Source organism: Sander lucioperca, chromosome 3 (genome assembly GCF_008315115.2).
Source record: "Sander lucioperca isolate FBNREF2018 chromosome 3, SLUC_FBN_1.2, whole genome shotgun sequence".
NCBI classification, from domain to species: Eukaryota; Metazoa; Chordata; class Actinopteri; order Perciformes; family Percidae; genus Sander; species Sander lucioperca.
The window spans coordinates 33,866,229-33,938,317 of NC_050175.1; the positions used below are offsets into that span (position 1 = coordinate 33,866,229).

At 40.6% G+C, this 72,089-nt stretch overlaps 3 protein-coding genes across 5 annotated transcripts in view; 2 read left to right on the plus strand and 1 right to left on the minus strand.

Moving 5' to 3' along the window:
• fah (fumarylacetoacetate hydrolase (fumarylacetoacetase)) overlaps positions 1-2,910 on the minus strand; it is an 18,079-nt gene extending 15,169 nt beyond the window's left edge. Inside the window, exons 1-3 of the mRNA XM_031292695.2 lie at positions 2,722-2,910; positions 1,834-1,944; positions 1,155-1,276 (exon numbers count right to left, since the gene is read on the minus strand). Of these exons, the coding sequence (XP_031148555.1) occupies positions 1,155-1,276; positions 1,834-1,944; positions 2,722-2,802 (314 nt within the window). The 5' untranslated portion in view covers positions 2,803-2,910. The remainder of the gene's footprint in view (positions 1-1,154; positions 1,277-1,833; positions 1,945-2,721) is intronic.
• An 8,623-nt stretch (positions 2,911-11,533) lies between these two features.
• On the plus strand, positions 11,534-44,957 carry cers3a (ceramide synthase 3a). 2 transcript variants are annotated; one of them, XM_031292696.2, is made up of 11 exons: positions 11,535-11,763; positions 12,501-12,682; positions 16,389-16,506; positions 18,128-18,246; positions 18,355-18,412; positions 19,075-19,125; positions 25,238-25,330; positions 27,233-27,361; positions 29,053-29,159; positions 31,653-31,806; positions 41,571-44,957. In XM_031292696.2, the coding sequence occupies exons 2-11, from the start codon at positions 12,510-12,512 to the stop codon at positions 41,751-41,753; spliced, it is 1,185 nt and encodes a 394-aa protein (XP_031148556.1). In that variant the 5' UTR covers positions 11,535-11,763; positions 12,501-12,509; the 3' UTR covers positions 41,754-44,957. The 2 variants fall into 2 exon arrangements, with proteins under 2 accessions (XP_031148557.1, XP_031148556.1); XM_031292697.2 differs by lacking the exon at positions 19,075-19,125 and having other exon boundaries at positions 11,534-11,763.
• A 12,842-nt stretch (positions 44,958-57,799) lies between these two features.
• adamts17 (ADAM metallopeptidase with thrombospondin type 1 motif, 17) overlaps positions 57,800-72,089 on the plus strand; it is a 121,653-nt gene continuing 107,363 nt past the window's right edge. For both annotated transcript variants that reach the window (XM_035999652.1, XM_031292690.2), the window contains exons 1-2: positions 57,800-58,032; positions 58,409-58,773. In XM_035999652.1, coding sequence (XP_035855545.1) covers positions 57,975-58,032; positions 58,409-58,773 — 423 coding nt within the window. In that variant the 5' untranslated portion in view covers positions 57,800-57,974. The remainder of the gene's footprint in view (positions 58,033-58,408; positions 58,774-72,089) is intronic.

Here is a 72,089-nt window from a genome sequence, read left to right on the forward strand (position 1 = left end):
AATACAAAATTGCCTTTTGCACGACCATGTTTGCACTCTGTTTAAAACAGGGTCTCTAAAAACCATTTGTATTTCAATAACCTTGACTATACTATTGCATGTAGTCATCGGCACACTGTGTTAGCCTGCAGTAATTCTTAAATTTAACATTTTAGCCAGATAGACCGTGGCATTATTTTTTCATTTATTCTTTCACACAGTTAGTCTGCAGTCTTCTTGCAGCAGAAACAGCATTTACTTTGAATGTTTTAAAGTGTTTGTTTGTTTATCATGAGACAAAAAGACGCAACCTCTTTATTCAATTCCATTATTTTCTATAGACTATACTAGAAAATATGATGGCAGGAATATTTATACAGTCATGTGAAAAAATTAGGACACCCATGCTAAAGTTGACTAAAAAGAGGAATAAAAAAATAATCTTTTGGAAATTGATCTTAATGCCTTAATTAAAAAAATGAGGAAAAATCCAATCTTCAAGGACACCAATTTTCTTTGTGAATAAATAATGAATCGTAAATAAATAAATGCTCTTCCTTAAAATACAGGGGGCATAAGTAAGTACACCCCTATGTTAAATTCCCATAGAGGCAGGCAGATTTTTATTTTTAAAGGCCAGTTATTTCATGGATCCAGGATACTATGCATCCTGATAAAGTTCCCTTGGCCTTTGGAATTAAAATGGTCCCACATCATCACATAGCCTTCACCATACCTAGAGATTGGCATGGGGTACTTTCCATAAAATCATCTCTCAATGCAAATCAAACCAGCTATTAGGCTAACTGAAATAAAACCATGCCAATATATAAGACCAAAGAGTCCCAAAGTGTTTGAATAGCAATCACAAACCCTTTATGTTAACCACTTATCCTTTACGCAGGAGGGTGCAGCTGATACCAGCTGATATTGTGCGAGAAGCATATTACATTTTGAGCAGATATTAAGCATCTTTACACCAGAATATTTACAAACCAAAATATGATTAAACATATCCTGAATTATTAAACACACTTCTTGTCAGAATTGGCATTGTTTCTGAAAAAACATTTAGACGACAGAACTGAAACCTTCCATTCCACAGTAGCCTGATGAGGACTATGTAAGCCTGTGTACCACGTTGACTTATGCATCGACAGACTACACAGACTGACCTGCTCCGAAGGCTGACATCATCTCTCAGTGTGCTCTCATTGGCTGACAGCAAGCCCTGCAAGGTCCTCCTGGCCTCCCTCCAGGCCTCATAACCAAGAGCCATGAAATCATTCAACGTGGGCTTGTAGGGAGACACAAATAACAATTCAAATATGACACATAAAGCACCCCTTCCTATAATCAGTTGGCATACAGTATTTCTAGAATGCAAAATGACTGTAAACACACAACATAAGTAAAAGACCATACCACAAGCCATGTGTTGATAATATACAAACTTTGTTTTGCAAAAGCAAAAATAACACGAGATGAGGTGTCCAAACATGGCAGCAAAATTCCTTCCAATGAAAGCTGCTCACCCAGCACATGTAAACTGAAAATATTTCTATGACCTTGGAATTAATTTGTTCATTAATGATCATTAGTGTTTTTAATCTGGTTCAATCTGACTGACCTGCACACATGAATAACACCAAGATTGTCACAATAACTAAAAATGCTGTGTAAGTGCCTCTGAAGAAATATTATGGTTATATCTTCCATTTACCAGATTTGGAATTGGTATTGGAACGGTTAACTGTATGCCCCGTCACATACCCCTGTGACGTCCCCCCCAGGTAAAACGATAAATTGACTTAAGTTGCCTCTTCTCTGAATACCATTAGTGCTTACACTTACCTGGTCAAACACATCTTGATGTTTGGAAATCACAGGCCCTCGAAACAAAGACTTTATCACACTGAGGTCCAGTATCTGGTCTCCAATGGCAACTCCAATGCGACATTTGGGCTGGGGAAATCAAACACACTTTGACATAACTACAGATGATCCACAGTACAATTCCACTACGTATGTTTGTTCAAGTGTTCAATGTTTCATCCAACAAGCCAAAAGTTAACCTGAATCATTTAAAGTAGAGCAGTTTCCCCTTTAACAACAGCTAATACTTTGACATTTTTAAAAAGAGCATTGCATTTGCGGTCACGAAAGGCTTGTATCATGTGGACGCGCCGACAGTTTTGTTGTCATTACTTAGAATTCCTCATGGGGGCGGCAGAAACTACGCACTATAGCTTTAAGTATGAGTTTTTTTTTTTTTCCATTATTAGTCCATAAGAGACAAAGCGTTGTTGAGAGGCAGTCAGTTTATTAATGCCTTTTCTGCCCCAGAAAATAAAAAAAAATAAGCATTCTAAGATCTGGCTCCAGTGAGGTTTTATATAATATAAAAATATTGGAGAAAATGCTGAATATTTTGGTCCAGAGACTTTCAATTTTGGGGCAAAGTGCAAAACTGTTCGTAAAGTCTGGCTGTGGTATTTGAGATGACAGTGAAAAGGCTCCGGATCCTCTCACAGCTGCCAAACACACTTCAACATACTTCCTATCCCTCAGTACACTTCAGCAAGCTATGATTGTGACTAGAGATCATCTTTTTCCTCATAGGGCCGACATTTAGGTAAATATTTTATTTTGAAAAACCATGATAGGAAGTCCTCAATGTGTCTGACCTGACAACACTTTATCTATTTGCAAACCCAAAAGAAATAACCAAACTGCACTTACATTATCAGGCGTGGAGAATATTCCATAAGGGAGGTTGTGGAAAGAGAAATCAGACGATGCATCTACTTTTATGAAGGACATCTTCTCTTTGCCGGTGTTATTCCACTCAACCTAACTGAGCGACTGAGCAGCAGCAAGCACTTCCAGATGTGAAACTTTGGACAGGCCCGCCTCCCACTGTAGGGCCAATCACATGCTGCTTAGAGTATCCACCCTCATCCAGACCTCTGAAAGTTAATGCAAACCAGCCTGCTAAATGACTAAGCAAAAATTGTAGCCAAGGTACTGAGCCTCATCTGTTGTTGAAAGAAGGAGTAGATTTAATTTTTTTTGTCAATTTATTGAACATGTTAAAAAAAAACAAAAAAAAAAACGCAAAGTAAAACATATAAGCAATAAAAAACAAAAACAAACGGGATATAAGCAACAAATAAGCAACTCAAATATTTTTTTTCCATGTTCAAAAGGGGTAGGAAGAAGTTTTGGTCTTACCTCCCCTTCATTTTTAAACATTATTCATAGTTAATAGAAATGACGGTCTCAGATTCTAAAATGTTTAATGTAAAAGCAGTTTAATGAGCAGAAAAAAACATAATTCAAAACATTCCAGCACGAACGGAAGATGGAGCCTAGCAATGGTTTAATGAAAACAGGGAGATAAGTATAATATGGTATAAAAGGTATAATATTAAAGAAAATGAAGTATTGTAAAATGTTTTTAAATGAAATAAGAAGGGCTAAACATTAAATGTTTAGTTTAAGACATAAAATGATAAAAAGAAATATATAAACCAGGCACTGTTGAAAATATAAAGGAGTGGAAGCATTAAATGTGGCTTAATTAACCTAAATTAATTCAAAATGACATCAAGAGTACGCCATCTTAAGGCTGTATGATAGCTCGTGTAAGGAGTGACATGACATATTTAACAAAATATTTTTTGGGAGGTCTAGATGTCAGTATGATCACTTGCAGTGTTTTTCCAAAGACTAGATCTATTTCAATAGGGCAGTATTAGAATAACGGCATATTCTTATATCTCGCATATATATCAATCTTTCACATTTTATGTGTGAAATGGAGCACATCAACTGTATAATACAAATAGGAATTGATTTGAAAGATTTGAAGGCAACTTTTTAAATAAGAATTCAACAAATTGGTTTCAACAGAGCTTTAGTGAGATTGCTGATGATACACAGCATGTAACAGCAGGAACGTTTTCTTTTCATTCACCATTCATTCATTAATTTTTATAAATATGCTCTACTTTGATGCTTTTAAGGCAGTTACACACCAACCAGACGGCTGACCGTTGGCAGAAAAGACAGTTGGACTGATCAGTCTCCCCGAGTTGGTCAAAAAAGTGCCTCGGAACCTGCTCGGAACACACCAAAGCGACGAGACACACCAAAGCGACCAGACGTATTACGTCTCCATAGCAGCAGGCGGCGCTAATCTGTATTGTCGCCCAAAAAATGAAAACCGGCAGCTGATTGGATGAACGCGTCATATTGATCTGGCTGCTGCTTCCGGATTTTGGATTTTTCGAACGGCCATTACTGACGATTCATTCAGATTACGATCTCATATTGTACTAAAATAGTTCACTGAAACATGTTTCTGAAAACATTTTAAGCAAGAAATAGGCCATGCAGTTGCTGAATCTGTCTTTATTTCAGATCGACAAAGGTCAGTTTAAAAGATTTTCGTCAGATTTTGAGAGCCTTAGTCACGCTCATCCCGCTTGCCATTTCCGGGTGAGTCCCGACTGCCCTGTCTCCGACTGAGCATGTCAGGTCGGCGAAAATGAAGGCCGACAGCTCCTCCAATGGATGACGGCACGGAACACAACGAACAGACTCGAGTCACTTAACTCGCCAGACTGTCCAACGGCCGATTATCGGTGTAACTGCTTTTAAAGGGCAAATCCTGCGCAAAATGAATCTAGGGGTTAATAACACATGTGTACCGAGTTCACTGTTCTCTGGGATTTGTTTTCATGCTAATCGAATGTGACCAGTTTTATCGCAAACCGCTAATTACCTAATAATGCTAGTCGTCGGGGCGCAGATAAAGTAAAAAGAAATCGCTATTTCTATACCACTAACAAGGCTCAAAATAGCACCACACTTCCACGGTAGCATAATGAGGGTCCCTACATGTAACCGAAGCATTGAGAACTTTGTAAGTGTACAGACAGTTTATTAAAAAGATAATTTAGAAAGACAGTACCTTTCACGTATACAACCAGTCAAACGATGAACGCCGTAACTGAATGCACGTTCGACTGGTCGTGACTCTTTTCTAAAGATGGCGCCCGCCTGTATACGGTACTGTCTTTCTAAACTATCTTTTTAATAAACTGTCTGTAGACTTACAAAGTTCTCAATGCTTCGGTTTACATGTAGGGACCCTCATTATGCTACCGTGGAAGTGTGGTGCTATTTTGAGCCTTGTTAGTGGTATAGAAATAGCGATTTCTTTGAGGTATTTGGGCATCTGGTAAGGATGCCCCCTGGGCGCCTCCCTAGGGAGGTGTTCCAGGCATGTCCAGCTGGGAGGAGGGCTCGGGGAAGACCCAGGACTAGGTGGAGGGATTATATCTCCAACCTGGCCTGGGAATGTCTCGGGATCCCCCAGTCGGAGCTGGTTAATGTGGCTCGGGAAAGGGAAGTTTGGGGTCCCCTGCTGGAGCTACTGCTCCCGCGACCTGACCCCGGATAAGCGGACGAAGATGGATGGATGGATGGGATGGATTTCTTTTTACTTTATCCTTGCTCTGACAACTAGCGTTATAAGGTAATTAGTGGTTTGCGATAAAACTGGTCACATTTGATTAGCATGAAAACAAATTCCAGAGAAAGGTGAACTCGGTACACATGTGTTATTAACACCTAGGTTTATTTTGCACCAGATTTGTCCTTCAATGCACCCTGGCACCTTATTTACATTTAAAGTACATGCCTTACTCATTGAAAAAAAGCCATGCCCACCGGAGGGAAAACAACTCTCTGCTTGAGATTTAGTGACTGTAAAGGCTGTAGTAGTTTATTCACATCGTCATACTCGCCAAACCATTCAGTGAGCCCTCAGAAGCATCTGCATTTGATATTTCTCCGCTTTTTTAAATTAGGTTTTTCCCTTTTATTTGTATTTGTATGTAGTTGTTTTTTGTCTGAGATATTTCTTCTCACAGCTTCTTTCTTGCACAAAATTGACAAAGAATATTAGAAAATACCTGAAACTAAATTATATTCTCACCTTACCACAGGGTGTCAGCAAAGCACAGTTTATATTTATACTGTGTTCATTACCTTTCATGTTTGATTCATGTCTTTGTCTGTCGCCTGATTTCAAAATTTTAACAAATATTGACTTTACAAACTTTTGCGTTGGTAGAATGGAGTAGTTTTACACAATATGGTGTTTCGGTTTTTAATACAGGGAGACAGAGGCCGAGGAAGAGGAGTGCAGGGAGTGAGAAGCAGAGGGAGTTAGAAGGCTCACCAACGGCCACATCCACCTCCACAGCACTTTATTTCCATGTAAACTTTCATAAAGAAGACATGCCTTTATTAATCCCATAAGGGGAAATTACATTTTTTTCACTCTGTTGTTACACATTCCTGAAATACACACACATGACCTATACAGGTACCCCTAGCAGTTGGGGGTTCGGTGCCTTGCTCAAGGGTACAAACCACGAGATGAACTGGCACCTCTCCAGCTACCAGTCCACACTCTGTACTTTGGGTAGAGGGACTTCAACCCATGACCCTTCAGTTCCCAAGCCAAGTCCCTATAGACTGAGCTAGTGCCACACTCAATGTGTCTTTATTTTAAAATATAGTTGACACACAAAGGAAACAACCTTTTGTGCCCTACTTTATGTCATAAGATAGATATTTTGTCAGTATCAAGTTTATATGATCATGTATCTTCAATTTACAAATGGTTTTATGTTTATCCTTTTATCTAAATTAAAATGTAAAATTCTATTGATGCATGTTTTTGTCTCAACATGTAATCATGTAACCATTTAAAAAGCAGAAAGTGGGACACTTGCATGTAAAGAACAAAAAATACCAGATGTCACAATTCCCCATTAGTTTTGCTCCCAGTTTAAAACTAATTTACAATTGTTATATCTTAAAAATCAAAGAACTGTTCACGTATGTATTTCTATTGGCATATAAAGCCAGCGCATCACAGGGGGTCTGCTTTTGTTGTTATTTTTTTGTAATGCAGTGTAGACAGGCCCAAGGAAGCTGTATTACCTCAATGATATCATAAATAGAAATAAAAACAGACATAATGTTCTCTATGTCTAAGATATTAATTGATTACTCAACATGCACAAACAGGTATTTTCATTTTGACGCAGATATAAAATAACATTGCAGGAAGTTCGCTCAATAGAAATGTGTGGATGGCTCTTAAATGGTATATTCAGGTTTTTTCAACCTGTCTATCTATTCTAATCTATTTTCCTGTTTTTGTGTCTAAGTGACTGATGGGAAGAACAATCTTTGAAATTGGTAAGCAAGACTGCAGCAGTCGGCAACAGCAAAACAAGCGGCAATGTAAGTTATTGGGCAATTGCGCACCTTTAATTTACATTTGTTGTTCTATAAGTGTCTGACAACATTATGGTAAGGATCCCTACAGAGGTCGACCTTTTTGTTAAAGAGTAAAATCCTTTTTGTTTAACATGAAACAGCTCACACACTTCATTTAAAGTCGACAGAAACACAATAAATTCAAAAGCTAGTTTGTCTTTCCACTGTTCCAACAATCGCCACTCTGGTTTGGTTGAAATAAACCTTTAATTTACCTATGTACATTTGAAAATATGCTGACTTTATACACACTGAAAGTATTGTATATTTAAAATGCAATGCAATGCCGAATTCAAAGCTATTTCTGGTTAAACAAAAAGGATTTTACTCTTTAACAAAAAGGTCAACCTCTGTAGGGATCCTTTCCATAATTTTATGTGTACTCAATGTTGCTTGTGTACTACACAGTGTCTTGCTATGGGACGGTTCCCTCTGCACAGAAGAAAGGTGTGAAGGTCTCCCTAACCCTGATGGCCTCTCTTGCTGAGTTGTTGGCAGCAAATCTTCCCAGACCTGGCAGTGGCTTCACTTCACCAACCTGGATGCTACCTCTTACTGCTGTTGTCTGGGTTGTCCTCCGCAGTTAGTTATGGAGAACATAGGTAGCCTTCACGCACTTCTCTGCAACTTCTGGATGGACCTCAATGGCACGCCTGTACATCCTCCACTGTATGGAAAGAATCCCAAAGGCATTCTCCACAATCTGCCGTGATCAGGACAGACGGTAGTTAAAGCAGCCATATTATGCTCATTTTCAGGTTCATAATTGTATTTTAAGGTTGTACCAGAATAGGTTTACATGGTTTAATTTTCAAAAAACACCATATTTTTGTTGTACTGCACCGCTCTCTCTCACTGCTGCAGCTCCTCTTTTCAGCTGGTCTCTGTTTTAGCTACAGAGTGAGACCTCTTTTCTTCTTCTTCTTCTGTACTATCTTTGATAGCACTTGCACATGCCCAGTAGCTCAGATGTAGATCATGTCAGCTAGCTAGCTCCATAGACAGTAAAAGAAAGGCTGTTTCTACAACTTCGGTCAGTTACAAGGCAGGATTAGCTGGGAGACTTCTAAATGAGGGCGCATGTAAGTAGTTCTTTTGTAGATTATGGTGAATTTGTGTGTGTTGTAGCAGTGCTTTGCTATTGAGAACGAGGTAGCATGCTAGCGTTAGCATGCTAGCGTTAGCATTAGCGTTAGCATGCTAATGCTAACGCTACGAGCTAATGGTTGCGGTTAGCCTGCTCGTTTCGGCTTGTGACATCACAAGCTGTGCAGATTTTGACCAGCTCACCCAGAGACTGAAGGCAGACAGACATTCAGAAACTGTATCTCACTCTAAACAGCATGGATGGATTCTTTTCAAAGTTTGTATGTGTGTGGAAGCACCAGAGACACAACATAACACCCCAAATCCCAGAAAAAGTGATTTTTTCATAATATTGGCACTTTAAAGCCTCTTTGCTCTCCGCCCAGGGAATGGCCTCATGATGTTTCTCTGGAAAGTCCTCGTCAGCAACAAAGACGTGTGGCTGGGTTTCCCGATGGTCATCCTGTCTTGGATGACACTCCTCTTCAATGTTGCGTGGAAGCCTGGGACAGTGCCCAAGGAGTGGCAGACTGGGGTGGTGGTTCCCCTGTTCAAAAAGGGGGACCAGAGTGTGTGACAATTACAGGGGTATCACACTTCTTCACCCTGGTCAAGTCTACTCCAAGGTGCTGGAAAGGAGGGTTCGGCCAATAGTCGAACCTCAGATTGAAGAGGAACAATGTGGATTCCGTCCTGGTCGTGGAACAGTGAACCAGCTCTTCACTCTCGCAAGGATCCTGGAGAGGGCCTGGGGGTATGCCCTTCTAGTCTACGTGTGTTTTGTGGATCTGGAGAAGGCGTATGACCGGGTCCCCCGGGAGATACTGTGGGAGGTGCTGCAGGAGTTTGGGGTCCCTTTTCAGGGCTATCCAATCCCTGTAAGTCCAAAGTGCGAGCTGTGTCCGGGTTCTCGGCAGTAAGTCGGACTCGTTCCATGGACAGGATATCGAGGCGTAGTCGTGGTGGGGCGGGGTTGCAGTTTAGTGAGCTGGGGATCTCATTGCTGCTTTTTGCAGATGATGTGGTCCTGATGGCATCCTCTGTCTATGACCTTCAGCACTCACTGGATCGGTTCGCAGCCGAGTGTGAAGCGTCTGGGATGAGGATAAGCACCTCTAAATCTGAGGCCATGGTTCTCAGCGGGAAACCGATGGAGTGCCTACTCAGGGTAGGGAAGGAGTCCTTACCCCAGGTAAAGGAAATCAAGTACTCTTGTTTCTTGCGAATTGTAAATATCTGTCCCTGTTTCTTGGTGATGTGTCAGATTTCAAGGTAATTTTCTGGAGGCCCTGAGGGCACAACACAGCAAATTTAGAAAACACAACAAAATACAGAAATGTGCTGCAAATAAAGAAAACACAACCAAATAAACAAATGTGCTAATAGCACAGACAACCAGGAAAACTGTCTTGCTAATTTGCTTGTCTATTTGCATGCTTTTTTGCAGTGCTCTCTGGGCCAAGGTGATGAATGGAGATATTAATTGAGAGACTGATTTAGCAACACCACCATCCTAGAACCTACTGCAAGTGATGAAAAAAACAAAGGTTTTTGGTGGAACAACATCATACTAATTCACTTTCTGCTGGACTTTCCTTTTTTTGTCACACGTCTGTATACGTATAACCGGAATGTATTGAAGTATATTTGAGTATCAAATTAATAATAAATACAACAAAATGAAAGAGAACAATTGTATTTTTTTAACCCAAACTTTATGGCTGAAAGTGTTTTGTTTCATCCTAATAGGAACACTCCAGGTACTTTTCCATGATGCTGTCATGTTAATCATTAGTAAGGAGTGTCATCAAAGGCCTCTATTGGTTTAGCTTGACTTATAGTACTAGTACATTGTTTGCTTTGGTAGTGCACACACCCACTGTTTGAAACTGATGTCAGTCTATAAGTTTAGAAATTAAGAAATTACATGATCCTAAATCACATATTATAATCTACAAAAGCCAAATCTTCTAATGAAAACATGTTTGCCAAAGAAAAATATTGTATTTCATTGTTGGAGCTTTTGAAATGTCTCTGTATTGCAGTGAAAGCTGAATGTATTAAGGGAAGTTAAGTTGTACCTAGTCTTGGATTGCCAGACCTATCTCCACAGCACTGTGGAGTAAGGTCTGGCTACACAACATATAAATTCCGGGATAGGAGAAAAAAATTATTTGTTTGCATTTATTTAAATTCTATGTAAATCTTTTCAATCATTTCCTGAAAGAACAAAGCACATTTGACATTTTCAACGTGTAACATTGCAAGCTCAAAGTTTGTTGTCGTTTCCCGAAGTGAACGGAGTTTAAGAACGGCAATGTTGAAGCAAAGAAAAAAGCTAGGGGCGGCCTATAGCTCACCTGGTAGAGCACGCGTCCCATGTAGTCTCAGTCCTTGCTGGCGGCCCGGGGTTCGAATCTGTCCCGAGGCCCTTTGCTGCATGTCATCCCCTCTCTCTCTCTCTCCCCCCCCTCCCGTTTTGTGTCTCTCTTCAGCTGTTCTAAATAAATAAAAAAGAAGAAAAAAAAAAAGATGAAGTAAGAGTTAAAATGGAAGTGCTGACACAATTTGTCATTTGAGTTTAAATGTAAGGTCCGGATGAAGTTGAAGTGCCAGTTCAACTGTAAAAACTGTAAATAGATTATTTGAAGTGTAAGCAGTAACAGGAGTTGTAGTGTCAGCTAAAGTGTAAATGATGAAAGCAGAAACATCACATGGTGAGTCAGTGATAAAAGGAGTTTGAAAATGTCAAATCGATTGTAACTAGCGAGTAAAAATTAGTGTCAGATGGTGTTAAAAGCAGCTGAACTGGTTTAAGGATCTGAATGGTCAGTTCATGTGTTAAGTGCAGAAAACAGCCAAAATGTGATAAAAATTATCATTAATTATAAATAAAACATGCTGTTTATAGGAGCCAAGCTAATCAATTGGCATTTTGTAAAAGTCAGTACAATTTCCCAGTTGCCTCCTCTGTCTCTTGAAGGTTTGTTTTGTGGGAGAACCTGCTTTTGTTCTTTATCAGGAGCACAGTACAAACAAGGTTATTAGATCCCTTGAGGGCGGGGAAAAAAAGCTGTGTGTGTGTTGTGGCAATCCGTGAGCCTACCACTTGTTTCCGGAGGGGAGAAAAAAATACCTTCCCAGGTAATTGTGGCTGGACTGGGTGTGAACCTTAAGAACGTCAAACAACGAGAGAGTGGCTGGCTGCTTGTCATAACGGGGGAATAGAGGATTTTACCATCCGTGTTCATTTCCCACAGCAAGCACAGCAGTCAGCCGGCGTGGAAACAACGGCCCTCACCTGCTCTCTCTGACAGCACTGACAGTGGAAAGGTAAGCTTCTGTTTTCCTGTGACCTTGGAGTGTAATTATTAGTGAGTGAAAGTACCTTTCTATTCTGATGTAAATTTATTAGAGGGTTGTAAGAGGTTCAAGGCTGCCTGCGGCTACAGAGGGGCAGCTCTGTGAGTTTTTTCATGGCTGAGTTGGGATGAATGTAATCCCTGTTCTCAGAAAGATCAACACAATGACCCTGCAAGATTCAAATTGTGTGCTCTGTCCATTTGAAATCAAAAGGTTTGGGTTGAGATTAGTTGTGGGAGGTAAAGATGTTTGAGAACCGCTTCCTATCTCAGTTCGACAGTTTCAAGGACCTGCATTGCTGGGTAACCTTTGTAAGGTTGAATGACAAGTAGTTTGATTAGAATCTCCTTTAATGTCACTTGAAGCACTAAACAAACAACAGCTAACGGACAAGTAAAGAACAGTATCTTTGTTGTGTATTTGTAATGCCGGAGGTTATGAAACACCGGAGTTTTTTTTTAGAGGAGATTCCAGAGATTTTATTCTTCTTGGTACTTTACTGGAATATCTTCACTAGCACTAGTGTTAAACGGCTGATTCCTTGGATTTTGGATCAGTTAATCACCTCTATGTTTCTGGGCATTTTTTTATGAATTGTCAATCATAACATAGTCCTGTCCTAGATATTAGCTGCAGACAGAGCTGCGTGTATATTGGTAGTTACCACTAACATAACTTCTTGTGTTTGTGTGACCTGGCTCTGTTAGGGTGGAGGGATGTTTGACACGCTGTATGAGTGGTTCTGGTGGGAAAGAATCTGGCTGCCTGTGAACCTGACATGGGCTGACCTGGAGGACAGGGAGGGCCGGGTCTATGCCAAAGCCTCACATCTCTACGTCACTGTCCCCTACACCTTTGCCTTCTTACTCATCAGATACCTGTTTGAAAGGTTAGAGCCACACTCTCCCATATGGTTATACTGTACCAACAGCACATCACTCTCTGTTTAAGGATTAGACAGTATATTACAGTTTAAAGGTTCCATATGTATTTTTCAGAAAGTCAGCATGTAGTGATGTTACCCGTGAACCTCCTGCTTCGAGGCATGTATCGAAGAAATGAACCAATTTGGAATGAAGCTTTGTATCGGAGCTTGATTCGTTTTGTGATAATCACGTGACCAGTGACGTCCGAAGCTTCGTTTCACACCCCCCCACGTGACTGCTTCGAAGTTGAATTCAAAGCGGTTCACTGGGTGCGTCTTTGTGGGTTGTTGCAGTAGAAGAGTCAACAGTCAGGAAAGTTAGTTAATAGAGAGATTATTATAGCGATTATTATAGCCAGTAGAGAGTTTATAGAATAGAGTTTATTGCAAGTAAGTTTATAGCGAGTAGAAAGTTTATAAAAGAGAGTTTATAGCGAGTAGAAAGTTTATAAAAGAGAGTTTATAGCGAGTAGAAAGTTTATAAAAGAGAGTTTATAGTGAGTAGAAAGTTTATAAAAGAGAGTTTATAGCGAGTAGAAAGTTGCTCTAGTCTAGGCTACGTACTCAATATAATCACAGAAATGTGTGTGCAATGTGTTCTTCATTCATTTCCCTCCCAAATTGATGTATTTGTTTACAAACACAACCAAAATCCTAAGAAGGCAATTACATTTTTACTTATGCAAAGTCCCAAATAGGCTTAGTTATTTATGTCATTATTTATTTATCCATGAATTCATACTAAAAATGTATTCATCTTCGACTCAAAGACATTCATGGATAATATCTGTGAAACAGTTTGTGACACAATGCTATCCTTAACTTCCACCACTAGATGTCCTCATAGAGTTCTGAAGCTTCGAGTATTGAACCTTTCTTCGATACAATTGGATTGAAAGCTTCACTGGTTCAGAAAGCTTCAGTTCGCCATCACTATCAGCATGCTGTCGGGCGCCTGGGTAGCTCACCTGGTTGAGCGTGCACCCCATGAACAGAGGCTCAGTACTAGTCACAGCGGCCGCGGTTTCAGTTCCGACCTGTGGCCCTTTGCTGCATGTCATCCCCCTCTCAATCCTACTTAAGTGACTTCATCTGTCCTATAAATAAAGGCAATACAAGCCAAAAAAAAATAAATCTTAAAAAAAGAAAAGAAAAAAGAAAGTCAGCATGCTGTTGCTCGTGCACAAGCTTGTACTCTGTAGGCACGAGTATCCTGGGCATCGACCAAAACAGTGGAACTGAACGTGACTGTTTTTATTATTTGGAACATTGGCTCAATGCTGTTTGCAAATTATTTTATCAGCTAACATAACAAAGCAACCAACGGCAGATCAATGGTAGCTAAGTTACAACTAGCTGGCTAAGCTTAGCTTAGGTTACAGTTAGCTAGTTGGCTGCCCCTGCCCTGCATCGCTCTTGGCTAGTAGAAAGCAATTATACACGTTTGCTTTACATCATTACCTCATTTATTGTTGACTAAAATCAATACCATTTGTCATAATGCATAAGTTATTATCATGGATCAAGTTAACTGGTTAAGTAATTTGGCAAGCTAGCCAACTAACATATCCACTCAGATAGAATTTTGCTAGCGATAACGTTAGTGAGTACGCAACCTAAGGTTAGCCAGCTATGGATATAGCATTGGTTGCTTTGTTATCTGATAAAGTAATTTGCAAACGGCACGCCCAATCAGAAAAAAAAAAAAATACTACTCTGTATAGTTAAACATGGACATTAGTACTGTATGTGGTGTATTTTATAACATGTTAAAAACAGTAACATTATAAGTAAGCCTGATAACTATTTAAAAAGTTAAGTGTGTTGGTGTTTTCATTGGTCAATGTAACATCAATGTAGCATCAGGCACGGACAACGGTAACGTTCGCTAGAAGTGTCATGGTATCTTGATTTTGCTTTAGTATGGCTAAACAAGTTGCACTCATTTTTGCTGAGGCTCAGCACACAGAAAGTGGACATAGTACTGGGAGTGAATGTCTGCAGCTGGTCCACAACTCTCACTGTGTGCGGGGTGAAGGCTGTGTTTCTCCCCGCAGGTCAGAAGCAGAAGCTCCAGCAGCTTTCTGTCGGTTTAAACCAGTCCAGAAGAAGACGCACAAACGGAGGCGAATTTATGTTTCCTAGGAGGGCGAAGCCATGTCCCGCCCTACCCTGCCTCTGATAGGCTTACTCTGGTATTCTCACCCTAACATTAACCAATCTTCTTCCTCATGCCTAAACCTAAGCAATCCAACCATAGACTATATACAGTCTATGAATCCAACAAACGAAGGCAATCAGAAGTGGATAAGGGCGGGATATTCCTTCGCCATCCTAGAAACGCAAATTCGCCAATATCAAAGCACTTTACGGTCCTCTTCTGCTCAAATGCGTCCAATGTCCAATATAAAGAAACACATTTCTACAGGGACAAGAAAACAATACATGAGATAAAATAATATTTTGCTTAAGGTCAAAACTATGACCTAGTATGTTGAAAATAGGGCTTATTTAGCCTAGTCTAAACTATGAGATTGTTAATCATAATTGGAAGTTGAATGAGCAGTATCTTGAACAACGAAAATGATAATCCATCTATATAATGAATTCCCTTTTTCTCCTTTAAGCCCTGTTAAAAATGTTTCATCAGGCAACTCAAGACTGCTGCTCTAGTATAATTTCCTGGATTAGGGAACTATGTGGATGATTCGGGACAACTGCCTAGATTCAGGCCCACCTCGACTTAATCCAGGCCCACCCATCTGTCACGTTCTGCATCCGCCACTGCGGCAAGCTAGCCAATTTACCAGCCAGATCAGCCCCAGGAATCTGGATGAATTTGCTGACGTTATCTACTCAAGACAGTATTTTGCTATGCTATATTTAGCTAGCTAGCAATTAATCTGTGTTAGCAAGCAAGCTAAAGTTTGCCAATTTAGCCAATTAAAACCACAATATCACAATTTATTTCACACCAGTGTTTCCTTTAGGATGTTTTTCTGGAACGAGGGAGAAAGGATTTTGTTTTACTTAGAGTCCACACATGCTGCGTTTCCGTTATACATTTGACATTTTGCAGCGGCAGCCCAGATGGGTTGTCAGTTATTGGCCGTAGAAATTCAAATTCAGCCAGCGATGCCAGGGATCCCCGCCAGAACTTTCTGACCCAGCGCTGCTGCTGTCCACCAGCCCTCTGGGACCCCCTGGGGCTGGGGTTTGCATTGGCTGAATTTGAGTTGCTACAGTTGTTGCAACGAAACACTCGGGTTCGGTTAGAATGACCAAACTGCTCAGGAGTGAAAGCAACCTGAACATTAAATTAAAAGTGTTCACTGGCTTACCTCACAATACTCCCATGGCTGCCTGGAAAAATATTTTAGATTTCTAAAATTCATTATGGTTTGCAGAATCGTTAGTTGTGATGTAAAGTACAAATAATTTGTGCTAAAACAGCTCAAATCGGATAAACAAAAACCACTGTAATGGTCTGGTCAATGTAAAACCAAGTATGCTTGGCAGTACTACTACTAATATTAATACTAGTAATAATATATTAGATAATATTTGTAAATAATAAAGGCTATTTTTGCTACATCTTATCCATCATGCACTGTATGTCCTCTACTAACATTGTTAGAACTGAACCCCATGTGTGTTAACTGTGTTCCAGATGGATAGCAACACCAATTGCTGTCTCCGCTGGGATCAAGCAAAGAGTCCATCTGAAAGCAGAGGACAACCCCATCCTGGAACATTACTACATTACTCAGTGTAGAAATCCTGCTCAGGTAAACACATTAAGTTAATTGTAGAAATCCTTCTTAGGTAAACAAATTAAGTTAATTAGTTAACACACCTTAAACAAACCTCCAATCACCTGTCAAGCTACTTATACCTGGTCAACCCATCCTGCTGTGTTTGCAGATTTCTCAACGACAGTGCTTGGCGCATGATAGCATCACCTCAAACTTTTTTAAAAAGTGAACAAAAAAGGGAACACACCAGAGACGGAACCCCCACACTCTTTAGTACGTCCTCCCAGACCAGCCTAACACTGGGTTTTCACAGGCAGCTTCAATAATGGCAGAACAGAGCGGTGCAATTCATTCCCTGTGACCCTTGACCCCTCCCCTTTACATCCACTCTTCTGTCCTCAACATCCTCCTGCATTTTCATTAAACCTTTAAATGACATAATGTTTTATAATTAATTAGTTCACTTTTTAAGGTTTGGGAGCAGGGCCATTATTATACCTAGTCAACCTATTCTACTTTGTCTCAGATTTCTTGACCCACCCTCCCTTTCTCTTAATTCATTTTCCATCCTAACTCATCCATACCCACATCTCTTCATCCTCCCATCTCCTCTTATCCCTTTCTATTCAATCTGGTGCATACCTCTACCATGTCTCATTCTATGTACCGTTTGGGGGGCTTGTAATCAGCTCGGGTGGGAACATACCTGAGACGAAGCCCCCACACTGAGTCTCCCTTCGCTCGGTCATCAGTACGTCCTCCCAGAACAGCCAAACATACAACATCCTTCCTCATCCTTGACATCTCGCCTTTGCATCCATTCATCTTTCCTCAATATCCAATACCTCCTGAATTTTCACTAAACCTTTACAGTTTTTTTCGATTGCTAAACGACAGTGGGCGCAACTGAAGCCACATGTGCAAAACTCTAACTACAGTCTGCACAGCAGCAGTTCATGTGGACCAAACTCTAGTTCGTTTTTCATTGCTTGAACACAGTTTTCCCATTTATCCCATGACTTTAACCACAATGCCACAATTTACAACACTTTGTTCAAATGCTAACACACTGCTGTCAAAACTGTTAACCACACATTCAAAACAGAAAAGATTTCAGTCTGCTGCCTATCAAACACTGCTGATTGCAATTTTAGCTGAAAGCCTAAGCAGGTGTCTTGTTTTAGAGTAGTTAGTAAACATATACGGTATTTATATAAAGAAAGCTCGGAAAGCCTTTTTTGTACACAAACACCAAATAAGAATGAAACAATTATACACTGTAACGTTTGAGAGAAACAGGTAAAAGAGCAAAGATACCAACATGTCCAGGTAAGATGTCTGAGGTTACATACACAATGCATGCAAAGTTAGGAAAACACATGCAAATAGACAAAACATTCACCAATTTGAACATATGCACAGTATTTACAAAAAATGCTGCAAATACAGAAAACACAATCCAATACAAAAATGTGCTGCAAATAGAGAAAACACAACTATATACTGTACATCTAAATTACACACATTTTAATCCCTCTGCTTGTGTGTGTGTGTGTGTGTGTGTGTGTGTGTGTGTGTGTGTGTGTGTGTGTGTGTGTGTGTGTGTGTGTGTGTGTGTGTGTGTGTGTGTGTGTGTGTGTTCACTCACTTTCAGGCAGACATTGATGGACTGTCTAAGAAAAGCAGTTTGTCAGTGAGACAAGTTGAACGCTGGTTCAGAAGAAGACGCGGTCAGGACCTTCCCGGAGTCCTTAAGAAGTTCAGAGAGGCCAGGTCACAAATCTGTGTGTGTGTGTGTGTGTGTGTGTGTGTGTGTGTGTGTGTGTGTGTGTGTGTGTGTGTGTGTGTGATAATAATAGGTCTCCCTTCCTTTTCTTACAGCTGGAGGTTTGTCTTCTACCTGTTGGCGTTCATCGGAGGAATAGTAGCACTGTACGATGTGAGTAGCTTGGAACATGAGTCCATCTCAGCCAGAAAAGATTGTACTGAGAAAGTAAACCCAGCCTGATCTGCCAGCAATTTGATTTCGCCCTGCAGCTCAGGCTGGAAACCTGTACGTTTATCTACCCTACTTCTGTTACAAATTTGCGGGAACCAATCACAAGCTTATCAGGCTTATCCACCTGGCGCGCTACTGGCGGGTTTATTTATTTTATTGGTTTATTTGATAGGGACCATGCATATTTATGAACATTGTTGTATAAAAACACCATGTAAATATGCCAGAATTAGTTAGAGTAACTACTTTCCATCTGCAGTCCCTAGGCAACATGATGACGATAGAGAAGCGACCAAGCAGCTTTTTGTTTACAGTCAACAAGTCGGCCACCGAAGCGCAGCAACCCGTTGATGCCGCTGTCGCTGCTAGGTCACCCGGATCGTTGGTCTGATTGACCTCTTGTGCAGAGAAAATACAGAGCAGACTCCCCAGACTAATGTCCAATCTTAAAAGATTGAGCTTGGTCTGGTGATAGCCAGACTAGCAACTTGCGTTATCTGTGGTTAAATGTTAAAGTTACTACTAGCAGCCTTGTTGGTGTTTAATTAAAGGTATACCCCTCTAAATTTCCAATAAAACTTTTCTCCCCATGTTTTTTGTAGAAAGAATGGTTTTATGACACTCGGGAAGTGTGGACAGGTTTTCCAAAGCAGGTTAGTACAATTTTATATACCATAATCATCATATTAACTTCAGAATATTTAATTAAAGGTATATCTATACATTTTTTTTTGAATTAATACATTTTACTTAATCCTTCAGGCATTGGTGTGGACAACTTGTACTTCTGGTCAATTTTCACTAGATACTAGAACAAACTCAATGAGCCCCATTTGTCCATATGTGAATATGTTTATTACAAAATCTCACATCATGCAGAATCAGTATTAAACTACAGTTTATACCTGACACAGTTTTTCAGCCTCACATGTGACTTAATGGAAATGAGGACAGACAATTAAAATGTGCTTTACGCTGAAAGGCAACAGTTTCTCCTTAATATAATATTATCTATGATAGGCTACAGGTTAAAGGGAAAATAACAGCTCATAAAGAGAAAAACTTTCGAATGAGTGAAGGAAGTTGTTTATGGTTAGTTGTTATCAGACAAAAAGTTAACACAGAATCACTGTTTTGTTATAAATGTAACATTGATTGAACAACTTTACTAAACAGCTAAGAAATGCATAGCTGGTTGGCAACAAGGCGAAACATTTGAAAAGTAAAACTTACCAGGTTAAGTAGAACTTTGCAGCAGCATATCATCCACCATTGCCTCAAGCATTGCTGTTGCTGATCTGCAGAGGACTGAGTCTAGTACATCGAAATACTTCCCTGAGGTCTTTTGGTCCCTGTACCCCATTTTCTTTAGTTTGTTTTTGATTTGCTGTTCTGTTGAACCCTGCTGCAGCCATCTCGCGCTGTATTTGTTTAAACACCAGTTCTGTTTTTGAAGCTCCCTCTAGTTTATTTCAAGCTTTTGTCAAGGACCACAATGCAAGGTGGCTGTTTGTCTCCTACACAGACCACTCCTGTGGTTTCATGTCCTTACTGTTTATTTTAAATGGCGCTCATAAAATAGCCTGGAAATCCAGACCCAAATCCGAAAGATTAAGGGTCTGGCATTAAGTAATGAAAATGGCCCAACTCGAGGGGCGGCACAAGCATGCATTTGAAAATCTCACTGCACGCAATTGGATAACACCAACATTGGAAACCAATCATAACAATACACGGGTTGACGTATCCAGAGCCCCATACACTTAGCTACCAGCGGAGCTAACTGGTAGATTAAATCTGATCTTTACTGTTTAATCTACTGTCATTGTCAATATCATTACTCAATGCCAGAGTGACTTGCTGAGCAAATTCAAATTGTGCTCTCGCGAGAACTCTGATTTCCAGGGTACTGATAAAGTGTAAATTGGTCACAATAATCCGCCCCCCAACCCATGATGTTAGTGGTTCTTGGTTCTAGACACATTGGCGGCTGGTGAAAAATATTGTAGGTAGGGCAGTGTGTGCGGGGGGTCTGGGGGTCCTCCCCCAGAAAATGTTGAATTTCGTAGATGTGATTTCCTGCATTCTGGTGCATTTTAGGGTGACCAGCTGGAGATCCCAAATCATTCACAATGATCAATTAGTGTGTGGGTAAATTTCAATGTTTCACACATATCGACTCATATTTATTATTCGCTATTTTATGTAGGCCAATAAATTAAAAACGAAACATTGTGAGCTGTTGTTGCATAGGAGCGCTGCTCAGTTTTAAAACTACCACACAGGTGACGCACAGGTAGTTAGGCCAACACTCAGACTAGGCTACACGGGCACTGTTTTCTGCTGAACTGTCATTTAATGATCATAAATGTAGCCTTCATCAGAGAAAGCGAGGACGAAAAATGGGCGTGATGAAAGGCATGTGTGGCGCGTGAGATTGGTCAATTGCGTCCCCCTAAATGGGCGACGCCCATGTCCCTTGCCTATACCAATAAAAGAACTCAAACCAGTCAATACCAATGGTCTAAAAAGACAATATTAATTGAACTGCCATGTAGAAATCAACAGTTTCACAGGTAATGATAATGAACAAGTTGCATGTTTATTATGCTCCGTGTCCAGATAGAAAGTGCAAACGCATAACGATAAATTATAATACTATAATATAGTATATATATATATATATATATATATATATATATATATATATATATATATATATACTATAATAATAAATACAACAATCTAGTTCTTCGATCAATCCCCAGCTATAGACTACATATCTTTAAAGTTCACTGGAGACAAATTGACAATTGGATAATGGGTAACAGTCTGTGTTGATACTAGAGAAAGAGAGAAAAGGCTCTCAAAGAGAGGGTGGGACAACATTCTTGAAGTGAACACTAAGTATGAGAAGAAAGATGATTTTAACATTTTAACTAGTATGAAACACAGTAATCCAGCTCAGAACTTAAAAACAACTAAAAAAGCAAAGCAAACATACAGTTACATACAGTTATATTTTCCATTAGAACCTGAAAGAGAGCCAGTGCACCACTGCAACCCTTGAAGTCCTCATTTTCGTAGATCAGGGACAGTTCTGTTTTAAGTCTGGCTTTGTCCAACAAGGGATAGGCCTCCACCGTGGTTTCTAGTGCTGAATCTGGGAATTTTCTGCTGTGTTGTGGTAACAAGTCTCCTTGCAACCGAGTGCCACTGATGAGATGCTTGGTGAAAGAAAACCTCTCCTTGGCATGGCTCATAATGGTATCACATACCTATGAAATGATACATAATTGTAGAAAATAAAAACACAGAAAACATTAAGTTTTCACATTTCTCAGTTCGACAATACAATACAATCAGCATATAGATAGCAGTTACAATTTTGTTATGAGCAAGTAAGGCTTACTGTAATTATTAAAAGCATTAATGTGAAAAAAAATCATCTAATTTCTGCATTCTCCAGTAGATAGATATGTCTAAAAATGACAATTCAGAATACAAAAATGTGCAAACAAACACAAATACATATAGGCTAATAGAATACAGAAATAGGCTAGAATTTCTGTTACCAGATGCTGTTGCGTTTCTTCTCCCATTGCCCTCCGTTTCTTCACGGCATCAATGATCTTTGACAAAATCTGCCGATTCCTGTCCAACTCCTCGTCGTGCCTTCTTTTGGCAATGCGGTGTCCCTCATCTAGCTGTGTGGCTATGCTAATTCGGCCTAGCATGGCTAGCTTCACAGAGTTGTCCAATGTCCATATGCACTCTTGCCCGCTCATGTTTCTTAATGCGTTCTGACATATGTTTCAGGTCTGTCATCCCTGTCTGTGTCCACGAGCTTATCACAAGCACTTGTTTTAAACAGTAAGCAAGGGAAGCAAAAGATTGCATTGGCGTTCCCACAGCTAGTTAGCCAAGCCTTTCGAACGAACCAACCTCGGGAAAATGTTCTCTTGTAGGTTTTCTCCTTTTCTCGCACCTGTTGGGTTATATTCATTTCTGGCTTGTCTGGTCCAAGTTCTTTTACAATGAGTTTTTCCGCTAATGTTCTTCTTTCGAAGGGATACAGGTGTAGAGATTTAACTGAATTTGGGGCTAGATGAACTCCCACGACTACATTAGTGCTACTCGACGTCGCCATGCTGCACTTGCACTCCTCTCTGAGGTAAATGTCCCGTGGTGCACTGCTCTAATCTTGGTACTACGGGCGATATTTTAAGAGCCCCTAAACCATAAAATTCGACGATGATGATTGGCAAAATATGTACTTTTTTGCATAGCAACCGGGGAACCATTGGCTTAAATTCCAGCACTGTAGGGCTGAGCGAACTAGAGCCCAGGGAAGAAGTCTATTGACTACTACACCAACATGATAAACGTAACAACGTTGAACGTGAAAGTGAATGCAAATATCATTCTGGAGAGTTCTAAAAACATTAAAGTTTAAGTAAAATAATTATTAGCATGTAATTAACACAGATTATTTTTCAAAATGAGAGATTATAAAAAAATTAAATAAAAAAACAGGCAGGCAGGTCGGCACCCCAGTGCCCTCTATGGGCGAGCCACCGCTGTCTAGACAAGCAAAGTGTTGGTGCCACACTGGAACCAGTTTTCCTGAGTGAGAGGCGATTATTTTGCTGTCGAAACGCAAAGAACTGGTTAAGAGTAGGCACCAGCTCCGAAACGGCCCTTAAACTGCCTCAGTGGAAAAGGGATATGCGATACCTTGTCTGCTGCTAGTGTGTTAGCCTCAAAGCAGGCACAGAAGACATTGATCTCTTCGGCCAGAGAGGCATCAGCAGTCTCCCTCCTGGAGGAGATTGTTTTGTAATCTGTTATGCTCCATAGTACCTGCCACAAGCGTTTGGAATTAGTTCTAGGTTAAACATCTCTACTCATTAATTCTCAATACATAATATCCAGCTGGGTGATATGGAGAAAATCAAATATGATATTTTTGACCAAATACCTCAATATCGATACCGCAACGATATTGTAGTGTTAACTATTGGTGCTTTCACAAAATATTTACACAATGAGATTTTTGATAAATAATAACGAATGTGGATATAATGACTAAGTGGGTAAAGGCAAATAATAGAACAGTTACAACAGTCTGGTTAAATTCAGAAATTTGACATAACTTTACCGTAATGCAGCCTTTAAAACCAGGAAAAGACAACACTTATGCCATATTACGATATTACGATATCCAAAATCTAAGACAATATCTAGTCTCATATCATGATATCGATATAATAGATATATTGCCCAGCTCTACCAGCCACTCAGCCTCTCTGTCCCACTACACAAAATTTTGAACATGTTAAGCTTAATGAAGCTCTGCAGTCACAACTGTGGCAGGGATTATTGTCACAAACAGCAGAAAGTCCTCAGACACCTCACTGAAGGTAAAATTAAGTCACCGCTGGACGATCCACCATGAGCATATTAGCAGTTAGTATTTTGGCTAGACCCAGCATGCACCTGTTACGTTGGCCATGTAACATTGTGGGTGTTTGTTTTTGGTCACTTAGCATGCTCACAGGGTGGTCAGTAGTGAGTGATACAATACTTTTTTTTATTTTACGTACATCGATACAAAATAATCTTAATTATAACCTGTAATGACATCATTCTTTATCTTAATACATTGTTGTGCATTTTTTGTACTGATGACAAACTGCTAGGCCCGGTCTGATCCCTGACACTCAGCCTGTAAACATACACCTTGAACATGTATCTTCTCCAGAATGTCAGTTGAATGCTGAGAAACACCTCTCTGGACATAAAGCTCTCTGGGGCTCTGCCCTCATGTGGCCGCAGACACACCAGCAGCTGCCGATTTCATGTGACTTTTTGTTTTTACTCTGTAACCTATGCGATTTGAAATGTAGCCATGTACAATACTTGAAATAAAAAAAATTCCAGTACAAGTATCAAATTATTGATTTGACAAAAAATTACTTTGTTACAGCACCCAGAGAAAATGTAATTACTGACTTCTGTCCCTGCTATTTTTGATCATTTGGTTGTATGACAATAGAAAAATAATTAAATGAGAGCAGATAAACAGTGTGCATTAAAACGCAGTATAGATGAAGATGGAGGGCAGGAGAAGACTTAGCGGAGGCTTAAGATATACTTTTGATTGGGAGAAATTACATTTTTACACTCTGTTGATAGATCATATATTACACAGTCCTCAGATTCACACAGGACATGCACAAACAGGACCGATACATTCCCCAAAGGAGAGCAGTTGGGGGTTTGGTAAACTGGCACCTCTCCAGCTACCAGTCCACAGATCGTACTTGGTCCGCAAGGTGACTTGAACCGACAACCCTCCAGTTCCCAAGCCAAGTCCCTACAGACTGAGCTTCTGTCTAAAACATGTTGGTTGTCATCAAACAAAAAAACTGTTGGTAAAGATCTTTATCTTTTTTGGTCTTCTAGAAGACCAAAAAAAGATAAAGATCTTTACCAAAATGACTTGAAAACACAATCCAGTTTAACATACTGTGATGGGAGTATATGATCCCATAGCTTCATTATCAGCATGCACTTACCTTAAAAAAATGGAGATGAGCGAGCAATAGATTCTTCTACAGTTCCTTCCTACCAGCTAAAGGGGTCAGGACAAAGCAGAGCCCTGAGGGACATTTTGTCTGTGACTGAGATTCACTGCAGCTTCATGTAACATGCTGTCCATCCTCTTTCTAAATATGTCTGTCTGTCTCTCTCTGTCTACAGTCCATGCTGGAGTCTCAGTACTGGTATTATATCTTGGAGATGAGCTTCTATGGCTCTCTTCTCTTAAGTGTTGCCTTTGATGTCAAGAGAAAGGTGAGTAGTGGTTGACTTTGTTGAATCTCCTTCACCCCTGATGTTTAAAACCCCTGCTTTTATTCCCATAACAGAAGTAACAAAGTTTTAACACAGTATGTTCACATATGTGTGAAGAAATACACAGTATTCAATATAGGGTAATTAAAACTCAAAACATTTAAGGCTGTATGGTCTCACACAAAGTACTGCTGAAATGTAAAGCTAAGTGTCAATATCAACATTGTGTCACAATCTGGCATAGCCATTTACTTTTATCAACATTTGAATTAGTTATGGTTGGAAAGGATGGACCCCAAGGGCCTCAGAATGGTTTCAGGCCATGGGACATTTGCTACATGGCCACAAAACAATGTGATTGGGCGTTGAGGAAGCCAAAAGACCAGGAATCACAAAAAACTGGAACACCGAGACAAAGAGGGGGTAGACTTACAAACAATACAATGATCTGGCAACAGAAAAAAACCAGATACTAAATACACAAGGTAACGAGGGTGAAACAAGGGACAGGTGACACGAGGGCTCAGGAACAGGTGAAACACATCAGGGTGGGGCAGACAATCACAAAAGGTGGGAAAACAAGGCAGGAAGTAAAACAAGACATGGGAGAAAACGGACTACAAAATAAAACAAGAAACTGAAGCATAAAACATGCACAACCATGACAGTGATAAGTTATTTAAGTGTAAAAAAAATTAGTCTTTCATACATAATGTTTTAATTCTGCACTGTCTCCTGGACATGTTGATACAATCAGAACTCTTAGGGCCTCCGCTCTAACTAGCTTGGTTTGAGGGCGCGCCACACTAGCAGCTAGGCGAACATTATAACATGTTACAAAGTGGCGCTAAATGACGCCCATTTGTCACAGAAGTAAAGGCTGGACTATAATAGAGCTGTTTGGAGCAGTTCGTCAAGTGTTTTCTGTGGGAGATGGTAACTACCTTTCGGGTGGAATTTGGGATTTTTCACTTTGTAAACCTATAACATGCACAAAAAAGATAGATAATACAATAACGGAAAGCCAAAAAGCATAATATGAGTACTTTAAAGACAAAAAAGGTCCTTCAACCAATACTTCTGTGTATGACAAAACATTCTACAATTTAATAAAAAAGATGCTAACATTTTAGCTTCATGATGGTGCTGGTGTTATAGGTAGCGAGAGATTGAGGACCCAATTGCAGAGAGATACTGTCAGGCAGGAGATGGTGTGAGCTTTGGGATTTAATAAAACAGAAAACGGCAGTACAGAGACTGGCAAACCACACAAAGAAACTCAGAGAAAAAAGCAAAAGCAACAGGAAAAACACCGGCTGACGGCAACACGGGTAGGAAACAACAGGAGCAAACTTACAGGGACAGGACACAACGGGATACAAAACGATCTAACAAGAGACAAAGGGAACACAGAGGTTAAATACACTAGGTAACGAGAAGACGCAAGACAGGTGACACCAGGGCTGGGGAACAGGTGGAGCACATCAGACAATCACACAGGCGGGAAAACACAAAGTAAAGCTGGACATGACAAGACAGAAAACAGATAAAAATAAAACAGGAAACAGAACTAACAGGGAAACGCACAACCGGAAACAGAAAAATACACAACAAAATATATCCAGCCAACACTACCCAACACAGGATACATCACACAACAGGGATATACAAAACCAGAAAATATACAAAACAGGAAATCTACAAAACAGGGGCATAAATATACAGAATAAAATATACAACAAAAGAGAACATACACAAATAAACAATACAGACAACAGAAATTAACAAACGGGTAACAGAAATGTCCCAAACCATAACAGCTGGTGGGACTCTAGTTAGGTAGTCTGGTAAAGACTTTACCACGTTAATTGACTGATTGATTTTATTTTTTTCTTCCCATAGGACTTTAAGGAGCAAATCATCCACCACTTGGCCACACTGGTCCTCTTATCATTTTCCTGGTGTGTCAACTACATTCGTATTGGAACGCTGGTCATGATCGTCCATGATGCCTCTGATGTTTTATTGGAGGTCAGTTACAGCCACACAACGATTAAACAGTCCTATCACAACAGCAAGTCCTCCAAACCATATGACGATATGCTTAGTTTTTTTTCTACCCTCTAATATGACCCACAGGACCGTTTTCCGCCCTCCTATCTAAACCAGAGAATGTTGGTCGCGGTTTTGAACATCAGTGTTGCGGTTTTAAAGACATCTTTAACGTTGTGAAAATGTCGCAGTTTGGATATTTTTAGGCACAAAATTACTTGGTTAAGTTTAGAAAAAGACTGTGGTTTGGGTTAAAATTAGACGGTGCTTCCCTTCTGCTAACGTATGTGGCGCTGAACGTGAAGTTTGTAAAGTAAAAACAAAAACTTGCAATTTACTTTTATTTTCAAACGGGACTCTAACCTTGGTCTTATTCTTTTGTCACATTACTGCTACTTTCTGCTTTGCTCCTGTCATAATTACTACATCCACTAGATGGAACCGCCACTGGAAACGATAGAATGAGTCATAATTACTGCTTTAACAAACAACCTATGGGAATGGGGGGACGACAGTCTCTTATCACCTGTTGATACTGGATGACACTGCAAAACTCTGATTATATTCTTTATATTCTTTGTTAACATACATTTTTCTTGTTAAAATATCAGTGCATGAAAACTATGGTTAAGGTTATATTGTTGTAATGGCAAATAAACCAACCAGGTGTTTGACATGTTAAATACTTGGTTAAGGTTAGTGAAATATTGCGTTTACAGTTATAGTTGTTAAACCATGGCCAGGAGTTTCTCTGGAGGGCAACCATGAACAACACACGTTTTCAATGAGATATAATTCCCCACTTGCTGCAATGTGATCTTATTTTTATGGCTGTATTAGAGCAACATGTGGTCTGAAACAGATGTCCATTGGGCTAAATTTGGACCAAATCAGAGAGACTCAACACAGCCCAATTTTCTGAAGGTCTGTTTATTGTGCTAAATAAAGGCTCTGACGGGCCGACCAGATTAAGCCAAAAAAGCAACGTCCATGGACATCTGGTGTTTGGTGGGTAATTCAGTTTGACCTGGCTCTGTGTTTTAAGTCCTCCAACCAATATGACCACATAAGTTGTTTGTTCCTACCCTCTTATACAACCCATAGTAGTTTTTCCTAAATAAGCGCCCCATACTGGTGGCATCAGATTAACACGTCCTCATACCTAAACGTAATGGTCGCAGTTTAAATAACGTGATTAACGCTGAGAAAGGGTCACAGTTTGGTTAGGTTTAGACTATAAATATACTTGGTTAGGTTTAGGAAAAGATCATGGTTTGGGTTTAAATAAGAACTTTTAATATGTAACTTAACTTACCTAGTTACGTATGTGACGTAGAACGTGATGTAACTACGTTAACTTAGATGTAAACTTACATACGTTAGTTAAAATAAGTCAATGTTGACTTTTGGTTTCACACAGGACACGAACAGCGGTCTCCTGGTTGAAAGTCCTGTATTTCCTTGACCCATCCACCACCCGGACCTCTTCCCTACACAGTCTTTGGTGCTTTTTTATACGTCACCTGAATTCCTTCTTTGCTCCCGTCATCATTACTGTGGCCACTAGAGGTCACCACTTCTATGAACATAAATATGGGTCATAACATGCTGCTTGTACAGTCTTATTTAGAAATGTGGTTAATTAACAATACAACTCATTTTTCTTTTAGTCTGCCAAATTATTCAACTATGCCAAATGGGAGAAAACCTGCCAAAGTCTTTTTGTTCTGTTTGCCATGGTGTTCATGGTAACACGACTGATCATCTTCCCACTCTGGTAAGCTCATAAATAAGGTGTACGTGTGTCTGTGTGAGAGAGATGTATTAATCTGTATGTATGAGTATACTTAATAACAGTAAGCTCTTAAGTATGATATTTCAGTTTCAAGTCAAGTCAAGTCAAGTCAACTTTATTTGTCAATTCTGCAATATGTGCCAGACATACAGAGCTTGAAAATATGTTTCTCTCTGACCCACGGTGCAATAAGGACACGTACAACAAGTATTATATAGAAGATAAGAAATATATACAAATAAAGATCAAAATCAAAACAAAAAATCAAACAGTACAGAAAACTAAAGATGAAGATAGTGAAATGTGCAATATAAAGGAAGAGTTCCTGAGTGTCTTCTTTTATATAAAGTGGCCAGTGCAGATCCTAATGGGGTTGATCCTGATGCTCACTCTCTCCACTGCAGCACCGTTGATGGTCAGTGGGGGTTTCGGGGTAGGACCTCTCCGGAAATCAATAACCACTTCCTTGGTCTTGTCAATGTTCAGGAAGAGGTTATTTCCACTGCACTACGTGGCCAGTTGGCTGACCTCCTTCCTGTAGTACGTCTCATCATTGTTGGCGATGAGACCCACCACGAAGTGTCGGTTGTGTCGTCCGCAAACTTCACAATGTGGTTGCTGCTGAAGGATGGAGCGCAGTCATGGGTCAGCAGCGTGAAGAGCAGGGGGCTGAGCACACAACCTTGGGGGGCCCCCGTGCTCAGAATGGTGGTTTTTGATGTGCTGCAGCCGACCCGTACAGCCTGAGGCCTCTCACTAAGAAAGTACAGTTACAGATTGAAGCGCTGAGCCCCAGCTGGTCTAGTTTGCAGATAAGCTGCTGAGGGATAATGGTGTTGAATGCTGAACTAAAGTCTGACGTATGAGTTTTTGGAATCCAGTTGGGTGAGTGCTGGGTGAAGAGCCGAACTGATTGCATCCTCGGTGGATCTGTTACCTGGATCTGTCACCTCGATAACTGTGTGGATTTTATATGAGCCATGACTAGCCTTTCAAAGCATTCATGATGATGGGGGTCAGTGCAACTGGGCAATAGTCATTGAAAGTGGATGGAGAGGGCTTCTTTGGAACAGGTATGATGGTGGTGGCTTTGAAGCACGATGGAACAACAGCCTGACTCAGAGAAGCATTGAAGATATCTTTGTGCTCCTCTGCACAGTCCTTCAGCACACGACCAGGGATGTTGTCTGGACCTGCAGCCTTGCAGGTGTTGATCTTGGAGAGGGTTCTGTTCACGCTGGCTGCAGTCAGGCACAGAGCCGGTCGTGGGGAGCGGGGGTAGTTTTCTGTGGGGGCATGCTATTGTCTGCATCAAACCTGGCAAAGAAGCTGTTGAGGTCATTCAGCAGAGGTGTTGCTGTCGCAGGTCTGTGGCGAGGGTTTGTAGTCTGTGATGGTCTGGATACCACGCCACAGGCTCCGTGCATCTTTGCTGTCTTTATAATGTCCGGTTGTTTTTTTGGTGTAGCTGTGTTCTTTCAATATATTCTGTTAGATTGGGACATTTGAGCACACACTGAAGATACAGTGTTATGCACATTAGTTAACATAAGAACTTTATTTATCCAGAGGGAAATTGCTGTGGTCCAGTTGTAGTACAAAGTAGGAAAGAATGTGTACAACTTTATTTAAAGGGGTATTCATAAGACATAATGCATGGAGTCTCTGTACTCTATTTACTATCGTCAAACTGGAAACTGTAATTTCTTTAAATTTGATAATTAGGCCTGCTATGACATGTTTATGACAGGTTATGTTGTCTAGGTTAATGTCAAGTTGTCATAACACAAACATTTCAAACAATGCTAACTTTTAATTAAAAGTGTCATAATTTACTGAATGACAATTATCATAAACGTTCATCGATTTTTTTGTAAAAGTTGAAAAATACCCTAATTACCTTTTATGGCAAAGATTATTTTAATAAACGAATGACAAAAAAAAAATAATGTTCATCAGGCACACACGCACATAAAGGCAGCTTTATTATAAGAGAGAGAAAGAAAGAAAAGAGACGAGCGAGACATAGTGAGTGCTTTGTTGATGCACATTCACATTCACCCGACAGTTCCTTGCCAAGGCAGACCCTGACTCTTGGTGGGCGACCATCTGCCTTGAATAAAATTGAATCAACACCTCTCTTAAACTGTCAAGAACAAGCAAGGTAAATGGATTATGATTGCATTAATTTAAAATAGGTGGATCTAATTAATTGAGTGTATATGAGAGCTGATGGTATTTGCTGAAGACGTTATTAGTGTAAAACAAATGATAAAACTAAGACCATAGGTCTAAATTTGGTTTGTCATTTATCCAGGACCAACTTTTGGCTCAACACCAAGCCCATCTCATCCCCCATCTGCTCACATAAATGTTTTACAGCATTTCATTTGTACTGATGAAACACACATCATGATCTAATTATACAGGACACAGGTTGAGATTTTGACTTGTTTCTTTTCTACTGTGTTTCAGGCTGATCCACTGTACCTGGGTCTACCCCGTTCAACACTACCCTGCCTTCTTTGGCTACTACTTCTTCAACGTGATGCTGGTGGTCCTTCTCTGTCTGCACATATTCTGGGCCTACCTCATTCTCTGCATGATCAGAAAATTCATGTTTGGCACTGTAAGTCTGCTCTATAAGAACTGTCTGTCATCTATCAATTTTTCCAAATCTGTTTTAATGGGAAGAAAATATTTGCTTGGCAACGTTGTACCACAAATACCAATACTAAATTTTTTAGTATTATACTGTAAATTGAATAGTCCCAGACATTGCTACCGTTTAGCTATCTGTTACTGGTTATTGGTTGTGAAAGTTTGTGTTTTACCGAGTGCGGGGCTTCACTCTACACGGAGCAAAGCCGAGACAGGCGAAGTGGGGTTGTTGGTAGCCTACTGTTTACAAACAGGCTTTTTTTTGCAACCGGATGTGACGATTTTTGACAAGAGGGTAGGCTGTGGAGGATGACGCAGCCAAGCCAGTGTTGTTTTGTGGTTGCAATGGCGCTGCGCTAAGCAGTTGCAGATTTTCAACTTATCTGAAGCGAGTCATCCATTGGAGATTTACCGGCCGGTAAACAGTGACCTCCGGGTACTGCCGCCATTCATCTGCATGTATGGCAGAACAGAAAATCTACAAACTTTCCCTCAAGTTTCCAGCTAACGCTAGCAGTAGCTAGCTAGCTTGGTTGGCAGAATGCTGAACAAGACATTTTTAGGCGACCAAATGTCCTGTAATGTTTCTGTGTTGCATTCATTATGAACCAGACAACCAACCTTTAGCTTCAACAACAAAGTGTTTTATTCACCGAGGCTCGTACAAGCATAACGTCTTTTGTGTACTGACTGAGTGACTGACGTTTACTTATATAACAGTTATCCTGCAACGCCAGCAGATGGTTTTAGATGAAGAGGAAGGTCACTTGACCGTCAACCGCAATGGTCGCTCAGTGCTAGAGCTCCCCGCGTCTAACCAATTAATTGCTCTCTCTCAATGAATATTCACTAATTATAGGGGGGGACATGAATGCAGTGCTAGATTTAAATCAGGATAGATCAGGGGGTAACCACACAAAGGCCCAAAAACACACATCAAACATGTTTAGAGCAGTTGTGGAATCCCACCATTTTACAGATATATGGAGGATGCACAATCCTACTAGCAAGGATTACACCTTTTTCTCTGCACGTCACCTCACCCACTCCTGCATTGATTATATTCTGTGTTCTAGTGAGCTTAAGGCAATGTTCCACACGATAGCAATAGAACCAGCAATTCTGTCTGATCACAATGCGCTGATAACCACATGCCATTGTGATGTGTTAGGAAAAAGATCTAGAAGGTGGCAATTTAAGTCTTAGAGTCAGAGTTTAGAGCCAAACTGGCTAAACTTTATATCAATCAATACTGACTCAGTTTCGGACCTGGTATTCATTTGGCAAGCAACTAAAGGATTTATTAGAGATTTCACATCTTCCTTTGCGGTCAAAACAGCATCCGCACGGACCGAGGTATCTCAACGAATCAAATTAAAGATATCAACGCCACTTTCCAATCCTTTTATTCAAAGTTGTATGAGTCCTCCTGCAATCCAGATCCGACACAGTGCCAGGAGTTCTTAAAAGAGCTAAATCTGTCTCTTCTTGACCCAGAGGAGGCAGAAGAACTGGGTCAACCTGTAACGTTAGAGGAACTTAAATCAGCATTAAAAACAGTTAAAAAAGGGAAAATGTCGTTGGTTGGAATTCCATCAGAACTTCTTCTACAGTACTTTGACATATTTGGACCTATCATTTTACAAGCTTTAACCTCAGCCATAAAGAAGGGTACTTTTCACCAATAAACCAACACTGCACTTATTTCTGTTATACCCAAAAAGGGCAAAGATCTTACGGAGTGCTGAAATTACAGGCCCATCAGCCTCATTGGGACTGATATTAAGCTCTATTCCAAAGTCTTGGCACTCCGCTTAGAACGCTTTATTGAGAAGCTAGTCCACCCCGATCAATCAGGTTTTATACAGGGCTTAAAGTGCCGTGTTTATTATTTTTGAGTCAATTGATTTCATTTACCAATCATATGAGAGGAACGCAGCTCTAACTAATGCAGGGCTTAAAGGAACACGCCAACTTATTGGGAATTTAGCTTATTCACCGTAACCCCCAGAGTTAGACAAGTCGATACATACCCTTCTCATCTCCGTGCGTGCTGTAAGGCTGTCTGACGGCTCCAGCGGCATCAGGCCAGCACAGTACATGCAGGTGAATGGTTCGAGCAATCCTACTGCTCCCAATAAGTGACAAAATAACGCCAACATGTTCCTATTTCCATGTTGTGATTTGTATAGTCACAGCGTGTACAAAAAACAACGTAACATGAGACACAGCCATCTTCTAACCATAAACAAACCGGGAACTATCAGGCGGAAGAATATAGTACTTGGGCGGAATGAAGCCGTTTAGCACTTGGTGCCTCAAATTGAGGGAGCCGGGTGCTTGCTTCTGCAGCGCATGCATGTTCAGGAAGATACTGTATGGCAGCAGCGGTAAGAAAGTGCTTGCTAGTCACAAAGCTACGGTGGCCGACAGGGGCAAACGCCCTGCAGCTTAAGAAAACACACGCAAATAGACAAAACACAAGCAAATTAAGAAAACAACTTCATTAATTTGACAACAAATGTGCAGCATTCAGCAAACGCACTGCAAATGCACACAACACAACCAAATACATAAACGCACTGCAAATAAAAAATGATGCAAAAAGAAAAGCACGCAAACCCCGAAAAAAGAAGCGATGCAAAAAGAAAAACAACTTCATTAATTTGACAACACATGTGCAGCATTCAGCAAACGCACTGCAAAGACACACAACACAACCAAATACATAAACGAGCTGCAAATATGAAATGATGCAAAAAGAAAAGCACACAAACCCAGAAAACAAATGCAACAAAAAAACGCTGTATCCAGATTACACAACGGAAGTTCTCCAGACCTCTAGAGGGAGCAGCTAGTGGAACAGCTGGAATTTCGACCCCACGGGGAGGGAGAGAGAGAGAGAGAGAGAGAGAGAGAGAGAGAGAGAGAGAGAGAGAGAGAGAGAGAGAGAGAGAGAGAGAGAGCCGGGACACGTTCAATCTCAGAACGGTGTAAATATTTAGTCTATGTTTGAGATATGTTTTCTCTCGTTTGGTGGGTGTGTCTCGGCTCAGGTCCCAGGTGATACTCAATCAGCAGAGACGTCTGTAAACTCGTGGTGATAAAACATTTAAAACTGCATCAGCGTTTAACGTTGACGTTTGTTTAAGCCACATGAGAGGGTTTAATTTCGAGGTCCGAAAAGTGTCGCCCTCCTCAAGTGTAATATTGTGATTATACAACAACGGTTACCAACAAAATAAGTGATCAATCTGTATTCATATTGTGGAGCAATTCGCTCTTGAAATACAAAAAACAGACAGGATTTCTAGTCCCTCCCTGTTTAGTAAACTAGCCAATTTACCGTGGGATTTATCAAACTGAATAAATCCCGCCCGCACATAACACAAAACTGCTTTGCTAACTCCATCGTGTTGTAAGTAAGAAATCTGCTGAAAAAGTTATTATATTTATTAGCATGATTGTCGTACTGTTGAGTTCACAAACATTCAAAACACCAAAGTACAAACGCATAGCGGACCAGACGTGAGCTTTTATTTTGAAAAGCCAAAGCTCGGGGACGGCACTAGCCGGGACAGCATGAGACGGGAGTATAGACTGTATATTAATAATATATTATGTTATTATTATTATTAATAACAATAATAATAATAATAATAATAATAATAATAATAATAATAATACTATGAATTTAATATCGGTTAATAACGGTCGAAAATCCAGCTGTTCCACTAGCTGCTCCCTCTAGAGGTCTGGAGAACTTCCGTTGTGTAATCTGGATGCTGCGTTTTTTTTGTTGCATTTGTTTTCTGGGTTTGTGTGCTTTTCTTTTTGCATCGTTTCATATTTGCAGCGCGTTTATGTATTTGGTTGTGTTCTCTGTATTTGCAGTGCGTTTGCTGAATGCTGCGCATGTGTTGTCAAATTAATGAAGTTGTTTTTCTTTTTGCATTGCTTCTTTTTTCGGGGTTTGCGTGCTTTTCTTTTTGCATCGTTTTTTATTTGCAGTGCGTTTATGTATTTGGTTGTGTTGTGGTATTTGCAGCGCGTTTGCTGAATGCTGTACGTGTTGTCAAATGAATGAAGTTGTTTTCTTAATTTGCTTGTGTTTTGTCTATTTGCATGTGTTTTCTTAACTTGCAGGGCGTCTGCCCCTGTCGGCCACCGTACAAAGCTTCGGTCCGTGCACTCTGTCATACGAGTGAGTTACCAGCAACGACAGCTACCGCTACCGCTGCGACTGCGCCTTCACTGACCGATACAAACAATATGTGTGTGCACGTTCATAGCGGAACATGATTTGTCATTAACAATGGCCACTGTGTAAACGCTATCTGAAGCCCAAACTGCCTTGACAAAGCTGTCTGTTTGGAATCAGCATGGCAGGTATTTAAACATAGCGGTCTTTTCCCAGAGTTTTTTAGAGTCTAGCTATATGAAAAGCTATACAATGCAACGTTTTTAAATAAATGTACTTGAAGCAACTAATATCAACATGGACAAATCATGAATGTACTAATTCGCTTTTTTGATGATGACCTGGCCAAAGTAACAACGCAACTAGAAAGTTTAGTTTTCACAATGATTAATTGTAGGATTATGACATTATTGCAATATGTAAATGTACATTCACTCTTAATTTAACATATGGTTGGAAGAAGTAAAAATTGATCCAAAACTTTTTAGTTCTTAAAAATTAAGACTTTATTATTGTGTAATGTAAGAAGGACTTTAACTGTTTTGCCAGTCAAATTAACTTTAATGAGTGCATATTGAAATATTACACTGTGACACCCGCCCCTAAATCCAATAGCAGCTCAATATAATTTTTTTGCAGATGATATTTTGTTCCACATCTCTGATCTTGAGGACTCTATTCCAAAAATTCTTAAGATCTTCAACGAATTTGGCTCAGTCTCCGGCTATAAAATTAATTGGAATAAATATAATCTTCTTCTATTGAACAACAGGCATGTGACATCAGCTATTAGTGGTACAATACCAACCCAAAGCAAAATTACATATTTGGGCATCATCATACATGCATCATTACAGCGAGTGGTCCAGGACAACTATGAAACTATGTTAAGTAATGTTCAAAGGGATCCGGCCAGGTGGACCACGCTGCCGGCATCACTGCGGTCCAGGATTGCTGTTGTTAAAATGAACATAACTCCCCGTGTGAATTTCTTAAGTTCAATGATCCCCTTAACCCCACCAATACATTTCTGGAAGTGATACTTTAGTTCGGCAGTATATTTGGAACAATAAACAACCTAAGCTAAAATACTCTACCTTACAACGTACCACAAACAATGGAGGCCTGGCCTCCCCAACTTTAAAATGTATCACAAGGCCTTTCAGCTACAGGCCCCCGTAGTGTGGATGGACCCCTCATCTACAGTTTCATGGAGAGGAATAGAGAAAAACCTCATTGGAAGTCTAAGACTGCAAGACCCTTCCTTTGCAGGTGTTTGTCCAAAAAGTGTATGCTAACCTATGGCCCCATTATCACCAACGCATTGGCCAACTTTAAACAGGTGGAGGAGCACCTGCGCTACACCAATAAGTGGCATGTGAATACCCCAATATGGCACAATACACATATAATGTCTGGTAACAAACCTTTTGCTTGTAAGCAGTGGAGGGACAGAGGTATTTATACTCTAGACCAGTTATTCAATGAGAAAGGTATGTTGAGTTTTGAAGACCTGAGAGCTAGTTTTGAGGTCCCCAGGACATCCTTTTACTTCTATCTTTGCTTAAGATCAGCCCTAAAATGTTATGGAGTGCCATGGGGAAACAGTCTTGAGGTGCACCCAGTCATTAAATGGTTCTTTGATTTCCCTGTGAGAGGATTAGTGTCCAAGATTTATACTAAGCTATTGCAAGTAGCCATAAGAGAACTCCCAATAGTAAAGAAATAGGAACGAGAGCTGAGCCCTGAGGGGAACACAATTGATTGGAAGGCAGTTTGGGACAACATTTTGCACTGTTCCAAGAACCCAAATCACCAGTATATCCACTTCAACATATGCCATAGGACATATCGGAATCCTCAGAAGAGTTACGTCTCGAGAGGCATTCCCACTCCCTATTATACGTTCTGTCAACCTGAACAAACTGGAACGTTCCTGCATATGGTCCGGAAGTGTGAACAGGTGCATGAGTTCTGGCATAAAACAAGGTCAATACTATCTGATGTGATTGGATATCTAATTCCTACTGACCCGATTGTTTTGTTACTTAATGATGACTCTAAATTGCACCTGCTCGAGAGACAGAGGAAGATTTGGCTAGCCAGCTCAACTGCAACCAAGAAAATGATAGCTCAACGCTGCCCCCCCACTCGCTAAAACAGTGGTTAGTGTATTTTTTAGACATAGTTATGTTTGAGCTCTTTACAGAAAGGATTAACAAAGCCAAATCATCAACTATCAACCTATGGAAAAGCACAGCAGCACACATATCAGACCTAATGACCTCAGCGCCACAAGAACTAGAGGAGAGTGATTAGGCAAGTTGTGATTTCTGTTTGTTTGTTTTGTTTTCCTCGAGACCGCCGAGGGTGGTGGGTGGGAGAGGGTTTTTGTTCTTGTTCAATTTGTGTTTCTCTGTTCTGTGCACCATCTGATATTACCTGGCACATATTGTGGAATTTGTTCTGTATGTCTGAATGATAAATGTTGCTAATAAAAAATTGATCTCATTGATCTTGAGTGAGATACGGGTTTCTGAATGTAGGCTATCCTGCCTTCAGTCTCTGGGTGAGCTGGTCAAAATTGGCAGGGCCGTCTACATCATTGGCCAAAACATTTGTGTGTGTGCTAACCACTTTAGCTAATACCACATCAGCTAGCTGTTTCTCCAACTTCGGTCAGTACAAGGCAGGATTAGCCGGGAGACTTCTTCTAAACGAGGGCACACTTCCAACTTTGCGTGGAATACCTGCAGACGAGGGACATGCAAGTACTTCTATAGTGTTGTAGCAGTGTTTTGCCATTGAGAACGAGGTAGCTAACCGCTAGCAGTGCTAGCTTCTAGCTAGTAGTCCTTACCTAGCTACTGCGCGTCTGCGACTCCCAACAAAGATGGGATAGAAGTGTGATGCCTCACTCTGTAGCTAAAACAGAGAGCTCAACACACAGGGTGAAAAGAGGAGCTGCAGCAATGTGCAGTACAACAAAAATATGGTGTTTTTTGAAAATGAAACCATGTAAACCTATTCTGGTACAACCTAAAAATACAATTATGAACCTGAAAATGAGCATAATATGGGCACTTTAATGTACACAAGACCATGGTTAGCATTGCTAAGCCTCTGTCTTGATTGACAGGATAAAGCATCCCCTGCTTTATCCTCTTTTTTTAAATAAATGGGACCTTAATTTACGAAATGAACGTCATGCTGTATTGAAGAAGACTTGAAACTAGCGATTGATACCATAAACTCATTGTGAAAATGTTTACTGAGGTAATAATTCAAGATAGAAGTAGTCTCATTTCTCATACACTTCTATAGAAACAGACTTCTTTTTGGACCCAGTGGAGTCGGCCACCTTTTGGAAATTACAGAGAATGCAGATTTAAGGCACTTCAGCATTGGCTTCACTTTTTAGGCCTGGAAGCTATGTGTATTATTTTTACAGTCTATGAAAAGAAAACACAAGCAGCTAATCTGACCAATCCCAGTTCTTGTTGTCTCTCTGGGTATCTGTGAATTATAGCTGCTGTAGCTACGACTCGTAGTTACATTTTGGAGAAGGCACACGTCAGCATGGCATAGCCTATGGTGTAATCCCTTGACGTAGAAGTGTAAATTCAGCTTAACCCTAAACATAAGATGTTATCATGACCCATCCACCCTGAGCTCCTCCCTCTGTGGACTTTATCGCTCTGTAAAAACGTCACACTGCATCTTCATTTATTTCTGATGGACAACTGTCAGAATTTCTACTTACTAATTACTGATGCTATAGGACTTTGTCACATGAATGTAAACAAATGAGAGAAAAAATGTAAGTAAAATCATTACCCAAAAGTAGCGCTCACTTGGTTTCGAGACTGTCAACCCCAAAAAGAACAGATGTCTAAAACAACAGATGTCTACAGCAACCTATGTTTACCTTCAGCTTTACACTTTCCTCTCATGGTTGAGTGACCTTTATGACTGTCAGGAGGCACAGGGGAAGTAATGTGACATTGGGTCAACAAAGCATTTGACTTTAACACAGTTTGTTTCTCATTACCTATCAACAGTCAGCATTGATTTCTTTTAACCAAGACCGTGACCTTTCCTTTACCAACTAGTTTTTGTTTCTAAACTAACTTTCACCATAGTAGTGAACGATTCCAGTTTAGAAAGAAAAATGCCAATACAGGTCATTGTTGATTGTCTGCTTGTGCTTCTTGCTCTATTGGGCTTTATTGTGGTGATGTTCAGCCATCAACTTGGGGAGTATGATGTTATATTAACTGATAGAAACGATGGACAACTACAAAATAAGACCTGAGATGTAATAATAATTACGCATTCAATGTAGATTACTTGTTTGAAGCTATCAGAATATGTGTTACCTTTACAATGGCAGATTCTGTTTCATTTCTGACTCATGTAAAAATAAACATTTCTGTGACTAGTTGTTACGCTACATAACCTGCCAGCTGTATTTTCAGTAGACAGTCCCTGACAGCACTGATAATCATTTAGCAGACTTTGGTGATTTCAGTGTTCTCACCTCATTGTGTCCGTCTGTACATAGTTTGTCTCTGCTCTGTGAGCTGCTCCTACCTGGAGAAAATAAATAATATCTATACCTATAACTATACCATCACTGTAATGGTACGTGTCCACTGGCTGCGTAATTTCCACGCTTCCCATTCATTGTCTATGTAAGCATTTTGGTAGCGTTGCAGCGGTTTTGAGAAGCGGGCGTCAAGTTTCCTGCTCCTCATTTGCATAAAGTTGAGGTCCAGGCTAATTTATGCAAATCAGGGGCATCCAGCTTGACTCAGCGCCTCTGAAAAAAACTGACAGTTATTGATCTAAAATGAAGACAGATTCAGCAGCTGCGTAGCTTATTTCTCGCATAATTTTTTTTCAGGAAGACATTTCAGTGAATTATTTTCGTAAAATAAGAGAGTTTCCAAACGAGCCGCCATGTTGTTCTGTTTTGAAATCCGGGAGCAGACCCAGCCACACCTAAAGCATTCTTCCAATCAGGTGCTGCCATCGTGGTTATAGGAGGGTAGAGCCTGTTATATGTTTGCTTGTCAATGGTCAGGTAAGAGAAATTGATTGCTGCTAGTGGCAAGCCCATCAAGCGTCCAATGCATCCAATGCTAGGAAGCGTGCTGATCCCTGCCGTCAAAAACCCCCCTGTGTACCATAACACACATACGCAGTCAATGAAAACGGGCTATGAGACTATTGAAACTGTTGCTATTAGCACCTAATTATTTTTGAATGATTGAACAGAGAGCACTATATACAGTACATAGTAGTAAATAAAGAGATTCACTATTTCCACTGCCAATAACTCAAAACTCCAGCTCATTGTTCTCTGCTGCAGCTGGGGTTCCAAATCTACTTTCAGATATCTTTGCTGCTTGTTGTATTTGCTGAACATTGACTCCCTATCCCTCCATTTTCTCCTCTTTACAACCCTTACCCTCATATCTGCTTTCTGTCTCTACATCTACTGTATTTCTCTCTTTCTTATGTCACAGCTGACCAGAGATGAGAGAAGTGACAATGAAGAGGAAGAAGAGGAAGAAAGCAGCCTGACGGAGGATGAATGTAAGGACCAGCACAAACTTGGCAATGGATTGGCAGTTGGTGAGAAGAGAGACAAGAGAAACGGCTTTCAGTGCTTGTCTCCACCAGAGAACATCTGCCGGTCAAAGACCTGACTTGTGCTCAGTATGATCACTAGAGCCAGAGAGATGCGAGAATTAGAACAATGGCAAATACATGTCATACAATATGGACCAAAAAATAAGCAAAACGTGATGTGATTTGTTTCTTCAGATGCTGGAACACAAAGTCCAGAAAATTGCTTGCTGTTTTCACAGTGCTTTGAACTGCACACACGTACAGCGAGAGACTTTAGCTGTATTCGCACAGGACTAGTATTACCAGGGGACCTCTTATAACATCTGTGCTTCGTGCAGCATATTTGCACGGGATAAGTGAAGTCTGTATTTGACTCGGAAATACTGAATTTCTCCACCACATATACTGTCAAGGCTCTGTCAAAACTTTAATTTTCCACAGCCAATAGAACCTCGAAAAACAGATGCTGATTCGCAAGGGACTACTTTGGTGAACAAGGTACCCCCAGGTTTCCACAAGTTAATTTTAAGACTTTTTAAGAACTTATAGAATGAAATTTAATACCAACTTCATGGCCATACTAGCAAAAGTATATAGGATATTACGGAATATCAGAAAGGATTTGAGGCTATAAAAAGAGTTATTTACCAAGTACTTCAATTTAGTACATTTTATTGTAGTACTCAATACATACATGCTTTGTGATGAAACAATGGAGTTATTTAATCCTATGAAAGGACAATACATATTTAAGACCTTTGTGAACTAAGACTTAAGACTTAAGACTTTCTAAAGAAATTTAAGACTTTTAAGGCCTTATTTTTGGAATATTAAATTTTATAAATTTTTAAGACTTTTAAGACCCCGCGGGTACCCTGGCGAAATATGGTGGGTAATTAGTGGTGGATTTTTTACGCGACAATTTACAGACATGGCAGATTCGCACAGGATTAAGATCACAGACGACCTCTGTAATTATTGTAGCGGTCCTCAGGTATTATTAGTCTAGTGTTAATAGGGCTTTTAAGATGTTTTTGGCTCTCCCTCTGTTCCTCCCTACAGTGTTGTCAGTGGCAGCACTTCACTGCCCTGCAGACCAGCTAAGATAACAAAACACAATCCCCACTGTGTGCTCATCACCACATCTATATTTGTTTCGTATTGTTTGAAAATGTAGCAAGTGCCACCCTGAGTTCCCCTAGCTCAATTCAATTTCAATTCAATTAAATTTTACTTAGAGTGTCAAATCACAACAGGAGTTCTCTCAGGACACTTTACAGATAAAGTAGGTCTAGACCACACTCTATAATTTACAAAGACCCAACAATTTCCCACGAGCAAGCATTTGGTGGGACAGTGGTGAGGAAAAACTTCCTTTTAGTCAGAAACCTCGGACAGACCCAGGCTCTTGGTGGGCGGCCATCTGCCGCTGCCGGTTGGGACACAGAGACACTGATACAGATATACAGAAATATGATTCATAATATTTATAGCAGTTGATATGAAGCACAGTGGAACTTATAGTAACAATAAAGATAATGTTGAACTATGACTAGAAATAATAGTTGTAGCAGTGCAGGGCGTCAAGCAGGACCACGGCAGAAGCTGCCAAAAACGATCTACCTGAACCACCAAATCTGTGAAAAACACAGACACGACAGTCCGCTCACAGATTATGTCCTTTTATTTACTCGACTGCTCACAAACTTTTAACATTAGGGCTGGGACTGGGTATTGTTTTTTTTATACTGATACTGGTGGTGATACTGTAAATTCAATACGGGTTCCTGATTGATACTTTTTTCAATACCAATTTTATCAAAATCCATTATAACAGAAAGATTTACAACATTAGGGTACAATTTTTTTCAGCTTTTTTACACCTATGTGACACAAACTGTAGTCCAGCCTCTCAAAATACAACACACACACCTGAGCCCTGTCTCTGTATGTAGCAAAGTGTTTTTCCTGGATGCCTTTACGACGTTTAACGTTAGACAGCCATTCAACAGCATTATTAGATCTTGATACAACCATGCTGCATGCTTATTGGCTCACTGACACTGATGAGATTTACTCCTTTAGGTATTGAAAGTTGTTATTGAATGACGAGGCATTTTTCAATACTCGATACTATGGAGGCAATTCGTTTGGTGCCTAAAATTGTTTCACCGTGCGCCTCTGCTTGCCTGGCTTTTCTGGTGCATGTGGTCCAGTAACTCAAAAATTCCCTGGCACAGTTCAGTAAATAATGTTTGATGGGTTGGCGTGGCCGTCTGGCCTAGGTGTGGCAGTCATCGAGGTCCAGCTGCATTAAAAGTGAGATAATTATTCATCAACAAGCACCAGCTGTGTCAACTCACCTGGTACTGCACACACACACACACACACACACATACATACATACACACAGACACACACACACACACACACACACACACACAATGTCGGTAGGTTTTACAGCACAAACTGTATATCAGCATACTGTAATAGATGATATGAGTTTTCCCAATGTAAAAGACAAAATATTTTAGGGAGTTTTCTCTTGCCTAACATCACTTATGCTGTGCCAAAGAATTATATGAAGTAGAGCTGCACCATATGAGGAAAATATTCAATATGCGATAACGATATTACTTGCAATAAACAGATAAAGTGCACTCACTTCTGCCTTTCAGCTGCTTTCAGTATTCTGCTAAAATACAACAAACTGCTTGTTGAATTTAAAACAAATGAAAGGAAATATTGTTTCCAACATTATATTATTGAACAAATTGAACATTGAATTAAATCTAAAAGGCACCACTAAAAAAAGAATGTTAAAGTGCAGTTTTCTACTGATGTTTTTCTTCTTCTCCGAGTGTCTTTCATCATGATATGTCGCAGTCTTCGCGATCTACAAATGTTACTACTCTCCACTAAACTGAAGAAAACAAGGAAGGAAAACTGGTTGTGGTCTTATTTATTATATGGAATTACTGAGTGTTGATGATATGATTGATAGTCAGGGTGGTTGGCAAAGTCCCTGGGAGGCATGGGCAAACATTTCAGCAACATAAAAAAAAGAATGAAGGTAAAGTGAGTATAATGGAGCAATATGAAGTAGATGTGTTATGGGAAATGCATTTATCCTTTGTTTTATCCCACATCTCTACATTTGCTGTGGGTTGTTTCCTGTCAGATCCATGAAGTGTATAGTTTTGACATTTAGCAAGTAGTCTTAAACACTGAACTTTGTGTAATTTTTATGCAACAGCAATAAAATTGTGATGCGAATGAGTCTTCTTGTGACGTAATTTCACCGTTTCCCACAAGATGGTGGTCATCACCCTGCTTTTTCTGTCAAATCATGAAGCAGAGTCAGGCTGCTGACCACATGTGCAACAGAAAAAAGGAAACAATTTCTGGCTAGACTGAATGTTGATGCCCTTTACGACTAAATGAGTGGGATCGGAAATACATTCTTGAAAATCTGTGAATCGTGCTTTGATATTTATGTTAAGAAGGGCTGTAACTAACGATTATTTTCATTGTCAATTAATTCTCGATTATTTCTTTGATTAATGGAGTAGGTGTTTGGTCAATGAAATGCTAGAAAATGTAGATCAGTGTTTCCAAAAGCCCAAGATGTCTTGTTTTGTCCACAACTCAAAGATATTCAGTTTACTGTCACAGAGGAGTGAAGAAACTAGAAAATATTCACATTCAATATTTTGAAGCTTGAATCAGATAATTTTTCATTAAAAGATTACTTAAACTGATTAATCGATTATCAAAATAGTTGGAGATTAATTGAATAGCTGACAACTAATTAATTAATAGATTCATCTTTGCTGTTCTAATGTTAAGTGGTACAATTACCAAAGTGTAAAAATTAAGACCTGTTAAAATTAAAAAATTAAGACCAGGTTAAACCTGCATCTGTAGACCGATGTAACCCACTAGAGAAAAGACCCCCTCAATAACCACCCTAGATCTTATTTGATTATTTAAGGTAAACTTTGCATGTAATAATGGAATTTAATGAGCTATAAAAGCAAGTAACTGACTGACTTTCTTACAGTATGCTCCTCAGTCTGTTCTTACATTTGTAGCAGGTCTCGCTGCCACAGTGAGTGCCCCCAGCACAAAACACAGACATGACAGACTGCTCTTTTATTTACTTGACTGCCCACACACTTTTAACATTAACACAACTCTTTCACCATGCACCTCTGCTTGCCCAGCTTCTCTGGTGCATGTGGTCCAGTTGCGCAAAAAAAGCACACTACTCCATTTAAGGGAGAGTGTCATTCATCAACAAGTAGCAGTTGTGCCAACCGATTCACCTAGCACTGCTCTCAAGAGCCATCCCCACACTTCTCCTGAATCTGAAATGCCAAACATCTGAACATCAAAAGCTTTAGTGCGTAACTTTTTGATATTATTGAACGTCCGTTACTTTCAAGCCATTTCCAAATGAGTTGCTACAAAGCTAACTAGAAAATGCATTTCCTGCAGAAAATGTGTGGGAATGCTGAATAGCTAAATCCGTAAGAAGAAGTTGAAGTAGTGAGAATAGTTGAGTGGTATGAATGGTTTTAATTACAGTTTTTCACAATCGTTATGACACTTTTTTCAATACTTTTAACAACTTTCCTAAACTCTTAACGCACCAACACACCTACAACACACAATTGGCAAAACAGTTAATTTCATGCTCAAAATCACACATTGTAAACTAAATTCCAACACTGATTTTCAAAATACAATAATTCACTAACCCAATACACTATGTCCACCAAAACAATGCAAACATGTCTCAAAATCAAATAATTCTTCCAAAACACTAACACATGTTCTCTTCCAACAGGAACATTTAGTCAATCACTGCACAATGTCATACAAAACACTAACATCACATGAAATTACAGAAACTGCATTATTTTATATGTGTCAGGTCTGCCCTTATATAATAGACAATAGTGATTGTAGCGATCATAGATTGTGTTTTACACTGAAGTTTCTCTTGAAGTCTCTCTACATTTTTGTTTTGTTTAGTAAATGCATGCATATATTTGACAGGACAGCTAGTTGAGAAAGGGGGGAGAGAGAAGGGGAGGACATGCAGGAAATCATCACAAGTTGAATTTGAACCCTGGACCTCTGCGTCGAGGCATAAACCTCCAAGTGTATGTGCGCCTGCTCTACCCACTGAGCCAACCCGGCCACCATTTTGTTTCTTTTGCTGCAGAGATACAATACAAAAAATGAATGACCTATCTCAGAGTATGAAAAAAAGGAGGCAGAGACAGAATTGTCCTGGTCCTCCTCATTTTTGTTATTTTCTGTGTTCATCTACAGTATATTGTTCAAATAGGTCCTCTTTTACTGTATGTACTACCATATGATCATGCGATTGAAAGAACCTCAACACCTGAGTGGTGTGTTTCCTAGAAGGGAATCAGCTGTGATTGATCTATTTGCATAACTTCAATCAGCTGTTTCTCAATAAATGCATGTATAAAATGCAGGGGATATATTTGTGTTTAAATTTACAATACGATCAGCTGTTCACTTTGACTTTAGCCTATACGTTAGGTTTAGAACATGATGTTATCTGTTCTGACATACATGTGAAAGCATTTGTAAATTTGTCAATAATAATCCATTGTTTTGGTCTTGGTGGAGCTTGTGTGAAAAAGAAGTTCAAGCATTTTAAATTTGTGTTAACTGTATGCATTTTGTGTCAAAGCAACAAGAAATGTGTTAATTGTATAGCCTTCACAGACAGATGTTGTGCTAACTGTGTTAAGAGTTTAGGAAAGTTGTTAAAAGTATTGAAAAAAGTGTCATAGCGATTGTGAAAAACTGTAACATGAATTTCATTAAAAAGTTGAATAACACCACTAATGTATAAAATAATTTATTTAATTTATAAGTATGGAAGACTTACAAATGCTGTGAGAAACATTGATGAAAATGCAGAAATATAGAACAAATTGTTTGAAAAATCTCAAATGCATTGCACTACACTGCTGAAAAGCTTGGAAGTTGGAAGCTGAACTGCACATAAGTTAAGAGCTGAAATACATTTCTAGAAAAGCTGGAAGCTAAACTGTAATACTGTCAAAACTGGAAGTTCCAATAAATTGACTAAAAAGACTTATTATCAGCCATATCCATTGCATAAAACAAACAAGCAGAAAGAGAGAGAGACTGAGAGAAAGAGAGAGAGAAGAGAGGAAAGAGAGGAAGGAGAGGAGAGAAGAGAGAGGAGAGAAGGAGAGAAGGAGAGAAGAGAGAAGGAGAGAAAGAGAGGAAAGCGAGAAGGAGAGGAAAAAGAGAGGAAAGATAAAAGGAGAGGAAAAAAGAGAGAAAGCAACTTTGAATTGCTTTATATGTCAGTGGTAACACACCTCTGGAGCAACTTGTTAAGTACAAGGAAAGATTCCAATGAGAAGAGTTTTCTTGTTTCATGAAAATCATTTTATTGCCTATTACTTTACAATTCTAATTTGCGCGGGGAAAAGGGAATGGGAACGAAGGCAGTATGGAGTCTCTTTGTGCGCGCCCGCGCGGCGCGTCCGTGGTTCCTTTATCCTGGGGAACCCCAATGGGCCACGCCCACTTCAACAGGGTATGTCCATATATGGAAACATACGTCACACTTTAGAATAAACTCCTTACTGCAGGGGGGACGTCTCCATTTGTAGTGCTAAATAAGCTGCAACGACAATCGTTAGGGACATGCAATATAGCCACAACATACTCCGGCCCGATGAAGTGGTCATCGGTCAATGTTCATCCACTTCCAGCGGGTAGAGTAATTGTACAGGTCTTCTAAACACAAATCCAGATGGCAATTGGACAGCACATGATCTAATTTTACCGTCTCTTCCCATGAATGTCTCATCAATCCATCCCATCTTCCACGTATGCTTGGGTTGTTTATAATCATAGATAAATACAACATCTCCAACTTTGAATGGCGTAGATTGATTAAATTGGTTACTCACATGGTGTGCAGAACGCAGTTCCATCAAATACTCTTTCTTCCATCGGTTCCAGAAATGAGTATTCAGCCTCTGCCGATACTGTAGTCTCTTGTTGAGCTGGGTGGCAGTCTTTTTTCCCAAACTGGAATCATGTAACGGATAGGAAGGAAGGGTAGTAATCCTTTGTCCAGTCAGGAAATGAGCAGTTGTGAGGGGCGAAGGTTCACTGCTGTCCGTGTGCAGGTAGGAAAGAGGGCGGGAGTTTATCACAGCCTCCACTTCACAGATCAGGGTTTGGAGTTCCTCAAACTCGAGATAAGACCTCCCTAGTACTTTACGTAGGCACGTCTTAACTGACCTCACCAAACGCTCCCACATGCCACCCCACCAGGTGGCGCGCTCCACGATGTACTTCCATGTAATCCTCTTCTTTGCAAACAATTCCTGTATTTCTTTTTCTTTTATCAATGTCCACAGGAATTTCAAATCCTTTTCAGCTTTCTTAAAGGTCTTTGCGTTATCAGAATAAATGACACTGCAGATACCGCATCTAGCAATAAACCTCTTAAAGGCAAGCAGGAATGAGTCAGTGGTCAAATCAGAAACAAGTTCTAAGTGCACAGCTCGGGTTACGGCGCATGTGAATAAAGCAATGTATGCCTTCTTATTTTCTGGTTTCACATAAATTGGACCAGCAAAGTCAACCCCAGTAATTTAAAATGCTTGGGCCTCGTTAATGCGCTCTTTTGGTAACGGTGCACTGACCTGTTGACCCGCTTTTACGCGTGCACATCTGCAAATCAAACAACACTTAACACAACTCTTGGTCATCTGTCTGGATTTCAGTATCCAGTACGTTTCTCTCAATTGGTTAAGAGTGGCTTGTAGGCCTGAATGCATTACATCTTTATGTGCATTTCTGATCAAAAGTTCTGAAAATGCATCATTACCTGGCAAGATGTACGGATGCTTCTGGATAAAAGACCAGTTTGTTTCCTGCAATCTCCCTCCTACACGCAGAAGTCCACATTCATCCAGGAATGGTTTTAGTGAAACGATTTTTGAATGTCTGTCCACATCAGTATTTTTCAACAGATTGTCCATTTCTTTTGGGAAACTGTCATTTTGAGTTCGCTTGATCCAGTACTGTTCTGCTTGCTGAATCTCATCTGAGCACAGTTGTCCATTGCGTTTTTCCTGTGTCCGTGCGTTATGCACAAAACGCTGTATCCATGCTGTGATTCTCAAAACTCTGTTTAATCCGCTGTACCTGTTTAAGTCAAACAGCGGTGCAACTGTACAGTCTGGATCAGTCATTGTGTTCTGAAAATATTCCATCACATCATTTTCGTTCATCACTTGAGGTTCAGTTTCTTTCAGCCACTCCGGCCTGTGCTACCAAAGCGTCTCCTCCTGAAGTGCTTGGGCACTCGTTCCACGCGTCCCACGGTCAGCTGGATTCTCCTTTCCAGAGCAGTGTTTCCAGTTCTCCGGTGACGTCAGACTCTGAATTTCACTTACTCGATTCTCCACAAATGGTTTCCACTGTTTGGCACTACTCCTAATCCAATGAAAAGTTATCATCGAGTCAGTCCAGAAATGCATTTCATTTCCACTCACATTCAGATTGTTCGATATGAATTTTCCAAGTCTCGCTCCAATAAGCGCTCCCATTAACTCTAATCTGGGTAGTGTCATTTTCTTTAGTGGAGCGACTTTAGTTTTGGAAGCGATCAGACTGGTTGTACACTCTCCATTTTGTTTTTTCGCACTGCAGATATGCCGTGGCGCAGTAGGCCTTCTCACTGGCATCTGTAAATACATGAATCTCACGCTCAGTGTTTGTATTTACACTCGTTTCATCACATTTCATTTCGATATCATTATAACGACGTGGGATATTTATCCTTTTCAAACAGGGTATCTCTGAACACCATTGATGCCAGGTTTGCGCAAGATCACTGGGAAGATCTTCATCCCATGAAGTTCCTCTCGCCCACATTTCCTGAAATAGACATTTGACTCAAATGGTAAATGGGGACAAAAATCCAATGGGATCAAAGATGCGCGCAGCTGCTTGTAAGACCCCTCGTTTCGTGTCTCTTTTGTTCTGCAAAAAGTCAATCAATTCCTTAGTATCAAACATGAATTTGTCAGTGCGTCTGTTAGACCAAGAACTTTAAGTGGACCTTTGATTTCCACTATTTCTTCCTTATTTTGTTGTTTCCATTCGTTTTGCAACTCAGAGGAATTTGTGTTCCATTTACATAATTTCATACTGGCACTTGACATTATTTCTTTGGCTCTCTGAGACAATTTGAGTGCATTTTCCACATCATCCACTCCTGTTATGAAATCATCCACATATAGACATTCATCAAGCACTTTGACTTCTTCAGGATATTTCTCTTCATATTTTTTAAGGTGGTGTCTAATAGTTGCACCCAATAGAAAGGGACTTGCTGATGCACCAAATGGCACACGCGTCATTCTCATAATCGCCACCTTAAGATCTTCATAAGGGGCGGGTCTCTCTTTGAACCACAAGAATCTAAGCACATCTCTGTCTATCTCATTCAAGCCAATTTGTAGAAAGGGTTTCGTTATGTCTGCCATCATAGCCACTCTGTGTTGCCTGAATTTTATCAAAATGCTTAGCAAGTCAGGGTTCAGATTCGGTCCCGTAAAGAGACATTCGTTAAGTGAGCGGCTTTCTTGCTCATCAAACGCAATTCGCAACTTTGTTGTAGTCCTACTTTCTTTGATTATGGGATGATTCAGTTGAATTCAATTTTATTTATAGTATCAAATCATAACAAGAGTTATCTCGAGACACTTTTTTAGTCTAGGTCTAGACCACACTCTATAATTTATAAAGCCCCAACAATTCAAGTAGTTCCCCCAAGAGCAAGCATTCAGTGGGGTGATGATGGGGCATATAATACACTGGGTTTTCTGTCTCAACATTAGTTACATCTTCGATAATGCCCTCAACCAGATATTCTTGTATTACTTGATCATATTGCTCATACAATTCGTCATTATTATGAAAACGTTTTACTAGGCCATTCAAACGATTTCTAGTAGTACAGTAGTTAGTAGCCAAATTAATATTCTCTTCCCGCCAAGGCAAACTGACTTCATATCTACCTTGTTGGTACTTTACTGACTGCTCGAACTTCCACAGCGCGTCTGTCTCTGGGCTCTATTTAATGTCCGTGATCCCCAACGATTCGGTCTCCCAGAAACTACACAGCAGGTCCGTCAGCACTTGTTCCTCGCCGACGCTGAGATGCAGAGCATTTACCTCCACTGTTTCAGTTGTCACGCTCATTACAGGGATGGACACAGTTCCTTGAATCAACCATCCAAATTTGCTCTCTACTGCCACAAGTCTGTTATCCAATCTCTCTGTGTTTCCTGACACAATATTCCAATAGTAGTCTCCTCCGATGAGAATTCCAAGGCCTTCTTGTTCCATGCCTCTCACAGGGTGATCCGCGACTTGGAGTCCTTTTGCTTCAAGAGAGCGTCTGATTTCTTCATTGGCCATTTTAATGTTAGATGAAGATGGGGTTTCTAATAATTCAACTTCAACAGACACATTTGTTTTTAGATTTCTCAGACTAGCCTTAACCTTTTTTACTGTCATTCTTTTGGCATTTACCGAACCAAATACGTGTAGCTTTATTATTTCTGTACCCACTACTGGCAGGTTCAAAGCTTGAGAAATATCTTCACGGATAAAGTTATGCTGACTCCCCCCATCTAACAAACATCTGGCAATTTGGCTTTGTCGTGGCGTATCTACCCAAATGGTTGCCGTTTGTAACAGCACTGTTCTACCGTTACAATCACTTGGCGAAACTGAACATTGTGCTTGAGCAGTGTTGACCTCTGTTTTAGTTGTTGTCTCTCGTTTCTGTGTTGACTGTTGGTTACAAATTGTTTTATGATGTCTTTTGCCACACTGTGCACATTCAATACCGTGCGCCCTGCAGTTACACCCAATGTGTCTGGGGCCTAGACATACAAAACACCTGCCTAATCGTCTCAACTTTTCTGATATCCACTGTGGATTCGGTACAGTCAGGAGTCACTGTCATTCGGACTTCACGTATGGAATGCTGCGGCTGAGGAGGCCATGTTTCCGGCATTGGGCCTTCTCGTCCTGCACTCTGGAGCGCGTTCCTTGTCATTGCCAGCATTCTTCCTTTCGTTCTGAGACACTTCTTTCTTCTGAGTGAGATTCACGGTTCTTTCTCTGCTTTCCACCTCTCTTTTCAGAAAGTCCATTAACTCCTTTGCTTTGAGAACATTATCGGCTTCTGATTTAGTGAATTTGAGTGCAATGTCTTCTGGAATCATTTTCAACAAGATAGGACATAATAAACTTCCATAGATTCTGCTACAACACCTAGTGTGTCAAGGCTACGCACCTGTATCTCACAGTCATCATACAGTTTGCGCAAAGCGCTTACATCAGTTGCTTGGTTTACAGGAGTCATGTTCAGTAACTTATTCATATGAGCATTAATCTCTAAATCTTTACGGCCAAATCGTTTTTTAAGCAGATCAATGGCAGTGTCATAATTAATATTAGACAAAGCGAGGCCTGCTACTGCACTCGCAGCGGTGTCGGTCAGAAATGATTTCAAATAACTGAATTTGTCAGTCTTGCTCAAACGTTCATTATCATGGATGGCTGTTTTGTACTGACTCCAAAATCCTTGCCACTTACAAATCTCCCCAGAAAACTTCTGAATGACCAGTTTGGGAAGTTTGACTGTGTTTCTTCTGTAAGGCCCAGAAACAAAGTTGAAGTCCCATCATTAGCTGAAAGAGCTGAACATTTTAAAAGTTGAATGGTTTTAATAGCTGAACGTATGCAGAAGTTACGGACGACCAAAAAACGTACGGAATAATAATAAAGAACAGGATAACAATAGTTGGAATGCTGCTGAATCAGTATTCCCACTAATTAAGACTATCAGCGCAGAAACTCAAGTGAAGATAATTACCTCTTCTGAAGAGTCCATGTCTTTTTTTAATCCCCCGTGTCGTCTTTGGCTACTAGCAACTGGGTCGAGGAGGGGTGGGGACGCGTGCAGGTTCACGGAAGGCTGTATCATGTTGACGTACTGACAGGGTTGTTGTCATTACCTAGAATTCCTCATGGGGGCGACAGAAACTACGCACTATAGCTTTAAGTTGGGGCATTTACGAGAAAAAAAGCAGCAAAGGCTGAGATATCCTGGCTATTGGGCCCTAGTATCGACACTGGATTCTACATTTACCATAATGTAGTCTCACATTGCCAGACCTATCTCCACAGCGCTGTGGATGAAGGCCTGGCTAGTCCACACAATATTCCTGGATAGGAATGAATGGTCAGGGGTTGTTTGCATTTCTTTAAACCAATCACAATTGTCTTGGGTGGCACTAAGCTCCGGACGTGGCGACGGTGACTCTGGAAAATAGTCTCAGGAAGGAACTTGCTTTGGTGGAACATTTGCACTCCACAAAAGAAAACGCCACATACTAAATATTACCAGAGAATTTCTAATGAGGGGAGAACTTTCACTCTCTGGATACTTCCGGCTTCTGAACTAGTTGCAGTTCCACTCTGGTTCCATACGAGAGCGCTCACAGGTGAGTGCAGAATGAATGGAGGTCTATGGAGCTATACCCCTCAAAATCCACTTTTCTCAGGATACCATTTTTTTGTCTAGTAATGTGAATGTTGCATTTGAAAGGGGAGGCAAAGAAAATACACACTGCTGATTTTTTTAAAGTCGCTTTTTTGTTCGAAAAAGCCTTTTAAAATGTAAATGACGTCAGTACGGCCAGAGATACTGCTTTACGGCAAGTTCTGAGTCACTTCCTTTTTTCTCTCGAGGCATCGACAACACAGCTGACAGGTTAGGCTCTCCCTGTCAATACACGTGCTAGAAAGAGGTTTGCTAATGTTTTAAAGACCACGCTGAAATATTCACTCTGACATTCTGGTTCCGCTTCGGATGCCATCAAGCGGGATCTCTGGTCGTAATCAGTCCTTCACTGACCAATCAGTATTCATTAGCAGAATGCTAGTGTGTTATGGGCAACAACGACTCAACCTGTAAGAAATCAAAAGGACATAAGTACTCGTTCATTCAACTTTCAACCTATAATCCATACAATCAAATCTGAGATTTCTCAATGACAATCAGGCGAAAAAGACAAATTTAGCCGTCTAGCTCCATAGAGTCCCATTCATTTTGCACTCGCCTGCGATCACCCCCAGTGGAACTCTGGTGGAACTGCTACCAAATTCGGTACAATGGGGCTTAGTAGGAAGTGAACAGGCTCTCTGTAGACGGGCGCTGATATTACACATATTAAATAAAGTTAACTGTTCACACAACACAGTAACGTGAGCAATAAAAATTCGCTGGATACAGTACATGGTTAAACGTAATATCCTCGTAGTGTATTGCTGTGTGCGTTTTGTCCATAGCAAATCCCCGCCAATTGGTCCCAAAATGTCCCAGTTAGACAGTAAATGCCGTGAACATATTCTTTTTCTCAATCTTAACAATCATTCCTCTAAACAACCAAGAAGGCCTGCCTTGTTGCACAATCCAACATTTTCTTAAAACTTGCCATTTTCAGCATGTAACTTTGCTCAGGGGTTCCGGTTAATGTTGCTCCAATGCGACTGGAGTTTAAAGTTAACTCAAAGAAAGCGGAAAGTGAGGGACATCCGACGGAACTTCCGGCGGCACCAGAACTATCCCATAAATTAACTGTCGTCCATACAGACTATCCGTAATGCAACCAACAGTATCTTTTGTTTAAGCCTTCCTGATTGGTAAAGAACCTTAACTGGCAAACTCTGCATTTCCAGTTTGTAACACAGCTGTTATAAACATAGTCTCCAAGTATAAGCATGTTTATACAATTTTAAATCTAAACTATTTTTCTCAAAATTATTTAAACTTCTGCAGTGCCCCCCAGTGAGCCGCTCATCCGATCGACTTCACATGCGACACTGCACTCCCTTGGGTCCTCAGCAGTAAACATGCCTAGTGTGAAGGTGACTGGTGACCGTACTTCAGAGATGTTCACAAGTCTCTGAGCAAGAGTCCAAATCTCAAGTCTCTGAGCTAGAGTCCACATACTTTGCATTCAGCGCTTCTTTTGTTTGTTTGTTGTTGTGATTTGCTGTAGTGTTGTGACAATTTGCTGTTGTGTTGGGCGATTTGCCGTCTTGTTGTGGCGATTTGCTGTCGTGTTGTGGCGATTTGCTGTTGTGTTGTGTGATTTGCTGTCGTGTTGCGTGAATTGCTGTCGTGTTGTGATGATTTGCTGTCCTGATGTGGTGATTTGCTGTTGTGTTGTTGCGATTTGCTGTCGTAATGTGGGATGTCAAGGGTAGATGTAGATGAGTAGTCTTGAGCAGGTGTAAACACTCAGAATGAGTCAGAGATGAAGTTGAAGAGATGGGATTTTTATTATTTCATTCCCAATTAAGGCCACGGAGGCAAAATAGTGACACAAAATTTAATTATGGAAAGCAAAAAATATACTTTAAAAAATAGAGGTAATTGACTTGGGAGTCAAAACAATCACAGAATATTAACAATTGTTCACTAATTGACCTTAAATCAAGTCATCACTCTGAGGACATCCCACAGACTTACGTCCTACTCCCTCAAGTGTTCTGCAGCTCTCTCCCCAGAGCAAATACAACCTACTCTTTATAGCCTGAAGCCCGCCCCTCAAATTGGAACATACCAACAATTTAATACAATGCAGGGGTGGTTCAGGTGAATAGACAATAAAGGCTCAAAACAGCCAAAATTAATACATCTATTAGACTAGAAATCTACCGAAGATTATTTACATGACTCACAGAAACATTTCACCAAGCCACAAGATACCTTGACGGCTAATAAAATAATTACTTAAAGATTACGGTTCACTTCCTGTTACCCAGGAAGTCCCAACCTCATTTAAACCTGAGGATTGCAGCAAACTTTCCCTTATAACAAAGAGAGCACATGCTGGTAAGACAAAAGGTCCTGTTACCCTCTATTAGCTTTTAAACTCAATAAACAGACACTAAATAACAAATCAGAATCAGAAATACTTTAATAATCCCAGGGGGAAATTATTTAAATAATAAATAAATAAAAGACATAAGCGTGATTATTATAACTGGACATGTTTGTGAAATAAACTGTATGGTTTTAAACAATAGAAAAGTATGTATTGATGGATGTAGCTATAGCATTTAAATCACCGCAGTATTAGATGTTAAATATGTACGCAAGAAAGCTACGGAATTACTATGGGGAATTAGATGAATGAATAGATTAACATGATTTGAAAACAGTGTATGGTAATTAACAGAACATACAGACACGCTAAACAAACGTATACCGGCAACATTTACACTCAGTCTTTGAGAGATAAAATAGGTAGCGTATCACTACCGTGACGGCAGCCATGCGCCCCGTCACATGGGAATTGCTGTTGTGGCGATTTGCTGTCGTGTTGTGGCGATTTGCTGTCATGTTGTGGCAATTTGCTTTTGTGTTGTGGCACTTGCTGTCGTGTTTTGATGATTTGCTGTCGTGTTGTGGCGATTTGCTATTGTGTTGTGGGAATAGCTGTCATGTCTTTTTGTGACAAAGGCCCGTGTTTACATTTAATTCATAGCTGAGAACCTCCTCTGTATGGAATTGTTTCCCTTCTCTTATGTTTTCATTGTGGACTGGGTCTTCCACTAATCTGTGCTGCTTATTTAAACTATTATTATTTATTACTTTTTTTTTACTTTTTGTAGGCTACACCATGTTTTTTTACCCTGCAATTATGTAAAGCTTCACTTGCAGCCATGTCAAAGTTTTACACACACACACACACACACACACACACACACACACACACACACACACACACACACACACACACACACACACACACACACACACACACACACACACACACACACACATTCTCCGCACTTTCTCCACTTGAAACCACGTGTAGGGTTTCAACCTCCGACAGTGACAGACAGCTTCCCTGACCAATGAGAATGTAGGGATTTCTCAGTTTTTCTCGGGTCATGGTCTAATGGTACCAATGTGACATGAGTAGAGGCCGACCCGGGCTGTGTAGGCGTGCCCTGCGCTAGAAGTCACTCCAGCCTGAATTACTGCAACTTCTCCAAGTTTAGGAAAAACTGCGCCGTCTGCTTTGCAAAGCGCTTCAGTCCCCTCACAATAAAACCACCCACCTCTTCCAGTTTATTCTATCCTGCTTTGCCTTATCATGCATAACAGCCATGTCACCCATGTGCTCTTCTCTCTTCTCTGCATCGCATTCAGTGGTAAGTACTGACTTCGAACTCTTAAGTGTGAGCTCTCGGCTGTGCCGTGTAACGTTACGCCTATTTCTCTTAGATATAGGTCAACTAAAGCAATCCGTTTCCTCGGTTAAACAACTCAATGTGTTACTACAGATCAGTTGTATGAAGTAGACTGTAGTTTCATCCTGTATGGTTGGAAGATTCCCCCTACAGCGACTTCAGTACGTAGCCTAATCACTGCAGTAGGCTAAGTACTGCACTTTTTGGTTAAGGACACATTGAGCTCCGAGTCCCGGAGCATGAGAGCACACAGTTCAGTCAGTTCACAGAGTCAGGACAGGAGGCTATTTATGCTAACGTGGCCACTGTTTGATGTGAACTGTACCTCCCCACACAGCCCAGTCTGAGCCAGAGATAGACGAAGTGGTTCCCAGGCTGCTGTCCGGGCAGGAGGCGCACCTGTCCCCGGACCACACTGCCCGCACATTGCGGCGCCGCGGCCAGCGCTCCCTGGACGCCCCTGGTGGAGGACATTCTGACCCGGATAACATCATTCTGTCACTGCCCGCTTTCGGAAGGAGCCTGTATTTAAATCTGACGCGGGACAGCGCGTTTCTGTCAGGGGACTTCGTGGTCGAGGAGAGGCTTAGGGAGCAGAGCGCAGCGGTGAGCCGCTTATCCACGAAGCAGCTCTGCTTTTACTCCGGCTCCATCATCAACCACACTGACTCCCTAGCATCACTGAGCACCTGCGGCGGCCTGGTAAATCCATCTTCATTTTTTTGGGACTTTTTGATAGCTTTCATGTCATTCAATCCAAGCAGTTGAGCTCCAGACCTTTCCATGTAATGCACTGTAAAGGCAGGTTGGATTACAGCATCCTGGCTGGGGGACATTCTCCATGTTAGAGGGCCCTGAACACCCACACAGGTGTTTTCAGTTAAGCTTGCTGATTAGCCCTCTTCCCAGGACTGTGTGTTTAGACTGATTGATTGACATCTTCCTGAGTCTATTGTTAGCCTTGTTGCCCCTGTTAGGGCAGGACAAATGACAGCTTTATCATTCTTATTGGTGGGGCTGGGCGATATGGAGAATATCAAATATCACAATATTTTTGACCAAATACCTCTATCGATATTGCGACAATATTGTAGGGTTGACTATTGGTGCTTTCACAAAATATTTACACAATGAGATTTGTGATAAATAATCATCAGGAATGTGGATATAATGAATAAGTTGGTAAAGGCAAATAATAGGAGTGGGGGGAAAAAATTGATACAGCATGGTATCGCAATATTTTCCATGGAAATACTTAATCGATATACAGACGCCAAGTATCGATTTATTATTATATATGTGTTTGTCTGCTTGACACTCCAAATTTGCAGCAATAAAATTGAAGTGAGATGAACAAACAGAGAAATGTATCTTTTTAGATAAAACAGATGTTGACAAAGTTTCCTTTTGGGAACATCATTTGAAATTGGGAAAAATTTGAAGTTGGAAAAAAGGTAATAAATTGCAGTATATCGCAGAATATTGCAATATGTTTAAAATCGCAATAAAATCGTATCGTGACATAAGTATCGTGATGATACCGTATCGTGAGGCCTCTGGTGATTCCCACCACTAGCAAATAATAGAACTGCAAGAACAGTCTGGAAAGTTCAGAAAATTACATGGGCCACCTTCAACCTGAGCAGAAGGTCTTATCAGCCAGAAGAACTGAAATCACGTACGTGTGTGTGTGTGTGTGTGTGTGTGTGTGTGTGTGTGTGTGTGTGTGTGTGTGTGTGTGTGTGTGTGTGTGTGTGTGTGTCCAGAGGCTTTTTAACAGCAGCCACTCTGCTGGTGTGCTCTTAGCATGATTTTCTGCTCCTGTCTCATCAGTCATTGTAATCTCTTAAACCCCCTGACCTGCCAGTGGGTCACTCAGTTCAAAGTCACACGGTGCAGCCAAACACAACTTCACTTTATTTTAAATGCTTGGGGAGATCCTAGTTTTCAATGGTATATATCTGTCTGGCGGAAATTTGGGAAAATGTGTCTAAAATGACGCGTAGGCTACAGTATTTCAATTTGATGGGATGGAGCAACATAAACAACCTTAAATTCCTATTGTAAGAGGAAACAAAAGGGCACAACAGTTTAAGAGTATGAGAAAACATGTTTAACTCAAGTCTCACAGTCCCATCAGTTGCAACACATTCTCACTCCCATGACGCTTGGTCAGGTGCCTTTGGTGTTGTTATTGACGCTACAAGTCTCCTTTAGTGTCATATCTAAACGCTCTTTATCTAAACTCACTGGGTCGGGAATATTGCCGTCACTTTTGACGCAGTTAAGGAAAAGATGGTGGGTGGACTTATAAAAGTTATGTTTCCGTGACACGCAGAACAAGAACGGGACAGATGGGTTTAGGAAAATAAGAACAGCACAGTTGGGTTTAGGAAAAGAAGAACAAGACAGTTGGGTTAGGAAAAGTGACAGGCGGGACACGAAAGTCCTGTGTTCTTTGACCCATCCACCACCCCAACCGACCTCCCCACGTGGAATTTCGGCATTTCATACTACTCGCTACCATTGTCGCTCTTAAAACTACATCATCTTTAAGTGCTCCGTAGCTGCTGCTCTGCCCGGTGCGTTCTACACACACGCTGAGGGGTGCTTATTGCGTCATATCTGATGCTGAGAGCCACTGCCCAAGCATCCGTACCTTACGAGTTCGGAGTGATGCAATTTGAGCAAACTCTGTTGGCTGGTGAAGACTGTGAGATGTGGTTGTAAGCTCACACTATGTTTTGACTATTAGTTTTTTGAAGACATCACCTGGACTTTGAGAAACTGAGATGGACTTTTTTTTTTTACTATTTTCTGACATTTTTTAGACCAAACGATTAATAGATTAATTAGGGCTTGACGATTTTGGCTAAAATCATAATCACGATTAATCGAACAAGTTACCTCGATTACGATTATTGAACGATTATTTTAAATTCTTTTTCTTTTCTTATACTGTAAATATGTTCATGGTTATTTTTTCTAATGAAAGAGTGCATAATCCTATCTTTGTGATTCTAAAATAAGGAAACAACACACAGATAGCAATTAATGCTTATTTATTAAATATTTCAAACAACTGAACAGAAATCTACAACAGTAGATTTCACAATGAAATAAAAACGTCTTATAAAAAAGTAATTTAAGTTTTAATGTTTAAAAAAAAAAAGGTTTCCTAACAATGTAGAAAATAAATAATAAATGTCCATCATAAGATTAACGGGAACCTGTGGTTAACTGTCTTTTCGGAGTTAAACTCCACAAGCGTGTCCTGCGGCTCGCCGGCCGTCACACACACACACACACACACACACACACACACACACACACACACACACACATACACACACATCCACAGCGCTGCAGGCAGAGGCGGGGTCTGTTCCGAGTGTAATAAAGCCCCGTCTGTGTTGAGCAAAACATTACGTGAATAACTACGAGAATGGACGTGCATTTAATATAGGAAAAGTGCACAAGTATTAGCATCATTTGTTGTTGTTGTTGTATGTGACGCTAAGGTCTAGTGACAATGCTATAAAGACCTTTGCCGTGCAAAAGATTTTGGGGGGAGAGTAGTTCTTATAACTGCTTAGAAGTGTACTTTCTACACTAGTACTATCCGATCGGAAAGCATCTATGGTCGCAGACTGGACGGGGCGGAGTCACGTGACTACACACGTGGCGGCCGTAATATGTAGGATGTAATTAATAGGATTAAAAGACCGAAATAACCGACTTGGTAAAATTACGTCGGTTATAGGCTCTGAATTTCGGTTACGATTATTTTTCGATTAATCATCCAGCCCTAAGATTAATTTAAAATAATCGGCAGAGTAATTAATCAATAATGAAAATAATCGTTAGTTGCAGCCCTAATTGTGACATTGTCAGAGTGGAATGAGATATTTCTTCTGATCTTAAAGCTACCTTAGTTACTTAAAATGGGGAAACTGCAGTCTACATGTATGGGTCAAACCAACTAAAAAAATACATTTTACTATCTGTAGGTCTGCTGTAGAGCCTGACTTCTGATCTCCGTGTGCAGGACGGTTAAAGAAAATCTGAAATTCCCCACTGTGAGCAATGAGGTTCCACATTATCTGAGGCATTTGGATAGGATAATGCTCTTATGTAAAATGAGTGTGCAGGTAGGGGTTCAGGCTCAGTCCTGGAATCTTTCACAGAAACAGGCTTGAAGCCAGCTCTTAAAGTAGACTGTGCTCCTTTATTTCCTCTATATTTCCTCAGTGACAGTTTGAGCATTCAGCTGACCTACAATGAATGAGCAGATCATTGTCCAGCTGCGTACAAGACACAGAGACACATGGTGGGTTTATATGGAGGAAAAAAAAAAAACACTGGCAGCTGCAGCAGTTGAACCTAGGGTTGCAAAATTCCAGGAATATTCAAAGTGTAAACCTTCCATGGGAACTTATAGGAGTTTATGAGAATTAATGAGAATACTAATGGAAGTATGGGGGATATTTACTCAGTCTGTATTTACCATTAGGGCTGCAGCTATCGATTATTTTAGTAATCGAATATTCTACCGATTATTCCATCGATTAATTGAGTAATCGGATAAGAAATACTTAGTAAGAAATACTTAGTAAACAGCTTTAGTAAATATTTATTATTGCTGTTTACTAAAAAAAAAAGGAAACCTGTCTTTTGTATATATACTTTTGTATATCCTTTTTTAGAAAAAGCAACATTTTTTATTGCCAAATTCCAAGACCCTTAAAAAAAAAAGTACATTTTTGGTGGCCCAAATGTTAATATTTTTCACCCCCTTCCCCTTCTTGCCTCTGGCTCTTTGCACTGGATATGCAAAAGAGCTGTTCACTAACCAGAGGGTAAATGTGACTGTACAAACCTTAAGCAGGGCTATTCAACTACACTGTTCTGGGGGACACATTTTCAGACGCCTAATACACAGTGAGGAGAAAGAATAAAGAATGCAGACATCACCGGCATGATGACGTCATTCACGTGCATATTAAATGGCCATGCTGGGGGGAGGAGCCGGTTTGTCTCCGGCAGCAGCTAAGTTTCCAAAGATTAGTAGCAAACTAATAAACAGTTAGACTACAAACCGACAGCTCTCGTTTTAGCTTGTTGGTAAAACATGGCTATTTGCAGAGTAGCATGCTGTAGGCTAGTTGTGTAAAACAGCGCGGTGGACGAGAGCAGCAGACGTTTATTACCTTGTGTCGGGTTCGCTCCGTGGAATGGATGAGTACACTGAATGTTTTCTACAGAGATGATGTAGCAGCATGTTTGCAGCTTAAAATGATCCCAAACTTTCTGTTGTTTTCTCTCGCCTGTCTCTTCTCTTAGCCCCTTGCTATTTTCGTCTTCCTTCATTTGTAATCTGGGCCGTCAGTCTTGTGTCCACAGAAGCGTGAACGTGTTGTGCGCTAGTAATAATTCTCCGTGCGGAAACACAGTGAGCCGTACAACCTTAATTACGTTGATTTAACGAAGCTTCGAGGCAAAGAATTTTGCTTCGAGGATTTTTTGTAATCCAATTATTCGAGTTATTCGAGGAATTGTTTCAGCCCTATTTACCATGCTCCAGGGCTGCACAATTGATCAAGTATTGATCACGATTTTGGCTCCCTGCAATTAAATGAACATGATCGACTGCCATATTGACATTTAAAATATGTGCTGATAGAAAACCCTGCTGCATATCAAATCAAGCGCTTCCTAGCATGACACAGGATGGACTCAGTCAGCCAGTGCTGTGCCAGCAGTGGCATTACGCATGGCCGTTCACTGTTTACCTTCATTAAACTGTCTGATAACGACACCAGGCTGCTACAGTATAACAACACAGACCTCTACACATATCAGACTGCTCGGTTATAGTCTCCCATTGCCAGACCTTTCTCCAAAGCGCTGCTGAGGAAGGTCTGGCTAGTCCACACAGCATTCCGGGATGGGAGAAAAACGTGCTCTGGGTTATTGGCATGTCTTTAAACCAATCACAATCGTCATGGGTGGTGGCGCAAGACAAAAAGCCTTGGGAAGGAATTTGTTTTGGTGGAACATGTGTCCGTTCAAAAGTTGTTTTAGTTGTGCAACAGAAAACTCAGATTGGACAAATAGTCTAGCTAGCTGTCTGGATTTACCCTGCAGAGATCTGAGGAGCAGTTAACCATAGTCCTCATAAATCCACTGAGGTTTAAAATTCCAACCCAAAGAAAGCTGAAGTAATGGACATCCGGATGAAAAGAAGGACATACTGCGGAATTTCCGGCAGGAAAAGGAGCAATCCTGGAACTGGCTAGTCCACACAAGATTCCTGGATAGAAGAAAAACATGATCTGGTTTATTGGCATTTCTTTAAACAAGTCACAATCGTCTTGGGCGGTGTAAGAGCCGGACAGAGGTGCTGTCTGCAAAATAGCTTCGGGAAGGAACTTGCTTAGGTGGAATAGTGCATGTCGGGAGGGGAGCTCTGGAATTAAAATGTCTGTCGAGTGTGGGATGAGAATGTTACTCAAAAAAAACAGATAAATATCATTTGATTGTCGGTTCTAGCTCGGAGGATGTTTCCCGAATCGACCGGAGTTTAGAATGGCAACACAAAGAAAGCGGAAGGTGAGGGACATCCGGCTGAACCTCTGGCGGCACCAGAACTATACCGTTGAATGAAACGTCGTCGATACAAACTAACATTGTTGAAACGGAGCAGCTAATATTGGTAGTGAAAGCAACTAGTTAGCAGACTGCTGAGTCATCACTGCTTCGCACCGCCAAAAACTGATTTCCGTCCGTGGGAGTGTGTGCAGCCTTTTAAAGCTGAATTGCCTAGTTTTGGAAAACTGTGTTACTGGATGTATTGGCCCTTTAAAGGTATTTCATCAGGTAAAAAGTACTAGGTGGGCGATGATCTGTCAGATATAAGCCTCATGAATGAAATCAAGTCATTTTGAGGCATAAACAATCAACGTCACAATCATTGACAAGGTAGAAGCTGCAATAATTTTTTGGCAATTGGAAAAAAAGAATGGATTGGATATAATCTAGAGCACAGGGCGCTCCCGCAGACGGAAATCCCTTTTTGGCAGACGATCACTTTTTGGCACAACCCTGGCCGTGTTTGTGTGAGAGGAGAGAAATGCGACAGTAAATGACAGCAGTAAAGACCCTTGCACTGAGCTGAAATGGAAAAGAATATCCGAATCCCTAAATTAAAAACCAAATGCCTATCCAACGAACGAATAACTGAATATTCCAGCCCTACCTTTTTTTGATGCAAAGATTTATACATTAGCAGGAATGTAGCACAACATGGCAGAGAAAGCAGTGCCCTGTTTATTTAAATGTTGAATGTGCAACATTCCCAAGCTTAACTCAGAAATGTACCAATCCTTTTCAACCCTAGTTGAACCTGCAGCCTCTTACAGTCCATCCAGACCAGGACTTGTCACGGTGAGGGGCGTTCAGGGTGTGCTCAGCAGAGATGCCCACAAGTCCTTTTATGCAAGTCCAAGTCAAGTCTCAAGTCTTTGAGCTCCAAGCATAGCCAGAAAAAAAACTGTAGGTGTGCATCAGAGAAACTATTATGCCAGATTTAATCTTACGTTACATTCCCACATATACCCGTACATGGACTGTATGCTGGCAAGTGATTTAATGCCTTTTGGTCTAAATATAAAAGATTACTGTAAGCCCCACAGCTAAGCAAGTGGGCGTTTGTGCTGTAATATGGTAAAACGAATGGTTAAATTAGGGCGTGCATGTATAGTACTGAAACGAAGCCATCGACAGACAGAACACGTCAAGGCTAACGGAGCTGTTTTTAGCAGCCAAAGATGATCTCATCGAGACACACCGCCAGCAAAACACATCAGCAGCAAAACCATTGTTTTCCAGTGGTATGGTGCGCCTGCCGTGCGCTCCTCTCTTGCTCTGCGCATCACGTTTTTATTTTTTTCTATTTTGTTTTGGGCATTTTAGGCCTTTATTTGAGAGGACAGCTGAAGACATTAAAGGGGAGAGATAGGGGGATGATATGCAGCAAAGGGCCGCAGGTCGGAATCGAACCCCTGGTTGCTGCATTAAAGACTGAGCCTTTGTACATGAGGCGCACGCTCAACCATGTGAGCTACCAGGGTGCCCCGCATCACGTTTTTCTAGCATTTTTTTTTTCTTGCATAAAAGTTAAAGGTCCAATATGTAATATATTTACTGTAATACATCCTAAAATGACCCCAATGCATCATCAGATATTAAAGAAACATGCCAAGTTGAAATACTATCTTTTCTGTCAACAATGCTAATGCCAGTATTTTCTCCTTTTGAAATTTCCGTTTCATGACAGAATGTCTGTCTGTGTGTTGGCCTGTGTGTTGGTATCAATTATACAGTTTGACAGCCAGTCCAGGTTGCCAGATATACCTGTGAAAATGTAAACCCAGCGCGCCACAGCTGTAACGTTAATACAGCTGTGGAAGCAGCAAACAAACAAACGGGATCAACGGAGATAGACTACCGACCTAAAAAACCCTGGCATGTAACAGTTGCGTGACCAGAGACGTAACAAACTCCAGGTAAATATTGGAGATTTATTTGAAAGATGGAGACAGCTTAGAGTCCAAGGACGCATAGTTGGCTAATTTCGCCCTGAACAAGTAAGCATTAGCTTCAGGCTAATTTATCAAGGTTACTAGGGACGTGTATTTTATGTCATGAGTAGGCCTGTCACGATAACAAATTTTGCTGGACGATAAATTGTCCCAGACATTATTGCGATAAACGATAATATTGTCGTTCTGAGACCATTTTCATCTAATATAATGATAATGACATAATAATGCAGGTACACCTTTTCAAAGATCAATAAACTTTTATTTCTAAAGAATATTTAACACTGGAACTGGAAGACATTTTAAATATCCACAATATGTCTTTGATCTCCTTTTTAGTATGTCGTCTTTCACGGTGTTGTACAGTTGTGGAATTGCCGTTTGTGACACGTATGTTCTCCCAGGTAATTCATACTGGCTGTCAAATGTTTGCAGCATTAGTCGAGTGTTTGTGATAGAACACTAAATATTAAATTTAAATAATACATTATATCTATCTATTTCTATGTGACTATCTGCCACATGGCGAGTAAATGTTTGTACCAAAATAGTTCTGTTTTTCAGTCTTCATTTTGGCGAAGGTGCAGCTATACTTTCTTCTGCTCCTCTGCAGGTCGGAGCTTCGCGGGGGGGGCGACACACACACACACACACACACACGCACGCGCGCGCGCGCAAACAGACGCCATCCACCACGTCACTTCTGTTTACTGATAGCTAGCGTTTACCTTAGGCTAATTTATTAGCTAGTAAGTGGCGATTTTTGACCGTCCGGGAGCCTCTGACACACTGACAGCTGTAGGCTTGTACCGGTTAATGTTCTGTGCATTGTCGGACACATACAGCAACTTTCCTGAAACCGCTTGCAAGACTGACAAGTCCACAGTGGCGTTTATGTCCGTGCCTGTCTCCACCGCCTCCATCTGCAGGTTGTCAACTGCGTGGTTTGGAATGAAAGGGAGAAAACCGGTCGCCGAGTAACACGGCGGATATCGCTCATATACGTCTTCTTTTTTTGACGGCGCCTTAACGGCAAAGTGCTGCGGAAAACCCCGCTCCAACTACTCGCATTTTCTGTCTCTCTCTCCGCCAGGAGTCCCGCCTCCACACAAAGACCATGCGACTCACAAGAGGGTTCACTCCTCGTTACGCTAAGGAACCGAGAGTGGTCCTCCAGTCTCTCTCTCTCTCTCTCTCTCTCTCTCTCTCTCTCTCTCTCTCTCTCTCTCATACAAACAAGCATGCAAATGGAAATTATCGCGGCCGGAAAAGTTATCGAGCTAATTTTTTTTATCGTGCGATTTATTGACTATCGCGACAGGCCTAATTGTGAGTCATTTTGAGTACCCGAGTTGGTTACTCTCAAAAACAATTGAGACACAGCCAGTAAAGTGATCCCAAATGTTCCTGGCTAACCCCGCCTAACTGTTAACGTTACCGTAGGGCCAGGCAAGCGGGCCATGGCTGTTTACAACGTGTAGCCTGTTCAGCGGCCGTAGCAGTCAACGGTGAGTTATTTTAAGCCAAGAAAGGGGGGCTGTGAATTGGGAAAAGAGGGCCGTAAGTTTGCAGTGTGTTTAGCGATTGTTGCAGGGCTTGACATTAACCTTTTGAGGCACTTGTCCTTTGGACAAGTACATTTACATTTCACTTGTCCATGCACAAAAGTCACTTGTCTGGGTAAAGATTTATCATTTTATAAAATAAATTGTGTTTTGCTAATGCAGAATTCGAACAAACCGTTGAAACACTATCAGCATTAATAAAATTCAGTTGAAACAGTAGAAACAAACGTGTCCCAAGAATAGATTTCCTCTTCAACAAGAAAAAAGGATCTCCAGACTCCATAATACAAAGTAATACTTTGCACGCCGGTGTGCAGAAGTTAATATATTGAGATTCTAAGTCAATATTTTAAAGTTTGTCATTACTTTCAGATTCCTAGTCAATATTCTAAGTTACTAAGTCAATATATTGAAATACAAAGTTATTGAGATTCTAAGTGAATATTTTAAAGTTTCTCATTACTGTCAGATTCCTAGTCAATATTCTATGTTACTAAGTCAATATATTGAGATACGAAGTCGATACTTTGAGATATTGAGTCAATATATTGAGATTGTAAGTCAATATTTTAAATGTTCTCATTGCTTTGAGATTATTAGTTTATATTCTGTGATACTAAGTCAATATTTTGACCAGAGGTAGTAGTGACTTAAACTTGAACTTATACTATATCTAAAATAATTTTGTAGACTTAACAGTGGATTTTGCCACTAAATGTTGGTGTTAACTTTTTTTTATTTATTTTTATACAATTTCACTAATTTCTACCCGGCAGAGGCTGATTTACCGAAGGGATCCTTTAAAAGGTGTAGCTACTTTACAGTTGATTATTACCTGATATTTAATCCGCATACCTGCAAAAAGGGTATTTTACAACAACTTTGAATGCAGCACGAGGCTGGCGAGGCGAATTTCAAGTGAACGCAACATCTGTGTTTTTCTGACAACAGCAGCTGCACACTGTCATACATTCTTCAACAGTGAAATACAGACACATTTTTAGACTGTTTAGCTGTCAGCATTTTAACCGTGTTTACTCCAGCTGCTAGCTAACGGTAGGCTAACGTTACCTGCTGCCAAGTGTAGTGTTAACTAGTGTGACATGCGGCGATGTTTAGGTTGCTTCTAACGTCCGTTTTCGGAGCATCAGAGAGAAGCGCAGACATTTCAGTGGCACCGAAATCCGCGTTGCAATTTGGTCCTGTAGATAACGGTCGTTAAGCCACCGGTGCCGTATTAGCACTGGGTCTCTCGTTTTTTGTCAACTATGTGGCGAGGAGGTAACGTTAAGGCGGAGTTAGCAAGCTAACGTTAGCTAACTAACACCGGCTGGTTCACCGTGCTTTCATGCTGCATCGCTTACAGAGAATGAGCTGAACAGCGGGCTGGGTCTAACGTTAGCGGCCCGCTGACCAGCTACCGCTGGGTCTGCTGCCCCTGATTGCGGTGAAAAAATGTATCATTTCAAATCGGTAACATAGACGTAATGAGTGGTTCATAACGTGAAGTGGAAGTGTGAAGAAGAAAAGTGTGTTCAGTTGGGTGGCGAGGATGGCAAGGTAGCTAACGTTAGTGTTATTTTTAGCGGTTCCCACTGTAAATCTAAGCTGAGGAAGTGTGTCTGTCAGTCGGGTGGAGAGGACGGCGATGTTGTGGTGTTTTTAGCAGTTCCTACAGTAATTCTAAGCTGAAAAGGTGTGTCTGTCAGTAGGGTGGAGAGGACAGCGAGGTTGTGGTGTTTTTAGCGGTTCCTACAGTAGTTCTAAGCCTAAAAAAGTCTGTCAGTCAGTTGGGTAACGTACAGAGCTCCGCGTGAGCATGGGCTTTTATGGCTGTCAATATAGCCATCATCTAACGTTAGCTGTTAAGTAATATCTGGCTATGTGAGACAAGCGTCAAGCAACATTGTTGTGAATGCTGCGGTCTCAGCCGTGAACTTCGAATTTGGGGAGGAGGGACCGAGGGAGACGACTCTCTCCAGTATTTTGAATTTGTACTGCAGTAACTATTTTAAACACTAGCTGTCAGTATTACATATTGCACCTTTAAAATATTTTCAACTTTTCAGCGCAAGGCATAGTCGCACCACTCGTCAATGTAACACTTGGCCCTGGCAGCCAATCAAATCAAGCAAGAGGCAGGATTTACTACTTTACCACTTCCTTCCTGTTTTGTTGTCAGTAGATGACAGCATCTAGCTGCCTGCCTGTTAGCATGGATACAACAAGTCACAGTCAAAACTATAAAATAATATGGTGGGAATTGCTGGTTGGTCTACATTAACTAAACATTTGACCCGCTTTACTGACTCGAACTGACCATAAATGACAACTGTTAACACTGTTAACCTGCCTGTAAATTGCTTATGCTAATTGATTACTCTTATATCCTTTGTTTTTGTTGTTTTCCGTTAATCACATTGGATCGGCCAGTTGTACACGCAGCCCCGCTCCACAGGCGCATCTTGCTGTTCAGACTGACGAGGCGTTTATGAGGCGGCTGCGTCTATAGCGACGCCTTTCGTTGTGATCGCTGTAAATTGTTTTCCATGTGAGTGAATCTGTTTGTCCGCTGCTTTTGCGTTGCTAAGCTCCTTACAGGTGTGCCCTGAAAACATTGAGATGAAAAAACTTTAACTTACAACTCGACCCAGTTAGAGATTGTACTGTATATGTATGACTGTTGCAAGCACAGGAAATCAAAAACAAGGTCTATGTGTACACTGTAGACAGTTGTAGAATTCAGTACTGAAAAAGTTGAAGTCATTCCTGGGATTCATTCTGGCTGGTTTACCACTTCCAAGTTTCCAAGCTAACTGCTCTTTGAAGCATTCAGAAAAAAAGAAAAGCTGGTAGCCACTCTGCCACACACGCAAAGACTGCAACACATGTAAATAAAAAATTATATTTAAATAAATAGGCCTTTTTTAATTAATATAGGCTATCTCTGAGAATGCTTATACAGCTATCTTCAACAACAACAGACTAATTAAAAGAGAGAGAGAGGAGGCGTGCGGTGGACTGAAGTGTATGATACAAAAACTTGCTTGGATCATTAAGCCGATTGTTAAATGCACAATTCTCTGGTTTATCAATGAAGTGTCTGACACTACACTGCAGACTGGATTCTCTACTCACTGTGTAGATGGGTGATTGCTGACAGCGGCGTTACATACGTCTCATGTATGTAATGTCTATTGACACCGCACTGCATTTTTATGAACTATGATAATCTGGTCATGGGCCACATCTCTCGCCCGTGTCAAGGCGCTGACTCTCTCTCACTCTTATTTGCATCTTACTTAAAGTTGCATCCAGTAACAGCTTCAGTGTTTTTCGCCGTGTTTACTGCCATTTTTCAGTGGCCGCCACCACAGAACATTACCTGCACAAACACTAGTAAAAATACAGGTTTTCCTCTCCTGCTTAACAAAAAATGCAGCTGTGCAAATAACAATTAAAAATGCAGTCAAAAGTCAGCAGTGTTGGCCAGGCTGTGTCTCCCTCCATGTTGCCTGGAGAAACTGAGCAGAGAGATGCATAAAAGCTTTACAAAAGAAACAAAATGTAACGCAACATAAAACTATATGGACATAAACTGTATTATGTCATTCCATATCTCGTAAAATATTATATTGATATACCTTAAAAAGTCCATATACCGCCCAGCCCTAACACAGTGCCATGGTTAGCATTGCTAAGCCTCTGTTCTGATTGACAGGTCTGTGTGTAGCCACGCCCCTAAAGCATCCCCTGCTCTATCGTCTATTTTAAAATAAATGGGACCATAATTTACAAAATGAACATCATGCTGTGTTGAAGAAGACTTGAAACTAGCGATTTAGACCAT

What these genes read in the sequence shown, in the direction of transcription:
- cers3a (XM_031292696.2), top strand. Translation starts at nt 12,510, where the DNA reads ATGTTTGACACGCTGTATGAGTGGTTCTGGTGGGAAAGAATCTGGCTG. An exon ending in AGTGTAGAAATCCTGCTCAG is followed by an intron (nt 16,507 to 18,127) that starts GTAAACACATTA and finishes ACTCACTTTCAG; the next exon opens with GCAGACATTGATGGACTGTC. An exon ending in AAGAAGTTCAGAGAGGCCAG is followed by an intron (nt 18,247 to 18,354) that starts GTCACAAATCTG and finishes CTTTTCTTACAG; the next exon opens with CTGGAGGTTTGTCTTCTACC.